The sequence below is a fragment of the Etheostoma cragini genome, chromosome 2 (genome assembly GCF_013103735.1).
Source record: "Etheostoma cragini isolate CJK2018 chromosome 2, CSU_Ecrag_1.0, whole genome shotgun sequence".
NCBI lineage: Eukaryota > Metazoa > Chordata > Actinopteri > Perciformes > Percidae > Etheostoma > Etheostoma cragini.
The window spans coordinates 8,400,279-8,472,367 of NC_048408.1; the positions used below are offsets into that span (position 1 = coordinate 8,400,279).

At 40.3% G+C, this 72,089-nt stretch overlaps 4 protein-coding genes and 1 long non-coding RNA gene across 6 annotated transcripts in view; 2 read left to right on the forward strand and 3 right to left on the reverse strand.

Moving 5' to 3' along the window:
• LOC117953709 (protein Hook homolog 2-like) overlaps positions 1–1,412 on the reverse strand; it is a 1,517-nt gene extending 105 nt beyond the window's left edge. The window contains exons 1-3 of the mRNA XM_034886960.1: positions 1,174–1,412; positions 943–1,020; positions 1–384 (exon numbers count right to left, since the gene is read on the reverse strand). The exon at positions 1–384 is cut by the window's left edge and continues 105 nt beyond it. Of these exons, the coding sequence (XP_034742851.1) occupies positions 253–384; positions 943–1,020; positions 1,174–1,230 (267 nt within the window). The 5' untranslated portion in view covers positions 1,231–1,412 and the 3' untranslated portion in view covers positions 1–252. The remainder of the gene's footprint in view (positions 385–942; positions 1,021–1,173) is intronic.
• Positions 1,413–19,547: 18,135 nt separating this feature from the next.
• On the reverse strand, positions 19,548–29,032 carry LOC117953772. The gene is made up of 3 exons (XR_004658681.1): positions 28,958–29,032; positions 21,564–21,573; positions 19,548–19,558 (listed from the first exon to the last, which is right to left on the reverse strand). It is a non-coding gene; the product is annotated as an uncharacterized LOC117953772 (long non-coding RNA).
• Positions 29,033–33,035: 4,003 nt separating this feature from the next.
• LOC117953647 (transcription factor jun-B-like) lies at positions 33,036–34,744 on the forward strand. Of its 2 annotated transcripts, XM_034886900.1 has the most exons (2): positions 33,038–33,506; positions 33,773–34,744. In XM_034886900.1, the coding sequence occupies exon 2, from the start codon at positions 33,811–33,813 to the stop codon at positions 34,723–34,725; it is 915 nt and encodes a 304-aa protein (XP_034742791.1). In that variant the 5' UTR covers positions 33,038–33,506; positions 33,773–33,810; the 3' UTR covers positions 34,726–34,744. The 2 variants fall into 2 exon arrangements, with proteins under 2 accessions (XP_034742782.1, XP_034742791.1); XM_034886891.1 differs by having other exon boundaries at positions 33,036–34,744.
• A 1,352-nt stretch (positions 34,745–36,096) lies between these two features.
• On the reverse strand, positions 36,097–39,728 carry prdx2 (peroxiredoxin 2). Its single transcript, XM_034886949.1, has 6 exons — positions 39,585–39,728; positions 38,493–38,613; positions 38,158–38,311; positions 37,239–37,361; positions 36,817–36,947; positions 36,097–36,480 (listed from the first exon to the last, which is right to left on the reverse strand). Exons 2-6 carry the CDS (start codon positions 38,593–38,595, stop codon positions 36,398–36,400), a joined length of 594 nt encoding a protein of 197 aa, XP_034742840.1. The 5' UTR covers positions 38,596–38,613; positions 39,585–39,728; the 3' UTR covers positions 36,097–36,397.
• Positions 39,729–41,567: 1,839 nt separating this feature from the next.
• LOC117953444 (protein Wiz-like) lies at positions 41,568–50,005 on the forward strand. Its single transcript, XM_034886462.1, has 9 exons — positions 41,568–41,668; positions 42,418–42,489; positions 43,504–44,004; positions 44,196–44,930; positions 45,679–46,041; positions 47,251–47,465; positions 47,572–47,752; positions 47,856–48,015; positions 48,478–50,005. The coding sequence occupies exons 2-9, from the start codon at positions 42,477–42,479 to the stop codon at positions 48,632–48,634; spliced, it is 2,325 nt and encodes a 774-aa protein (XP_034742353.1). The 5' UTR covers positions 41,568–41,668; positions 42,418–42,476; the 3' UTR covers positions 48,635–50,005.
• The last annotated feature ends 22,084 nt before the right edge of the window (positions 50,006–72,089 follow it).

Sequence of the window (72,089 nt, forward strand, 5' to 3'; positions counted from 1 at the left end):
TCTGGTGATTACTGATAAGCACAGATTTAGGTTTAAAACTGATTTAAAAAAAATGTATGACACTACTTGATATTATAGCAAGTCAGAAATCTCATTTCAGTTCCAAGGTTGACCAGCAGGGGGTGATAGCAGCCAACCAAATAGAGCACAAACAGTGACTCAATGAAGAAATTCACACCTTCCACAATCTTGCTTTTCATCATACCCATGAGTGGGCTGCACTCCTCCTTTTCTCCCTGCAGATGGAGGCTCCTACCTGGGCTGTAGCCGGGGGGAGAGCACCCTCCTGGCCTGGGTGGATTGCCTCTGCTTGGCCAGGAAAGACTGAGCCGGGCCAGGAGCTCTGGAGTCCTTACACAGGCTGAGCTGCCGCAGAGCTGAGGACTGCAAGAAGCAAAAACAACTGTCAACTGTCAGTGGAAACATAATAGTACAGTACTAAAAATGTAGGCTTGTTAACCTGACCAAACTGACACCTGCTGAGTACTACTACTAGACATGCAACAGTAAGATAGTGTCCAACACAGAAAACAAAAAGTGTTTTAATAATAATAATATAATAATAATAATAATAATAATAAATTGAATTTGTATAGCGCTTTTCCCAAGCTCAAAGTCGCTTAACAGAGTAGAAACAGAAAGACAGTTTTAAACACCTAATAACATGTTGCTGTAGGGAGTGCATTGGTAAAACAAGATCAGGTCAACATACCAAACTGGGGAGAAAAAAGGTGTGTAATGGGAAACGTAACTTGTTTAATCTACCCAGTCACTTGTGGACTGCAGGGTTTTGTTTAAGCTGTTCAATGTGCATTTCAATGAACGATACAACACAGGATATTGGTTCCACTCTTTTTAACTTTCATGTACTTCTGACAAAAGGCACTTAATTAATTAATTAAGGGATACAGCTGTATGCATTTTCTGTCCTTGTGTACTCACCATACTTTGCCAGGCGGTCACGATCAGTTCCTCTTCTTTATTCTGTCTGGACCTTGTATCATCATCACTCTGAGTTTCCTGTAGAAGTCATTTGAAAGAAATTCACGTTACCAAATCCATTCAACACAATGAAATGAAATGCCCAACACATCTAAAGAAAAAGGAAGTTCAGAGAAGTTACAGAGTCTGGACCAGAGGCTGGTCCAGAGTCTGGACCAGACTCTAACTTGCCTCTGGGGCAGCTGTTGTCATGGTATCACGCGGTCTGGCCTCCTTGTTGCCGGTCATCAGTTGAGATATATCACAACACAGACAAATCCAACCCCAAAAATATAAGCAAAGAGATGTTTGCGTGACTGGCCGACTTGTACACCAGCAGCCCCCTGACCTGCCCCCGTCTGTCTGCAGCTCAGTGCTGCTCTTGGTTGTATTTTGCACTAGAGGCCCTGGTTTTGTTGTGTGGCAGACAGAACAATATGGACAGGTCCTGCAGGCTTAAATGCTCTGGCTCCTCGCCCCATTCAAAGATGCCATCCTGCTGACTCGGGTACATTCTGAGAGTCATTCACCAGGCTGAGGATTAGTAGGTTATCACCAGAACACAATGCATTTAGCTTGACAATAGCTTTGACATTTGTGAAATTCAGTACGTTAAGTTGGGTATCTCAGAATTACAATAGCAGAGAAATCATGACCTGATAAAGCAAAAAAAAAAGTATGTCTTCTGTTTATTCTTTTGCCAACACTTTGATGTTTTCACAAAAGATCTATAAGTTAGTGTGCATGTTTTTCTGTCTGTTTATATGAGTCATTACTAGTTTCAGTGACCCAGAAGTGCTGTTATTCCCCTAATTATCACTTGACCAGCATCAAAGGCCAGCAGTATTAGCATATCATTCAAGATCAAGCAACAGAGAAAACGTCTGGCCACTGGTGGCTGGTTTCCTACCGGAGCTCTCCATTTCCTGCCTCCCAAAGTCAGTTTTCACAAAGGTCAACCCATTCCAGTCTTTGTGCTGGCTTCAGGGGAAATGTGGTTTATGTTTTTGTCATTAAGTGTGAAAACACAAGTGTGGGGGAGGATTTCAAAGAAGTGTGTTTCTCTGTGTTTCTCTGGAACCCGGAGCGTGCAGGCTCACTGAAAGTGTCTAATATAATACTGAGATCTACTCTGCATCCCCTCCCAAACGACCTGACCATGTTAAAAACATGGTAAGGTGTGTTTCACATATCACTTATCAAACTGTTTGTGTGAATTTGTCGCTGTGTGACTTCAGTTTGTGGGATTCTGTGGAAAAGAAATGCGCTCCTGACACGGAAAAAAAGAGAAAGAAACAAACCACAGAAACATAAATGGGGATGGAAAAAAAATTCACAGAAAGTTTTCTCTGAATCTGAAATGTGCACTTGTTTACTCTTTTAAGAAAGAGATGCAGATCACATGCAGGCCACAAGAGACACACAAAGCACCGCATATTCCTGTTAGCTAGTGGTTCCTGAACATCACTTGTGAAAGCTTCCTCCCACTGCTATAGTTTCTGAGCTGAGTTTCCTAAAGATTTATGCTTCATCACAATCTGTTTCCTTGCATCAGCTCATCACATGAAGACACAGGACAGCCTCTTCAAAAAAACGCCCACATAAGTTGTTTGTTCAATTAAAACTGATATTTCCGTTTAAAGTGGCTCCATCTAGAGGCTTTAGTAATTGCAAGAGCGGCAAATTCCGTGTTTCGAGGGAGGGTGGATGGGAGTAACAAACACTGGACTTTTACCCAGAAGACTAGGGTTTTGTCTATCATAAAAAATAAACAGCAAGTTTTTATTTTATTTTACAAATAGCGGAACAACTGGAACTACATCACGTTCTACAAATGGAACTGCGTTGCGTTCTGCATAACAAACAGTATGTAACCAGAAGTGAAGTAATTTCTGATGTGAACCCAAACCGCAATCTTTCTCAAATAGTAGTTTGATTAAGTTAGTTTGTGCCTAAACCTAACCACACTACAACCGTTTCATAACGTTAATGACAGGTACCAAGTCGCATTGTCAGGTTAAGGAAAATTTTGATTTATGACATCTTATTCTTGTAGTTATGACTATCATTTTTATTCGGTAATATGATAACAATGTGCTCACAAAAGTAACTGCTGGGATCTGGGAACGTGCTCACATGCTTTTGTGAGATTATTTTCAGGCTTTTTATTACCTTTTATTGTAGCGCAGCAGCAAAATGACAGGAAAGGGGGGAGAAAGGGTGACTGACACTCAGCAAAGGGTCGAAATCCAACTCAGGCCGCTGCCAAAGACTCAGCCTACATTGGGCGCACGCAGTTCAACTATGGTCGCCCCAAACATTGGCATTTTGAGGTAAAACTAACAGTGAGCACACCTGAAATGTCCATAATAACCTTTTAAATTAAATCTACTGTAATAATTATATTGTTAAGGCTCCGTTTCCTCTTCTAAGTGACTAACCTGATGTCTGATCATCTGATCATCTGTTTGTCAGATGGTCATCACCTGAATTTTTAGTTATGTCACAGAAGTCTAGCTCATCATTACCAATGGCAACAAAACAAGGAAAATGTGACAAAGTTGTATGAAACCTGAATTTCCCTTTAAATAGTCACATTTTGTCAGCGTGACGTCAGGACAATACTGACGGATGAAAGAGAATACAGAGCTGTGCTACAGTAATAAGCAGTTTGAAAAATATGTCACATGCTTTCAAATAATTTGCATCATTCCAGTAAGTACACTAGAAAAGCGCCATACGTGTTTTCTCTGCGATGTGTCATGATGTAGGAGTTGGTCACTAGAACGTTAAAGGGGATGTATTGTTACAAGTAGACACTATAGAAACACGCACTGGATGACCAAATTAGATAAAAATAACACACAAAAAACATAAAATACAAAAAAACTTTTAGCTGTAGTGTGATAAGTTATGTTTTCCAAAAAAAAGGAAAAAAAAGGAATTCTCCCAGGAACAAATCACCTACACCCATTATAAGATAAACTCACACACACACAGTTATGCCAGTAGGCTATATACATACACTCACTAATAAAAAAGTAATTAATATGACCGCAACAGTTACTTTAATTTGTTTGTTGAGTGAAATATACACTCGACCTAAAAAGACAGTAACAGGTTTCAACATGCTCTTTCAACTGAATAAACACACACGCGACTCCACTACATGTTTATGGTAACACTTCTAACCCTGTACTTTCACATTTGTTTTTGTCTGGTGTGTCTATGTGTGTTACAGGCACTCCCTGTCTTACACACCCTGCTTGAAGAAGAAGTACTCTCTGTGCACAAGGACCTGTCTGTCTGGTTCTCCCCAGTCTGTCTATCAGACACGACTGATAGACAGATACTGTGTACGCACCCACACACACACACACACACAGTATATTTTTGGGTTGTCTGCTGTACTGACTTTGTTTAAACAAGACCACTTTATCAGTAATGTCTGACCCAGAATGAATCAACTGTTTGTTAATGGTCTGTCTGACAGTGTAATGTTATCAAGATGGATGGCAGTAAAGTAATACTTGTTTGTGAGCGCTGGTTGAGTGTGTGTGTGTGTGTGTGTACAATAATCATAGTGTGGTCTGTCAATCTGGTTGACAATCATATTTAGCCACAGTAGCTGCCAAAGTTGGATTCAGGAGCTTCCCAGAAGTTAAATATCAGGGATCCAGATTAAAAGAAATTATGTTTTCCTCCCTAATCATCAGCACAATATGTAGCCAACATGTAAGTACTATTCCGCATAGGTTTTGCTCTTCACTCCGCTGCATGGCATTAACACACAGTTATATTTACAACAGTCTTCTCACATGTGGTTCCAAAGGATAATGTTTTAAATCTAATTAAACAGGGTTCATGGTTTAATGGGGAGATCTATTTTTTGGCTTGGAGTGAGCTGGGGGTGGAGGTGAAGAGTCTTTGATGTGAAAAGGCTAGAAACCACACAGTGTGTTTGTGTAAAAAGTAATTCCGAAAGTTTGGACTTGTCGAATTAATGCTGGATCCCCAACAGGTGCCTCTGTCCTTCCAGTGTTTAGGCCTGAGTGTCAGAGCGCTGTAGACATGTCGGCCACTCTGTTCCACTGCCAACTGCTACCTGCAGCAGCAGCCTCGCAGCTTCCTCCGCCTGCCACACCACTGTTTATGTCTGCGGGCTGCAGCCCTCAGCAGTGGCCACTGGCCAGCAGCAGCAGCAAAACATGTTTTCCTCTAGGATCTGAAAACTGGGCAGTCAACGTCTCCACATCAAGGTTATTATCTAAGTCAACCTGAGGATGGTGTTATTACTAAGGGTAAGGTGGAGCGAGCTGAATGTTAACAATGTATAGCTTTTTTGCGGTAATGGAATTGAACTAAATACATTTTCTCAAGTACTGTACTTAAGTACAAATTTGAGGTAGTTGAACTTTCCTTGAGTATTTTCTTTTCATGCCATATTCTACTTCTACTCCGTTACAATTCAGAGAGAAATGTTGTATTTTCTACTCCACTACATTAATCTGACAGCTTTAGTTACTAGTTACTTTACAAATTAAGATTGTTCGCACTAAACACATGAAGTTTATAAAATACAATGTTTTATTATAAATTAAACAATAAATAGGCCTACAGGACCAGCTGAAATAATTAGATGATTGAGAGAACTGTTTTAATTGTTTCCAGTTTCTAAAAATAATCAGCACTGAGTAGTACTTTTACTTTTAATACCTAAATTACATTTTCCTGATTATACTTACATACTTTTACTTAACATTTTCAATGCAGGAAGTTTACTCATAACAGAGTACTTTTACAGTGTGGTATCAGTACTTCTACTGAATACGTCTTCTTCCACCCCAAGTTCTGTCTATTAATATCTGCCCAATTACTGCTGACAGTTATTCTTCTTCAAGCCTGACTCCAGACCTCTAAATCACCGCCCAGGTCAGATTTATTCAGCAATTCAAGTGATCTAAAATAAAAGGCTAAAGAAATTATTCCTAGTGTAAAATTATTTTTTCTGTAGTACAATGTATGTTCCCTTGGAATGGAACCACGCCAGCTGTTTCCAGTCTTTATGCTAAGCTAAGCTAACTAGTTACTCGTTACCTTACAGACATGAGAGAGAGGCATCATTTCTTGTTAAACTCTCAACTAGAAAATGAATAAGTTTATTTCCTGAAATGTCAAATTATTCCTTTAAAGAAAACAACATAAAGTTTGTATTTGATTTTTGTATTCTCCTCAGACCATTCAGTGACTTGGACCAGGTTTTTTCTATTAGTCTTCCTCCCATCTGTGATGATTTGTTTGGCAAATAGTCGTCAGCAATGTAAAGTAGCCATTATTTGTAGTAGAAGCTGTAAACATGTAAAACAACTGTGACAGCGCTGAATAGAAGATGTTGAGAAATCCAGCAGCTGCAGGGTTACACATCTGCACTGAGAACAGATGGACAGGGGAGGTGAGGAGGTGGTGTGGGGTGTGGGACAGAAAACAAGTGTACTCGAGGGCTGAGGGTTGACTAGTTAAGGGCCGACTCCCGGCCCTGAACTCTCCTCCTCCTGTCTTGCCTGCTCTCATGTCACCCCTGGGCTCCCTGATGGATGCTGACAGTAACGGCTGTCCTCCGTCCCTTACCCATCACCCCTACCCATTCACCCCCCTCCTCCTCCACCCTCTTCCGCTTCTCTCCTTCGCATTTCCCCCACGCTATTGCCCGTTCAGCTCTGACCCTGGTGACCTCGCTTGGGAAATTGCCATCCTGCGGCTTGGAGATTCTTGCGGTCAAAATGTCTGAGCCCGGCTGTCAAAAGCACATCCGGGACGTGATCCGCCACCCATCCATGAGCATTACTCTCTGGTGGACAGTTGTGTGTCCCAACACTACAGGCAAATCACTGCATGTCTCTGAAGAAGCCAAAATGGAGTTTTACTGTATGTATCAATACTTCTCTGGTGACTCAGTGGAAGTAAAAGCTGAGGTTGATTTGTGGGCTGAGTCAGTTTGACACTTGTGTTAAGATTACACAATGTATCACAAGTAAAATGGTCACCACATTTCAATCAATGTTCTTATAGGGTGTGGCACACACGCACATACACAATCATACACTCCTTCCCACTTCCTGTTGTGCAATTTCATAAACTACCAATGTGAGGGCTGAACTTGTTAGGCTGGATGAAAGATGGCAGGTAATGAGCACAGAATGGAAGTAAAACTGGGACAAACACACACACAAACACACTCCAGCTGACATTGGTCAGTAATGATGAAGTAAACTTTATGAAACAGCAGATGAGAGAGGAGAAAGTGGAGGATGTCATCTTTCAGGGGGGACATGTATTATTCATGCTGTCAGCGGCGACGGTGGTGAAGGCATAGGAGTGTAAGTAATAGCGTGTGTCACATAAATCAACAGCAATGATGACCTCATTTTTACCACATAACTCCTTTCCGCCCACGCACTCTTTAAGGAGCTCCAGATGCATGAGGACTTATACACACACACACACACACACACACCTTTGAAACATATGTGCACTTATGTTTGTCCTCTATTAAAAAACAGGTAAACTAATGATGCATTTACATTATGTTAATAGCAGGGAGTGGCCCTAACCCTAGAAATACCCCCCACCCCTACATACACACAAACACATGCACACAAAACCAGTCAATGGTGGAAGAAATAGCATTTTTGTCTTAAATAAATACTATAGTGTAAAAGACTCTTGTGTCTGTACAGTAAATATGAAGCTACCACCAGCAGCTAGTTAGTTCAGCTTAGTATAAAGACTGTAAACAGGGAAAAACTGCTAGTATGGCACAGCCCAAAGGTAAAAACCCGAAAATTATTTACGTTTTAATTTGACTGTTATTCAGGGTTTTTAACCTGGCAATTTAGATTGATAGTTAATTAAGTTTTTATTAAGTTGCAGTTTCCTATGATAACCCTGGGTTCCCCATTACAAGATACATTTGAGAGGTTCATTATGAGATGAATCATATGTAGTAAAATAACGTTCTGCTATACAAAACGTTGATGAGCGGGACTCATTTTTAGCCCTGGAGCTTCATGTCTTAGTGCGGCCCACTTTACTTCACAACTGACTATATTGAAATAATGTATAATTAAAACCTTAGTAAAGAACTCTGCAATATCACACTGTTCTCTACAGCCTTGTAATTCTGTGTACTTTTTTAAAATATAATTTCCAATTTAGTGCAAACACAGTCACAATGTCGATGCATTACAGTTAACAACATCTTTAAAACAACACAATGATATTCAATGATATCAGAATCTATTTTCTGTGCAGAAGTGTTCCCAGATATCCAAACCTTGAAATGAAATAAAAGATTAAATAAAAATGTCATGGACATAGAAAGTAGTTAGAAATATTAATACAAATGATCGTGTCTGCTTGTTCTCACACTGTGGTACAACAGTTTACAGTAGATGTGCCTTGCACACTACGGGCTCAAACAGCTGCTTCTGACACTAAATCACATTTTGTAAATTGAAATAATTTTTAGAACAAATCTCCCTTTTTTACCAAGCATCCTGATCAAGTCAAGTCTGTTTCATTAACATAGTGCGAATCCTAATCCTTTTTTAATATAGAGCAGAACACCATACTCCTTAACATTAATTGGAACGTGAACTCTTATATTCCCTCAATGAGCATTCCTACCTGCCCACCTGGAGTTCTGGGCTCATGGTGCTTGGTGGCTACTGGCTCGTCATCACAGTTAGCAGCAAACTGGACCGGTGACTTCTGCTGAGGAGCTACAATAACATGTTTGGTTCATAAACATAAACGGTAGTTTGCAGGCAACGTTGTATTGTGTTGTGTATGAGTGCTAGCATCCTGGCACTGCTCCTAACTAACTTAGCTACGCGTCTCATCGTCTTCATTTTCCGTTTTCACTCTCGCTGCTTTTAATTTTTTTTAAAGTTGCTAAGTTTACCACATCTGGCCACGTCAAGTCTAGAACGTTCCTTTTTTAAGTGTCGCCTTTTCAGCGCCGTTTTGCTCGCATATCGTGGTCGTGTAGATTCGATAAAAAATGTTTTGGGGGGAGGTTACCAGAGATTCAGTGAACTGTGGCACGCGAGCGCATGTAAATATTAGTGCGAAGGCCCTTGCATCATTAGTTCCTTTCTCTGGAAAAGTAGGGGCATATCCATTACCTGATTGGTTTGCAAGCAGTTTGCTTCGCCCGTTCTGACCAGAGCTTGCACACCAAGGGGTTCAGACTTAACTGAAAGCATGCCTGGCCTCTGCGATTTAGCTAACTGACTGAAATTGGTGAGTGATGGTTTCAATAATTGTAAAATGTTCTGGTATATCTAAGTTACCCAGCAGCTTTGTTGACATCTGCCTAACTAACGTTAGCTACAGCTAGATGAATTGAGTCATCGAACACAGCAGGAGGGAACTCAACGTTAGCCAGCTAAAGCTCTGGTGGAAAATTATTAGCTAACACTACCGTTTATGTTAGCCTAACATTAGCTAGATATTGTTGTCAAAGTTTGCTGCTAGCAGAGATGGGAAGTAACGAAGTACAAATAGCCTACTTTGTAAGCTACTTGATTTTTCTGATATTTTTACTTTACTTTTTTTTGTGGCAACTTTTTACTCCTTACAAATATCGGTACTTTCTGCTTCTTACACTTTCAAAATGGGCTTGTTACTTTAGTTTTATACAAGAGGTCGTTGGAGAATAACTACACTTCTAAAAAAAGTAACTACCCGTTTTCAAAATTACCCTTTTGAAAAAGGGTGACTAATCATTTGTTATACTTTCAAAAACAGTAACTACCCTTTTTTGTGTACCCTATTGTAAAGGTTTACCAAATTATGATATGTAACTTACAAAATAAAATAAAAAGATGAACAATTTTTCATACATTTCTATCTTTACATTCAAAATATGTAATAATATGTTTCCCTTCAAGTGTGATTGTATGTGTTGTTTTAGATACCAGATAAATTTCAAAACCTTTCCAGAATGTTATGCAAAATGAACAACCATAAAAGAGATGAGTTAACGATACTTGTTCTGTCTTACAAAAACTACAATAATTGTCAACTGGCATGAATTTTGAGATAAACAGGTTTGCAGGATATGTATTATGCAATATTTTCAAATGTAATTCCCTCACTTTGTTCGAGATTCAATATCTAAAGGGAACAAGCCACGCTCTATGCCAGTTAATATCATTAAAAAGAGAATGTTCTTTAAGTGCTCTGGTTTATTGGCATTTCTTTAAACCAGTCACTATCGTCATGAGCTACACTATGCGCTAAGAGCCCCAGATCTTCTGCAAAATAGCCTCGGGAAGGAACTTTGGTGGAGGTGGTTTTGGTGGAACATGTGTACGTTCAAAAGTTGTTTTAGTCGTGCAACGGAAAACCCAGATTGGGCAGATAGTCTAGCTAGCTGTCTGGATTTACCCTGCAGAGATCTGAGCAGCAGTTAACCATAGTCCTCAGAAATCCACTGGAGTTTGGAATGCCAACACAAAGAAAACGCTAGCGTAAATCTGGACGAAATAAGGCCACAAGGCAGATTTTCCGGCTCACGGAATCACGGAAGTGGAAGGTGGAGGATATACTACTAGGTGGTTTAATCTTTAACAATTAAAGTACATTGTGTTGTATTGTCATATTCTGTTTTCATGTAAAATCTTAAACTGAAAAGTAACAATCTGTCAGATTAATATAGTGGTATAAAAAGTAAAGTAAGTTCACACTGAAATGTACTGTAGTTAAGTAGAAGTATAAAGCAAATATTTGCTAATATTCAAGTCACTTCAACCTTTAGATAGCCTACCTGAGTTCAGTGCTTGTACTTACTTTCCACCACTACACACAGTCACGTACACACTGTTTCCAGATGTTGTTGTCTGAGAGCTCATGCAGGTGTTGTACCTGGCAGCGAAGCCAAACCCCCGTCAGACTACCACCACACCTGGCTAGAACCGCAGACAACTGCATGGCAAAAAACTTTCTTTTACACGTGCGCGCGCACACACACACACACACACACACACACACACACACAAACACATCCAAACACATCCAAACCCACAAATCCAGACATGAGTGTACATGGGAACACACACTCACACACCACCACACACACTCACTCGTAGCCACTGATGAGGAAATAACTGGAAGTCATTCCCATTGTTTAAATACAGACAGAAAACAGACAGTGAGGCAGCAAGAAAGACAGACACTCTCACCATGCAAATGGGAAATCTAGTATGCTCCCTCCTACCCACAAAAAAAACTCAAGTTGTGAGCTTAATTTTCCCATGGCCTCACAGCCACACACAAACAAATCTAATCATATAACAAAATACAGACGTGTCTGGTCTGCCCTGTGGTGAAAGCCTTATAATACACTCTGCAGCTACAAGACACGTTTCCTTCGTTTCAGCTGGGCAAAGCAACATATACTTATACTTAAAATCACACTATTTCTTTACTGATTTTTCATAATTGTTTACAAATCTCTCTACCAATATTTTCTGAGAGACAGTGGGACAGGTTCTCTCTCGAATCCTCCCCTCAGGCCAGCCTGAATCCAGGACGGGATGTCAATAATTTCCCAAGCCTTTATTTTCCGCCTCCATTCCTGGCAGTTCTTGTCTTGTCTTGCTGCCTGTTGTTTTGCTGCTCAGGAGCCTTGAGAGGTGATCTCATCTGCGCCTCGCTCCTCAACCCCCGCTCCCAAAACAACATTGTATTTATCTGACCAAAATAGCCACCTCAGGCGGGAAAAACCCTAGTCAAGACAAACAGAAATAGGCCAAGAGTTTCCAAGGAAGCCAGTCTGGGCTAGAGGTGATGCTTTTGACTGACAAACGCCACGGGGCAGCAGAACAAGACAAGGCATTTAATTCTGTAAGGTGATGGTTAGCGGCAGATATAATAAAAGCTCTTATTGATCTTGAGCTACTGAAAAACAATAGAAGTTGGTGTGTGTGTTTGTGTGTGTGTGTGTGTGTTTGTTTGTTTGTTTGTGTTTGTGTGTGTGTGTGTGTGTGGTGAACACATGTTCCACTGCAACACCTGTAATACAAGCGAGAAAAACAGAACCATTTAAGCTTCAGGAAAATAGTATATAATGGAACACTGATGTATTTGATTGACACTAATCATACAGATGTTTCTTTTTTATTGTGATGTTTACTGGCAATATTAGATTATATGGAACATTGACTGAAGGCTGGTAATCCAAACCATAAATTATTATTATCAGTGTTTCTTAAGGTAGCACTCCCAAAAGAAGTAAGTGAAGTACAGTTGAGTCATTTGTATTTCGAATCAGAGCGCTTTACAATTTGTTACAAGATACTTCACCTTAATATTAACAACATACAAATTAATATTAACAACATAAAAATACTAAACCTTAATGTTAACAACATGCAACTCAATATTAACAACATTCAACATACTATATCTTTAATATTAACAACATACAACTTACCACACGTTAATATAAACATACAACATACTTCACCTTTAATTTTAACAACATACAACATATATACCTTCAATATTAACAACATACAACATACTACACCTTTAAAATTAACAACATAGAACTAAATACACGTTAATATTAACATACAACATACTATACCTGTAATATTAACAACATTCAACATACTATACCTCTAATATTAACAACATTCAACATACTATACCTTTAATATTAACAACATTCAACATACTATATACCTGTAATATTAACAACATTCAACATACTATACCTGTAATATTAACAACATTCAACATACTATACCTGTAATATTAACAACATTCAACATACTATACCTTTAATATTAACAACATTCAACATACTATATACCTGTAATATTAAGAACATACAACATACCACACCTTAATGTTAACAACATGCAACATACTACACCTTAATGTTAACAACATACAACATACCACACCTTAATGTTAACAACGTGCAACATACCACACCTTAATGTTAACAACATGCAACATACCACACCTTAATGTTAACAACATGCAACATACCACACCTTAATGTTAACAACGTGCAACATACTACACCTTAACTATGAATCTGTTGTAAGACAATAGATTTCACCTAGTTTGATTAACTTTCTGTAATTATCCATCACGTGCGTTTAGATTTTTAAGGCAAAACTCAACTTTAAATATGTATCATGAATTTTTAATAAAATGAAATTTTTATCTTTATTCTTAAAGAATCGTAGTCATTTCAAAAACCTTACCCTAACATTTGCTTTAAAATCTGCTTGTATATTAACTCATAATTTAAGAATTGCTTGATTAGCTGCAATATTAGCTTTTAGTGTTACTAAAAATAAAGTTTTGGACTCTACAGAAGCCACCCTTTCAGTCTGAGTGGCTTTGCTAACTCTCTCTAGACACCAATGAGATGATTTCAAGCATGGACTAGACACACGTGAAAAATCAGACACACCACAACATTTACACAGACAGACCAACACTAACCCATGGTCTGACCCTCCTCTACTCCGCCAAAGGGGGAGGATGGGTGGGGGAAAAAAACCTGAAGAATTAAAAACACATTCCACTTCCCGTAAAGCTGGGAGAAGGAGCAGTGAGTCACTGGAGCAGATTGAAGCGGGCCCTTTCGAGTTTTCAGACGCAACATCTTTGAACATATGTCTATATGTGAAGCTTTTAACCACCATGGCTCCTCCTAGAATGTTGTTGATGGTGCCGCTATTTGTTCAGTTGCTACTAAAACAAGTGATTAACGGACATGTCTGAAAGTGACTCTCATCACTCAGTTTAACCACAGGTCATATGGGTACTGCATGTTCTAAATACTTATTTTTTATTGCTGTTAACACAGTTTGCCAAATGCATTTTTAATTGTTCTTAATGGCCAGAACAGTTAAACATTTAACACACCCATGCAAGCACAAAATGACACACACAAGTACACTCCCATCAAGAAAACCACACATTTAATCACAGCAGAGTGTTTGTAATAGACCTCCATCGTGATGTTTCCTCTGCAATGATGCCAGGAAATTATATTGCAAATCACTGAGGGACTAAACCCTCCTTCTCTCTTTCTTTTGATCTTTCTGTGTCCTCCCGTCAGTCCAGACAGAGGCCCCCCAAAAAACAGACTGAAACCCTAAAATGATGCTGGTTTTCCATTTGATTCACAGGCTGCATCCTGAGTCACAGCCATCAGGTCCCTCTCCAATCACACACACGCTGACAGCCTAATGGACTCCACTGAGGAGGAGTCCATGGTATCTGTTCTCTATCGACTCCCCTGCTGGCGGGACTGACTCACACTCTGAAGTTCAGGTGGACCAGCTATCATTCAAATCTGTTCACACCCAACAGGCGGCCTGATTAATGGAACATGATTTAGACCAGCTGGCTCAAGAGTTCTGGTTCTTGCTGTTGTTGCTAAGTCATCTTCTTGTCCTTTATTTTCATCACTTTCTAGTTTTCTTATCTTGTCTTATCTTAAGGTGTCCAAACCTGATAGTCAGGGGAAAATTATACATTAGATATTAAATAGGTTTGTAAATATTTAGTATTAAGAATGATGTTTATAAGATGGGTGTCTCACCGGGGTGTCGGTCAGAACACAAAGGAGTCAATGCAATTCAATCCAGAACTTTACTTGAGATGTTGAAGGGTTTCCACAGCTCAGCATAGCACAATAGGGTACACTGCTTGGTCTGTAATGGCTATATGGGTATATGGCTATCTATGTGTAGGTGATTAGGAATATATTTATTTTTCAGTAATGACGCACACATCACACAGAGCTGCTGTCCCTCTCTCGCTCCGCTGCGCATTTATCTTGAGTTGACGGCTGGAAATGTTCATACTAGATATTAGCTTTCACTTTTATTATTACCTTGAAGATTGAAGCTGGGGTATCTCGATATACTTTTGTATTGTCTTCAAATCTAAAGCCCATTTGTTTCTACTGAAGGCATCTTTCATCTCACATCATCAACAATTAATTAGCCATTTCATGGAATTTGTTGACAATAAGAAAAATATTGGATGGATGATTAAGGATGGATTTTAAAACTTGGTTACTGACCAGTGTGTGTTCTTGAAAATGAGATAAACTGTCGGTATAATGACTAGAAAACAACATTTTAAAAGACAAATATATTTGTAAGACAGTGATGACTCAAAATGAATTAAAAAAAAAAGAAGAAAAAAAATCCAGTTTTGGATGCAGTCACGGACCTGAGTATTCATGTCTTGGCAGCTCCACGGGACAAGTAAACACACATGCACGCACTTACACACACAGACACACACACACACACACACACACTCTTTACTCTCTCAAACCCACACAAACCCTTCTTCATTGCCCTGGCTGTGTACCCAAAGGGACAGCAGTGAGTCAGAACGAGTCATGCACACACACACACACACACACACACACACATAGAAACACACGTGCAAAACTCTCACATACACGCAAACACTTGCTAAAATGCCAAACTGCTGCACACTTTATTGGTTGCAGTCCTTTGAGCTCTTGTTGACGTGAGTTGATCACGGTGAGTGTTGGGATTTAAGGTTGAATAAGCTAAACACAACACAGTTTTTGACCTGCATAAAGCTGGAAGATCTGATGATGTGACCTTGTGATCTGTTATCACATGTGCATAGATATCTCGTTTTTGTCGTCAACAATTTGTTTCCCTCGTGTTGCTAAAAAATAATTAATCACATGTAACTGATATGATTAGGAGCAATACACGACATTGTTAAGATAAATGAATTGAAGCTAAAGTTTATATTTATCAGTACTAAATGGTGCCAGTGCTAAATCTTTCTTTGATGGTGGATTAGGGATTAGTGTTTAAATAGATTTTTTTGTTGTCATGTCAAAATGAATCTATGTCAGAATATGCTGCCTAAAACAAGCCAAAATAGTTTGACAAGATTTCCAAGCCACTGACATCTTTAGTTATCTGTGGGGATAATTATAAGGTCAACAACAGAGTCCATGCTGCATGTAGAGTGGAAGGTGGACAGCCTTACACAACAGCCAGATTTCATAAAAAAAGATTCAAGTTTGCCACCAAAGCATGGTTGTTGTACAAATGTAGGTTGTAGATGCCTTAAGGGGATGGAGGAGAAAGGATTTTGGCTGAGTTTTTTTTTTTTTTTATCCACCCCCCCATCCTTATGAAGAACCATTAATCAGAGACAATATGAAGTCATCACTCCCTCATGGGATTTACTGCCTGTAAAAATAAACCTTACATGGCTTATAAGCAGAGTTGCTAACACTGATATCACTAATAAGCTCTGGCAGCCTTCTTCTTTTCTGGGTAACATTTTGTTTTAGAAAATAACTTTTTTTAATCAAATCCACTTCAGGTTGAGTAGTTCATATTTCCACTGTATTTTTTGTGAGGTTGAAAACTAATGAAATTTGATGATTGGAATTAACAGGAATCAATCAGTGGGCTAGGGGAAATGTCTGATCTTGGCGGAGCTTCATATTTTCCATGAGGAGCGAGGAATGAACCACAACTCCCTGAATACAGGCTCAGACGAGAGAGGACAAGAGAGGAGAGGAATGGAAAGAAGAAGGGGAAGCGAAAAATGGGGGAGAGAGAGAAGGAGGAGAGGAGAAGAACTGATAGAAGAAACAAGAAGAAGATGGAAAGAGAGAGGAGTCAAATATAAGAAAAGAATATAAAGAAAGTGAGGAAAAGATTGGAGAACAGATGGATGTATGTTGTAACACAGAATGGGGAGGTGAGAGAGGGCGGTTAGCTGGCATGATGTTTGTGAGCAAATGTATGCGTCACTGAAGCTATTCCAAGATGCACAAATGCACTCTCTCTCTCTCTCTATCTCTCTCTCTCTCTCTCTCTCTCTCTCTCTCTCTCTCTCTCACACACACACACACTTTGGCTGTTTCCTTGACAACAGTATAGTATTTTCGGGGATCAGAGGTGGCAGTGTGAACATGTGTGTGTGTTACATCTGTGCGTGTTCAACACCGCTGTTAAAAGCTTGTTAGTCAAGAGGGATGTGGCCAAAATTGCAAAACAAGGTCATTTATTCTAGCGAATTCTACAGTTTTGCGTCACTGAGAGGAACTACATGAAATAAGCCATCACATTCCAATTCCTTAAAGCAATATTCACTACAAGTGCATGTCAAATAAAGGGGAGTGAAGGCCCAGGAGAGCATTCAAAGGCCCTCTACCAGCAGGTTTGAATTTGTTTTGCAGCGCAGTTCCATTATATCGCCAATGTGTCAAGTCTATTCTCGGATCATCTAATTGCTTAGAAATTCATTGACGTCATTTAGGTACAGAGAAAACGATAAATTGATTAACGGTAAATCTGGATGGATTTGAAAACATCAGGTGCACTTCCTTTACTACTTAAGATTTGGTGATAAGATGGAACATCACACTCATCTGCAATTTCTTTATGCTAATGACCCTTGCACATCTGTGGCACTTGCAACCAAAGAATTGTCAATAGGAAATTGCTAAATAAATAACATAAGTTAAAAAAATGCTCAAAAAAAGAGTGCAGTATTTCAGTAAGGGCTGTTTTCAGAAGATGCTTCTGAGAAGTGGACTCTAGTTAATAAATCTTCAAATGTAAATGAAATGTTGACACACTTATACAAACACACACTCCCAACATCTCAAATACACTTACAGACATACACACTGATGCACAATAGCCCCCACCTACACTTCACTACAGGAAATCAAGCATTTCCTGCTGTATTTGGCACAGGATGTGAGGTTTGTAACTCGGTGTGTTTCAGGGCATTATGAATGAGAGCCACTCTCACTGTGGACCACAGTCTCACTCACAGCACTTTTGAAGTTCTATAATCAGCGGTAATCATATTTATATGAGATACTCTACTATACTCTACTCCCACACATTTGATGACTGGAGCTTTGGGTTTATAAAAAGGCAGAAAAGGCATGAATGTGTACATACATATACACACACACACACACATACATATGTGTGTGTGTGTGTGTTGGTGTTGTGCAAATAACATTAGTGCCCTGATGTTTATACATGTGCGCTGTTGGGTGGTAATCGCTGTCCCTAAAACAGCGATTAGCTTCGGAGCGAGTAACGGTAACGCCATTATTAAGGTGGTAAGAGTAATCAATTAGATTACTTATTACTGAAAAAAGTAATGCTGTTATTTATAACGCCATTGTTCCCATTACTGATCGTCAACATATTTTACCTCGTCTTTGGTCATGCAACGGTTTAGAAAGTTAGAAGTTTTTTTTTAGGTTGGGTAAATTGAATCTAACTCTGTTAATCCAGCTTGTTTGTTTGCAGCTATGGCTGCAGTCAGCACGTTGTTTTGGCGTGTTTGCAGTTGATGTCTGACAACCAAGGTGTTAAAATGAGAAGTTTGCCAACAACACACAGGCCAAAACAAACACAGACATTATGTACCGGAATGGAAATTTCAAAGGGGAAAATATTGGCTTTAGCAGTGTGGTCAGAGCAGATAGTATTTCAATTTAGCATGTTTCTAATATCTGATGACATATCGTGGTCATTGTTTGATTGATACAGTGAATATATTACATAGTGGATCTTTAAATATTGCCCAGGGAAAGATAATGGCAAGATGGACGCCTTTTCACAGAGATCACCAGAGGTCTTTGCCAACATGGCCAGTGCAGCAGAAAGCACATATGTTTAGTGTAAATAGTCTTGAGTGTGGTGTTTTTCTTTGGGTTGTTTACTTTTTCTCTGCTTGACTGACACAGACACTGAGGACACTTTTAAAATGCACCTGAAGCGGATCTCCTAATCAGGAAAGAGACGTGAGATTGACAGCTACTGATAAGTGTCCTGGTGATTGGGAGAGAGCGGGCGGATTGAGATGTAGAAATGACCTGAGGTGGTGGCCGGATTAGACGATCAGCCGGTACTGGATAACACAGGTGCAACCACCCCCCCTGCCCCACCTACAATCAGGGTAACTGTACTAGTCCCTCTTTTGTTGCATAACCTAAGAAGTATCCTAAGACCAGTAACCAAAGAACTGACTGTGTGTGTGTGTGTGTGTGACGGAATGAGGTACCTGAGTGTACACTTGGTGGCGATTACAGCGTGAGCACGTAGGCTACTTCCACAATGCCCATTCGTGACTGTTTCAGGAAGCACGGTAGGGGGGGGACGGGATGAGGAGGAGGGAGGGGCGAGCTAGCATCCGTTTTATTTGACAATACTTTGAACATCAAAAAGAAGTAACGTCACCCAATATCGCTTAGAGCACCTTTCAAATATGAGCTAAAGACACCTTTTTTATTTATTTATTCGTTGTCAAACATTAACGAGTCCTCATCCTAAGCTGTTCAAAATCTGAACGGCTTTCTACGTCACTAGTTGAGATGAGGTGGCTAAACGCAGAACATGCTAGCACTAGCATGCTAGCTCGTTCTCAATGGCAAAACACTGTACACACACTAGTTCACCATAATCTCCAAAAGAACTACTTCCATGTCCCTGTCCTGCAGGTATTCCACAAATGCACCCTCGTTTAGAAGAAGTCTCCCAGCTAATCCTGCCTTGTACTGACCAAAGTTAGAGAAACTCTAACTCTGAGTTATCTAGCTGATGTGATCTTACCTAGCTACTGGAACTGTGCGACTCCCATTAAAGATAGTAGAGAAGTGAGATGTCTCACTCTGTAGCTAAAACAGAGACCTAAACACACAGGGTGAAAACAGGATCTGGAGCAATGTGGTGTATTTTTAAAAATAAAACCATGTACAGTATACCTATTCTGGTACAACCTCAAAATACAATTATGAACATGAAAATGAGCATAATATGGGTGCTACCTAGCTGCAGATGTCATTTCAGCCACGAACATTTGACCGCCATCGGTTAGAGCTAAGAAGCCTGCTTTTATCTACTTCTGTCTAACATATAAGACTATTTTTTCAGTGATGGCTTTTCAGTGGTAAATCTGCCACTGTTATCATAGTAAATTCTAGAAGATAACAAGGGCTCAGTTGGCCGAGCGTCTGCAGAACAATGGTGCAATGTAATGTAATCATTGTTGTGTGTGCACCTATGTACTTCTGCAGTGGAAACAAGGGTTTTAAGTGTTGCCCCTAGGCAGAATTTTAACTACACTGCTTGTGCCGAGAATTCCTACATAAAAAACACCCTAAGGGTGAACACCATGCTCAGCTGAGCATGCATAATGCACACATGTACACAGGAGAAAAAAGAGATAGAGATCCAAATAGATGGATAGATAAAGACAGGAGATACAAGAAACAAAAGATGGCTGTTTTATAAAGAAAAGCTCAAAGCCAAGCAGAGATCTTTTCACACATCGCCTCATGGTTCCTATCATACCCATCTGATTGAGTGATAACACCCTGCACCTCATTTCTGGGCACCAGACTCCACCAGTAATACCAGACAGCTGGGAGACAGAAAAAGCAAAAGTGCAGTTTAACCGTTTCACTGCCAGACAGAATTGAGTCGGTTGTGGTTGTCTGACTAAAAGCTTTCTTTCTCAGTCTCTATAAATTAGTGGTTTTATGAGTATTGATGAAAGTGTCACTAGACCTCTCCCAGTAACGCCTGTGTCTACCACTACCTGACAGATCACTGAACACTACAAGGAGGAGTCTCTGTGTACTACCTATGATTACTAATGGCTGGTGTGCAAGATCTCCACCTGACTGAAATGAAGCCAAATTTTATGATAAAAATGATAAAAAACACATCTAGTTTATCACTACTAGTACTCACTACTTCTGGATTTCAGTGTATGTGCAGAGGGGACGTTTTTTTTTTTTTAGAACATATGACTACAAATGAGTGTGCGCTTTCCCCCTGTTGTGTTTCTCTTTCCCCTTTGCTCTCATGGGAATGTAAGGGGAGTAAACATAAGGGGTGGAACTCATATTTGCAAATGCTGTGATAAAAAAAGATGAGGGCAGTGATCAAATTAATTCGTTGGTCTTAAATCTAAAAACAAATGTGAATAAAACACAAGTGAATTGATGAATCAGCCTTTAAATACAATGTTGAACTAGAATTAGAATTAAAAAACAGGCTTGATTTGATGAGAAAATCTGGTTACACTTTATTTGAGGGGGTGTGCATAAGACTGACATCACATGATGTCACATGATGACATGACACCTATCATGAAACTCTTTTTGATTGTTCATGACTGTTGCATGCAACATGACTGTTTTAGATCTTAGTGTTATGACAACTGGACGTTGCAGTTTTTTTTTTCGATTGCTTAAGCAATATTTTGAAAAAAGGGACCGGTTTTTCAAAACACTACAAACAATTAGCACAACCACACACCCAGTTAGCAGAACACTTTAGCCACTTTGCAAAATGAAGCAAAAACACATATACTAATTTATAAAAAAAAAACATATATGAAACACACAAATTTCATATTATTTAATTCAGTACAATTACAGTTAAAAAAACAACAACAAGCAAACAAAAAAGATCTGAAAAAAATGAAAATACAATACAGAAACTACTTGAATTACCTGCTGCATTGTAGTCGAACCTGATTGGTGTGTCTACAATTAAGCAATCATGTGTTTGCGCACGTGACGGCTGTGTTCCACAGATTGGCTCATAGGTGTGATCATTGCAAAGAAGTAACATCATGATATACTTCTGTGTCTAATGTATACAAGTGTGTATTGTATTGCAAAAAGTGTGAAGCTGACTTTGTGCTTATAGTGGGGCACATCTGGGCCAGTGTTCTGCTCCTTGAGTTTAAGGTTTTTAGTGGACTAATACTTTTGACTTCAGTGTGTAAGCAATTGCCAAAAACTGTAACAAAGACACCAATCTGTGTCTAGACTACTTGACTTTAAGCAAGACAATATAACCTGTCAATGTCTTTGTTATGGCAACTTGACATCAACCTAGACAACATAACCTGTCATATATATGTCATGGTGGGCGCCTGGGTAGCTCACCTGGTAGAGCAGGCGCCCCTATAGAGAGGTTTACTCATCAACGCAGTGGCTGCAGGTTTGACCCACCCTGCGAGCCTTTGCTGCATGTCATTTCCCCTGGCTCTACTCTTTCATGTTTTGAGCTGTCCGATATAAAACAAGGCCTAAAATGCCCACGAAATAATGATCAAACTTTAAGAAACTATTTATGTTTGAGAATATTTGTTAACATTACATTAAACTGCCATTAAGTGGTTGGTTTCTATATTGGCTGTCATGAGACCATTATAATTGTCAAATGTCATGAATACTTCCACTACCAAGATGGTTTTCTTTCTGGGTATGGTTCTTTACACTGTGTCGGCTAATTGGACAGCTGTACAGCTAACTGAGCTAACTAGCTAACAGCAGCAAACTATAGTTAGCGGTTACTTTAGCAACAAGTAACGTTTGCCAAGTTGTCATAACAAAGACTTCGGCAGGTTATATTGCCTTGCTTAATGTCAAGTTGTCATGCAGATTGTTGTCTTCGTTAATATCAAGTTGTCATAACAACACAAACATCTCAAAAAATGCTAACTTAGCAGTAAAAGTGTCATAATTATAATAAAAACAGTAATGAACATTCACAAAGATTGCTTTGTGTAATTGAGAGGTATTAGGTCATAGTTGTGACGGTGTCATGCCAGTCTCATCAAATACAGTGTTACCGAAAATCTTTGCCGTGATATTTGCATTGTTGTTGAAGAAGGATGCACTTGTGTCTAATTATAGTCTCACATTATCAGACTTATCATTATGTAAGTTAAGCAAGTAGGGTATGTAAATAACTCAAAGTTGACTTATGGTTTCACACGGGACAGGAACAGCGGCCTCCTGGGCATAAATCCTGTGTTTGTTTGAGGCCTCCATCCAGACCTCCTCCCTACCCAGACTTTCGCTGACTTTGATTAGAAATGTATTTGTGATACGTCAAAGACAATCAGGAACACAATATGTTTCCCTTGAAAATGAATTGAGAATTGTGTTTAGTTGTATGGGAACGTAGTTTGTTCCACTACAGTAAATCTAAAGTTAGCTAAAACTAGCCACCATATGCTACTGGCCATACCAGACCAAGTGAGACTATAGCAGCAAAAACCCTGATTGTGCTAAACTAAGAAAAGCTGCATTGGATTGCTTAGCCTATTTGTAAGAGGAAACAAGATTAGATTTAAATCTAAGACCTTTTTAGAAGCAGCTTAAGTTATACTTTCATCAAGAGTCAATGGTTCATAAAAGATTAAAGAGAAACTATATTTTAACATGTTCCAATTTCACTCCTCAACAGACCACAGTGGAATCTACAAAAACTTAAAACGTGCAAAAAGAAAATGTCCCATGTGAGTGTATTTGTGAGTGTACACATATGTGTCATGAAAAAGGAGAATGAGAAAGTACAGGTGACAGAAGTGAGTCTGGTGTTTATAACAAGTGGCTGTGGTTTGTTGTTGTCATGAAACGGAGTGGTTTATATTTAATGTGGCTTGCTTATAAGTGTAATTTGTAATGTGGCAATAAGCATATCTTTCCCTTTTGCATTGTGCTTTTAACAGCGGCCCATGTGTAGTAGGCCAACACTACCACTGACAGTTAACCTTTACACATATATTGCACCCAAAGGTCTGTAGGCTGTAATATGATGGTGACTAACTTTTCAGGAAATTCTTTTAAGATCATAGAGTCGTAAGATAAAAACATCTCAGCAGAAAAGGAACACACAGAAAACACACACACTTCAGTACAAGGACTTGAAAGCAGCAGATACAGTAAATGATGGATTTATCTGAGCCCACGCATAGCTTTAAGTGGAGATGTTCAATGCAATGTACTGTAGATATAAACATGAATTTCTTTTGACCGCCTTTGTACTTGCTCACTTGGCTTTCTGAGTATGAGAACAACTATCCTTTGACAGGAATGTATGTGTGTGTGTGTGTGTGTGTGCGCGCGCGTGCGTGCGTGCGTGCGTGCGTGCGTGCGTGCGTGCTTGTGTGTGTGACCGCGTTTGTACTCGCTCACTTCGCTTTCTGAGTATGAGAACAACTATCTTTTGACAGGAATGTGTGTTTGTGTGATTGTGCTTGTGTGTGTGTGTATCTGTGTTTGTGTGTGTGTGTGTGTGTGAACCCAAGATGCTAAACCACTTCTGGTAAATAAAATAGAAGTGGGCTTAGCTTGCTGCTGTCGTCTCCACATTGCCGTGAAACAGACAGTAAATAATGAGGTTGAATGAAACGCTTCTGACTGCTGACTTCAGAGGAAGGTTTGAGGGTCTAAAATGACTAATTAAAAGAGTAGGTTAGCATGTATTATGACTGTAATTCCTCTCACAGGATGAAAATTTGATTATGAGATCAATATTATGTTGGTTTTGTGCTATGTGCTTAATATTATTGCAGTGTTTGTGATGTGTTAGGGACTAGCCTCATATATCTACATCATCATTCATCTAGAGTCTGAGGACATTTTTAGCTTTTGAAGTATTACCAGACCATAAAAACTGGGACAGCGTGGGCATCCTAACCTTACTGCGTTAGCAGAATGTACATCACTCTGAGTACAGTGGGATGTACTCACTGTTATAATGAATGAATGGGTGAGAAACTGACTTTAAAGAACTCCTCTGTGGTTTGGAGTGGCTCACCTACATAAATCCCCAAGCACTCTATGTGCTCTTCTTCTACAAGATATAGACATTCATGATAATACATGTTTTGGGTAGCCGTATAATGGTATTCACTTCTGCTCATGTCTCTCTGCTTTATTTCCAGGAAGCAATGGTGTCTCAGGCGTCTTCTCAGTTTCAGCCCAACTTTGTCCGAATGATCTCACCAATAACCACGCAATTAGATGCACTGTCCTTACCATCTACTTAGTGTCTCTTTGACAAACCTTTCTCATAATGCAGGTGCTCCTGATTGATGGCAGGGATGCAGCAGCCGACACGCAGACAACCAAAAACAAAGAAGTGACAGATTTAAATACACAAGGCACACAAATTAATGTGGCAGACTGGTATATGAGTAGGCTACTGATATCTACATTACAGTTTTTCTCAATTGCTAAAACACTAAAAAAAACACTGGCTGAACAAAGTTCTCAGCTGCCTGAACTCATTTGAGCCAAATGTGCAGTCTGTTGTCAGTAAGTTAAACCATTTCACGTGGTAAAACACAATTTGCAGATCTCACGTAGACTTTTCAGCAAACCTCTAAACACATTCTCATTCTTAAAACACATTCTGCACTCTAATGCACATCCCATCCATACTGGTAAACACAAGGGGCAACAATCAAATACAAATAGAGAACAAATGTCATTGACTGAACACAACCACTCAAAATTGATGTAATTTGTTTCAAATGTTGTAAAACAACCAATATAAGCCAGTTCAGAGAGCAAACAGGTTGCCTCAGGAGGGAAAATATTGCTTGTGATGTCGACAAAGTGCTCTGGCCTAATCCAGCCCAAAGACAAGAAGAAGCCCACTCCTTCATTTTTTGTCCCTTTTACAGTAGCATTGTATAATGTAGTACAGTGCCTTGTAGGCAGTCTACTGTAAAATGAACAAATTGCTTTCCATTTGTCACAGTACTGACTGCTCAATAGATTTTGACTGGTTGCAGGTTCATATCAACAAAGAACAAGAATGAAAGTATCACAGAGACAAAGGACAAGTTTGTGAGATGCAGGGTACAGTACTGTAACAATAGGGGAACAAGGAGGAGGAGAAACAAAAAGATTGCTGAAGCAAAGCAGAGTAGTAATTTCTGATCAATTTTGAGCTACTATGATAGAACGTGTTTTTGTTCGTCAAACGACAATGATGGAAAAATATGTAATTTGTTTTGAAATTACAAATGTACTTCTCTCTGAGAACTAGGTATACGTTTTGAACAACGGGTTTTCTATGTTTTGGGTGTATTGTTCACCGACTGCTTGGTAGTGTATTTCATTTCATCACTTTGTTTATTATTTGAGAGGAGTGTTTAATTTGGAACATAGGTAAAACTGTTTTGAGGCAAACATTTAATTTTGCGAGAGGAGTCAGAGGTTTTGTAAATAGTGCTAAAAGAGGAGGTTTTGTGTTTAAAGTTTTCAGAAAATAGAGAAAGGTTTCAGATATTGTGTTTTAGTAATTGAGAAAAACTGTGTGAATGAATACTGAATGTAGAAAGAGAATGGGGAGGTAAACTGGAGAGAGACAGAAGAGTTCTTGGAAATCTGTTTTCTTGAGTTTGTTGTTTGGGTTAAAAACTACTCCCACTACAAAAACCGCCCACTGAACCAATTTTTTTTTCTATATCAGTAACATAATCTCCAATTAGCAACACGGTATCTGCACTGAAAGATAAACAAAGCTACCATCTCTCATTTAAATTACCTGCTGGGAAAATTGTGTAGGCTGAGAGGCTCTCACCTCAAACCAAAACCACAGCTTCTCATTTGACATGTTGAGAGTAAATAAGCCAAGTCATTTACCAGCTACTGTTATTAATCTGCCCTGATGTCCTATGAGCTCCTTTTCTCACAGGTCAGTCCATATTTCCTCTCCCTCTTTATTTTCACAGGAGAAAGTTGTTCAGTAGAGAGGAAATGCCAAGTAGGAGGGAGAGACATAGACAGTAGGTGAGACTTCACAGATAATTCCATGGCCATCAGCTCTGATTTGAGTGGTAATGAAAACCCAAAACTTTAATTCAGCATTGCATTCTTAAAGCATTGTCAGACCCATGACCGTTCGCTGCACATCTTTCCCCTCTCTCTTGCCCCCGATTTTTTTGTGTCACTATCCAATAATTTAAACTGTCACTCTTATAAAAAGTCAACTTTCCGTTTTTACACTTCGATTTTGTATGGATTAAATCAAGATATGATGTGCAAATTTGTAAGCTTTGGAGGTATTACTAAGTGTCTTTTTAAACCTTTCGATGGTGCCAGGCTAGGTGTTTCTCCCTGTTTCCAGTCCTTATGCTGAGCTAACCTGAGATATGAGTGCGGTATTGATCTTCTCTTTCAACTATTTCTTTAAGAGTGTGTGTAAGAGACAAGAGAGTGACTCAGACTTTGAGTGACGGTTGTTTAATGATCATGTGCTTTCATGTTAGCAGACATTAAGCTTTCACTTGTTAAATAATGATATAGAATATTATGAAGAAATTTCTATAACAACCCAACACACTTCAAACGATTACTACATTGCGAATGACATCACAAAGCATGTGCAGCCCCTAATGCGAGATTTCTGCTGATCCTGTGCGTCCGTTAGCATGCTTCCTGACCTGGACCTTTTCAAGGCTGCCGTTGCCACACTGGAACCACAGCTGGCCCATTACTGGCCCACTATTGAGGAAATGAAAATGTGGTGTACCCAAATCTTCCACACCCTGGCCTTTTGCCACTTTACATTCACTTCTCCTATTTTCTTACAAAGAGGAACTCTCAGCCAGCGTCAGCCAGAGGAATCAAACATCCGCAATACATCTCCTCCCAGATCCACCAGTTTAAAATAAATATGAATCCAGTTGTCCCCTACAGTATGTGCGGCTAATTGAAGTGTAAAGCAAGTACAGAAAGGCCCAGATGGCACTATGCTGTCCAATTAGACATATTATTTTGTATGTGTTGCAGCAGGATTAAGGAACAATTACTGGCCCAATTTCTTCTATGCTGGAAGGCTGTATCGTGGGGCAAGGCAGAACGCATTAAAGGAGTGGATCTGAATGTAGTTTATAATAATATGGGCTTATGTGCACATTAGATTTTGTCACAGCGCTGTGAACATTCTTTTAGTCACTTACAGTATATCAGCCCTCATAGTTTAACAGCAAATATATGATGTGACTTGTTTGGCGAGCTAACAGAAAAGGGAGTGTTCTGTCACTTAACTATTGGCTAATGTACAGTTTTAGCAAATACAATAAAATAAAACATGGTGAATTGGATGGATTGACAAGGAATTTAATACAGATATTCGTGGACCCCAGAGGATGAATCCTGATAACTTTGGTGATCCCCTGACTTTTCATCTAGTGCCACAAGCAGGTCTGTTTTATAACCAAATACCAGCAAAACTAACAACATTCCCATCAGCCTCAACTGTGCTCTGTGTTATAATAATAATATATACTTTATTATTTTCCTCATGGGGAATTTACAATGTTTTCACTCTGTTGTTATTACATACATTACACACATGCCTGAATTAAACACATGCTCAGTACCTATACATGCACTAAATGGAGAGATGTCAGAGTGGGGGGCTGCCCGTGGAAAGACACCCCGAGCAGTCGGGGGTTTGGTGCCGTACTCAAGAGCACCTTGGCAGTGCCCAGGAGATTAATTGGCACCTCCCCAGCTACCAGTCCACCACCAGACTTTGGGCCGCATGCGGACTTGAGCTAGCAACCCTCTGGTTCCCAACCCAACCCAAAAGGGGATCGGCCAGGAACTCAGTGCCGTCTTTTATAAGTAGGATCTGTGGCGTTGTATTATGTTTTTTTACCTCTAAGATGAGTCTCGTCATCCGTAGTGTTGTAGAGGAGACGTATAACACATCGTGGCTAGTGCTAACCTAAGATGGTGAACACGGATAACATCATCCCTGTTTAGCGTTGTCTTTGTGAGCATGCTGCCAGGCTAACATCAGCCTTTAGCTCAAAAGCACTGCGGTGCACAAATGCAGCCTTGAAGAGTCACTTACTGTAGCCTCCTGCACACTGCCTGCGCGGTGTGAGCGTGGCGTTTCTGTTGCGTGTCAGTTGCATGGCGGCTGTGTGGGCTTTTCTAAGTCTTTGCACACCAGAAACGTGTCTGACGCACCGCTGCTGCTGCTAGCCTTGTCTGTGCACATGTATGATTCCCATTGATGAAATGAAATAATAGCAGTAGTAGCACCTAATATAAAACGAAATATTCTGTAGCCTATTTTGCCGTCTATTCTGCCAACGTTGTCTTTGCTGTTATCAAATCAGCATATATTTAACAAATATATGTTAAACATGAAATTGACTACTGCTTGAGTGCAGTACATTTTCACAACTCTCTCCCCATATGTCATTTTAGCAATTGGAAACATACATACGTACATGTGTACAGACAAGGCTAGCAGTAGCATCAGCGCCGCATCAGACACACTTCTGGTGTGCAATAACAAAGAAAATGCCACGCAGACGCCACAAAAAGGACACGCAACACAAACGCCATGCAGGCAGTGTGCATGAGGCCTAAGTCTGGTTGCTAGAAATGATCAGAACAAGACAAAGGACGCCACGATCTCCAGTAGACTAAAATATATCAAAACAATACAGCTAGCCTTTGCACTCCTTTTCAAACAAACAAGGCACCAATGAGCTAGCTCAATTATTAAACCAAATGGGCATGTTAAATCAGATTAGACCTAATTAAACCCCCACTTCCTGCTGTTTGCCTTTTAGAGACTGGCAGAGTGACAAGGAGTTTAAGCATCCATGTAGATGGAGGGGAAGTGGTAAGGACAGCTCCATATGCGTTACGTCAGCCCGAGGGGACAGCTGGGCCCGACTGTCTTTTCCTGCCACACTCATTTGGCCCCAGCAATCATCCTGTCTTGTGCTAAAGGTCTCTCGTTGCTACAAGGCTCCTTGGCACTATCTGGGGGTTACAGACAAAGAATATGCTGATTAAACATGCCTTCATTAAAGCGATTACATGCACAAGGCGGTTCATTTTCCCACGGGCAGCCAAATAACGATGAGGGGGAAGAAGACGAAAAAGGCTTTTGGTGCAGGGACGGGGTTCGGTTCATGGAAGAGAAGAGGGGATGAAAAAGAAATTGACAATGCTTGTTAGCGTTAATTTAAGTGACCCACACACTCTTAAAGGACAGACAAACAGTCTACTGATTTAAGATGCTGTGTGAGGGAGTGAGCTGTCCTCTCCTTGCGGGGACAGACAGTTTTTTGCCCTGATGAACACTCTTACCTGACTCACCACACCTACAGGCCACTTCCAGGTCATCGAGCTTCCAACTTGGAAGACCTTGCCAAAGACGCAGTAGGGACGTTACTTCTGGTTCATTTAATGAAGCCGGGCCAGTGTTTTAGTGCCAGAATGAGCGGCAGAGGTTGTGGTGAGAGGCGAGAGGGAAGAAAAGGAGTTAACGTTGTGATGAAGGCCAAATGAACATCAGCAGCTCTCAGGCGTTCTTCAGTTTGGTCCTTTTCTGACAAAAGTTTCGTATTTGAAGTGAGTCAAGGACAAACAAGATTTTTTACTGATAAGTGAATATTCATGAAAGCCAAATTAATTATTTTAGCTATTACAGACAACTTTAATTTTGTAAATCAAAACTCACAATTTCGATTAAACTCTCTTTAATTTACTGAAAACTCATCTTGATTTATAGAAAATTTCTTGTAGATTTTGCAATCCACGTCACTCTGCGGTTAAAAGATCTCTGTCAGCAGTCCTGGCTGGTTCCGCATCATTGACTTCTCAGTAAAACAAATATTTTGGAAGCATGATTCATGACTGAAAGACTATAGGTGTGTTGTTGACTTTCTTATAAATGACACACTTACACAATATGACAAATACACTAATTTCCTCCTATATCTCCCACAGTTCACTTCACCTGTCCTCGGTCTCTCTCCCGGGCACAGCCAGCAGTCACATACCCCAGTGATGTGCTTATGGTCAATGAAGAACAGAAAACGTGTCCTTTTATGGCGCAGCCACAGGCACCTTCTGTACCGCTGTGGGTGATTGCACCTATACGCGCCTCTGCTGCTTTCGTGTGTTTTTTTCTTTGTATTTCGGCATTACTCTATTGTCAACCTGAATCACACCAACGCTCAGAGATAGTGACAAAATTGCAGTATGAGGTGTTTGAACTGTGCTTGTGTGAATTCTGGTGGACAGCCGCATGTAATCATGTGCACGCAAGCAAGAAATTGTTCATAGCCTCGGAGCCAATAAGGGTCTCAAATGGGAAAGTCCCATGTAAATATTTCTAGTATGTGCGACTTTAGTTAAAAAAATTAAAACACTTTTTATATTGTCCAACAACAAAACAAAACAAAACAACAAAACAAATAAAGAAAAGCTGGCAGATTAGATAAAATATCTCTAAAAAGAATCTAACCAGAAGCACACATTTATCAAACCACATGCGATAAGAGGTCATGGTTGTTTGTGACTATTCAGTGACCTTTAGTAAAGTAGATGAGGTCACTCTGAAACTGGAACTGACCACTGAGTGATACTTCACTGTTTCCCTGAAACTACTTCAGTTTTCTGTGTCCCTTATCATTTCTTCTCACTGACAGTAGACCTGACCGGCACATCAGACCACTGTTTTACTTAAAGGAGCTCGGCCGACAGTTGGCCACACTGCAACCTTTAACTCCCATATACTGAGGACATGGCTTCACATGTTTTAAAAAGCTTCAAATGTCAACCTGTTCTTATTACTGGTATACAAGGGAAAACCCCTCAATTTAAAAAGAGGAGTTCATTGTATCAAATGAAACTGTTGAAATGCGTTTGACCTCTAAACATGGTCCCACCATATACACAGTGAAGGGGCACGCCCAGTTTACTCGTTATGGGGAGTACAGCTCAGCCTGTAAAAACAGCATAATCTTTCCTGTGGCTCTGCATGAAGCTTTGTTAAGTCTGAGAAAATAACCCAGCCAGGTGATGTCATCAGAATTGTCTAAGCATTCACTTCATGCCTGTGTACAAACTAGGTATGTGGAGTTTGCTAGAAGTGGACAATTTGGAGGCAGGGGTGGTCTAAATAAAGATTCTATTAAATTGCATTATGGGAAATGTAGCATACCGTGTTTCAGAAGCTTGACTCTCACTGGGGAATAAAATTCTTAACATCTCGGCTTCTGCGGGAGTGTTTTACTCTCATTGCGTTTCTGTGAAATTCCCATTTTCTTCAATGGTCTGGGTCACGACTTTATGGGAAGGAACTATTCCTTTAATTTAATTGACAAAATGACATGTTCAATTAAAAAAAAAATCTTATTCTCCCTAAAAAAAGACCAAGCTATAGATAAACAAAGGATGGGTAAGTTGCTGCCATACTGAGAAAAACAAACAAACACATGTATAACCTGAGGATAGGTTGGAAAGTCAAATCATACGATATGAACTTGTGTGGGTGCAAAGCCCTCTGGGAAGTGATTCAGAGGTCATTACCATATAGACAAGACAAAGACGTAACTTTATCAAACAGGTGTTTATTCCAGGGGACATTTTTTTACTCCCACGTAGCTCAAAGGCTCGGCCATTTGTTTACGCTCCCATAATTTTTACAGGAACTATTCAGTTCAGTGCACTTGAAACAGATAGTAATAATTTAAAAAAACACCAACCGGCTACAGCCGGGTCCAATTTGACATTAAGTCTATTACTTTAAATGGACACCTGCGGACCTGTGTGTTGCTCACCAAAACTGTGCGTTGTTTTTTTTTATATAGGCTATATAAAAAATATATATATATATATAGGCTAATAAAAAGTACTGTTTTGGTGAGCACCGCTGAAATCTGTTTCCATTGCTGAGTAGAATTAGGCTTCTGCTTATTTTAAATAATAATAATACTTTAAATATTGTTTTTATTACATGAGTAGACCTACAGTTCTGTCTAGTGCATATGGTCTGAGCATATGTCTTCCTTTGCCAGACACCTATTATGCTTCATGCATTTTTGAAGGCTTCACGCCCAAGAGTTGACGGCACCTACCCATCCTCCCTCTGCCTGCGGGGCGAAGGAGGGCTGCAGTGTGCCTCCTCCTCCTCCTCCTCCTCCTCCTCTTCCTCCTCCCACATCCCGGAGATCTGGAGGCGCGCCAGGATGGGATTGGCTTCCCGCTCCTGTCAGGGAGGAACTGGTGCGCCAGGATACCCAAATATGGACTGTCCGATATCAGTTTTGGATCGCATGACTCAGCAACAGACTATATATCCTTAGGACTGGTGCTGTTGACAACAAAAAAAGACAGTTGGAGTGTTCAGGTGTCCCTGTTGGCTACGCTTGGAAAAGGTTCATTGTGGGTTTTTTTTGTATGTCTTTGAGCTGTGAGACACACTTACACGGACTTGTTATAAATGGTAATGAGTGTGGATGCTCACTTGAGGTAGCCTATTTTACGTTTTTAGCTGGGTTGAGTCTCCCCCCCCACGCCGAATAGGCCTCATCTTGTTTACAGTCCTTGTTCCTGGCAACAACGTCATCAAGTGTTTGACAATCCCGGAGGCGGGGACCACAGAGGAAACAACCAATCAGCAGGCTGGTTGAAGCGCATGTGGAGCCGGATGATTTAAGTACAGCGGAGCAGGACGGCCGCCTGTTAGTAAAGAGGAAACAGAAGCGGAGCTCAGATACAGAGCAGAAAGACTCCTACACACGAGTGGAATCAAAACATCTGAATTAGTCACTGGACGCTTTGAATTCAACTAAAGGTACAAATCGACAACTTGGTACAGTACAGTTCCACTATTTTTGGAAGTTTTGCTCTGTTTTTAGCTTGGTCTTCAGTAGGCTATAATAGGCTAATACAGCGGGACTTTGTGCTGGAGATTGAATCAGTTGGGACACTAAAGCCTCGGTGTCCAATCAGCATCTTTGCAGCGCACTCTTGTATTTGACTGTCTGATTTGAAATATGTCCACAATAATGGAACAGCCTTTTTATGACGACTCGTTTCTCTCTGCTTATGGCCATCCAGGCGCAGCCCTGCCAGACTACAAGCTGCTAAAGCAGAATATGAACCTGAACTTCTCCGATACATATCGGAACTCAAACTTCAAGTCACAGCACCTGCGCGCCGAAAGTGATTTCTATTCGGCCGGGACGGCGGACGTGGGCTCACTAAAGCTCGCCTCTCCGGAACTGGAGCGACTGATCATCCAGAACAGCAACGGGGTCATCACTACAACACCGACACCTACCCAGTACCTTTTCAACCGCGGGATCACAGAGGAGCAGGAAGGCTTTGCTGACGGTTTTGTGAAAGCGCTGGACGACCTACACAAGATGAACCAGATGGCTCCTCCAAACGTATCCATCGGTGGCGTGGCCTGTGGCGTTCCCGGTGGTGTTGTCTGCTCGGCTCCGGCGTCGGTGTTCGGCTCATCCATGCAGTCAGAAGCGCTCGAATACACCACCCTGGGAAGCTGCGCCACGAACCCCAGTATGTCCTCTGCAGCTGGTGCCAGCTATCCCTCAACTACTATCAGCTACTTACCGCACCACCAGTACCACCAGCATCCCCAGGCCATTGCGCACGGATCTCACCATTTCCAGCACTCCCTGGCCAGTGCGGGCATCCACTCGCAGCGGTTCGGCGGATTGAAAGAGGAGCCTCAGACAGTCCCAGACATGCAGAGCAGCGACGGGTCTCCGCCAATGTCCCCCATCGATTTGGAGAATCAGGACCGGATGAAAGCGGAGCGCAAGAAACTGAGGAACCGGCTCGCAGCATCAAAGTGTCGAAGGCGCAAACTGGAGCGCATTTCTCGTCTGGAGGACAAGGTGAAAGTTCTGAAAACAGACAACGCCGGACTGTCAAACACGGCTTCTGTACTGCGGGAGCAGGTGGCCCAACTCAAACAGAAAGTCATGACACATGTGAGCAGTGGCTGCCAGCTCATGTTAGCGCCCAAAGTAAAGTCCTATTGAAGAAACAATGCACTTTTAAAAACACTGGACAATAACTGCACTGACAATGAACAATGTCTTTATACATTGTCCGAGAACTGGACCATTCTGGTTTCTGTGGCTGAAAGGGAAGCAGCAGAAACATTACAAGACTAAAACACTTAGGGCATTTTGAATAAGTTTTTAAAAAATGTCGTGATTCTTGGCTTTGCCTGTTTACATTCTACTTTAACTGCAATCTGTGATACCTTATGTAAGTTATTTGTGTTTGTCAGGTTGAGCCTGAGTTGTTTTTTTTTTTTTTTTACTTGTACAGTATATATTTAAGTAAATGAAAATATGAAACTAAGAAATGTGTGGTGTTTCTTACTGGGGTATCTGTATTTAAAAACTAAGGATTACTACAATTGTCGTTAACACAACCCCGCGGTTGTCAATGATCTCTTCTGGTCAGAAGTTCAGTTTGCAGCAGCCACAGTTGCTTGACGTACGAACGTCACAGCGTAGGATTGTTTCCCTATTGACGTATACGTCAATCCATATATGGTCAATTTGGCTTGCAAACGTCACACAACGAGAAGGTTTCCGGGAACTCCCTCCTACATTGCCAGTTAGAAAAGCTCTCCCCTTCACACCACAGTGTGTATCTGTGTGTTAACAAGTTTGTCAATGAGTGGTTTATTCGAGTTAAGGGAGTTTCCCATTCTGCTTTCAATTTCCCAAAACAAGTCGTGAGAACCCTAGTTTAAGGAAAATAGTTAAAAGTTCCACACACACGCAGAATAGATTTTCTGATGGTAGGTTAAAATTACAAGAATTAGTGTCAACAGCTGGCAGAAATGTTAGGTGACAAGTATGTAGTAGAATCCACACAACACTGAAACTACTAAATAACCAATGTTTAAACTGCCAAATCAAAACTATCTGGAGAGTGATACTTGTTTTCAGTAAAAGACTATTGTGCTTATGAAGGTGAATGAGTAAATGTCTTGTCAATACACTGGAAAGGATTTACCTTTAATTCCTTCAGGATACATCCTCACACTGAGAATGAGTTGGGACAGTCACGCGGGTCTGTTAACTCATTACCAACAACCCGATCTTACCCAATGAGCTACAATGCCAAGTTGTGTTGCGTCAAACACAATAACTCCAGCATTAACCAAGACTTCAGAGCCTTGTGACGTGATCAGATCATCAGCTGGGCACATGTCTGATACATCAAGTTAATCCCCAAAAATGTCTGTTGGCATAATACTTCTAAATTATAAAGCCACCAAATAGTAGGCACCAAGAACAGATTCAGGAAGAAGTAGGGCACCACCAAGAGGTCACATGTGGAATGACTCTAATTTACAGCAGCCTGCTGGGTTTGTCAAACAAGAAAAACTGTCACAAATTCTACGCTGGTTTAATAAAGATGGTAGCACTTTATTAAATTACAGCAAGGAAAACCATCAATATTTATTTGTGAAAAAGGGAACAAAACATCTATAGTTTCAGTGCTTGAGACTATGAGGTCGCCCCACAAATTGTACATTGGACGTACAAAGACAAAAGATTTATCTCATAACTTTCTGAACGTTGTAGGGTTTAATACATTAGATTGGACGCCATGAGATAATGCTTCACAGGGACACCTAATCTGAAGACAAGTGCTTCGGTTAGTTAATCAGGTAGAAGACCTTCACATTTACTGCTTGGAGAAGTAGTCTTTGCTCTTGGCGACGTCAGGGATGATGGTGTCACTGCCAGGTTTCCAGCCAGCAGGGCACACTGTGTGGGGGAGGGAGCGAGGACAAAGTTTACCACGAGGCATAACTAAGAGACATTGAACTTTGCATACCTTAAACACAAAGCACACGTAAGAAAACCCGGCAGGATAAACCAATACTGCAGCTCTATGTCCACACGCTAAACCCTTCAAGTCAGTTTACAGCTACAGGCAACCTCATTTAAAAATGTTCTAAATTGCATTAAGTAACAAATGACTGATTTTGAGTTTCCTGTACAGAGAGCTGTGTGTGTGTGTGTATTAAAAAATGGAAACTAGGCATGTAATATTGGAGTGCAAGGGTTATATTAAACTGAAGCAAGGGGGATGTTACTCACCCTCTCCATGTTTGTCAGTGTGCTGGAAGGCCTGGACCAGGCGCAGAGTCTCATCCACAGAGCGACCCACAGGCAAGTCATTGATGGTGATCTGCCTCAAGATGCCCTTGTCGTCAATCACAAACAGACCCCTGAGAGGCACAAAGTAGGGTGAAAGTATTGCACAACAGACATTTATTTCCATTGGTAACATGGGTCCCAAGTGCAAGTAACTTACACAAGTACACATGGCATACTGGCCAAGGTGGATGTGTATGAGTTAATGGTCTCATTTAAGACACAAATAATATATCTCGTGTTCTGACTGCTTAAGTCATTGCCGTAGTCATGGAGCAGTTAGTGCTCCAGCTGCATAGTGGCTACTGGCCTTTTAAAACATTAAAAAATAAACGTATTCCAATCACAAAACCGGTCTGCCTAACCTGTATGCGATGCCGTCGTCCTCTTTCAGCACACCGTAGTCTCTGGAGATGGTCTTGGTGAGGTCTGCCACAAGGGGGATTTTCATGGTACCCAGACCTCCCTGCTTCCTTGGTGTGTTGATCCTGCAGGAGAAAAATAGAATATAAACCGCAAATCAAAAACCAATCCATAGGCCACCAACCTGACAAGACACTATTACTATTACATTCACTGAAAAAATGTAACTCCCATCACAAGAGAAACAATGTACTAAACCTAAAATTATGCAGGTGCAGTTAATAAAGCCCTATTCCTCATTTTTGTTATTCCCTTTTAGTTAGTGCAGTTTGATTCAGAGACCGTTACCTCAAAACTTATCAGGACTATGCAGAGAAGCACGGTGACGGGAGCTAAACTGATAAGCTGGGTGGGTGTTGCTCCAGAACCTTCTATTAACTGAGTCATTTGTAACTGCCAATTAGGAATGTCCTGATCTTAGTTATTTACCATTTCATGTCAACAGAATGCTGATCTAATAATTATATTTCCCTGGATATCATGGCTGCCCAGTGCACACAAATGTTAAACTAAGCCTGGATCAATAATTGTTTCAGCTTTCATTCAATAGATTCCTTGTGTTTTTAAGTGTCCAATAGGGTTCATGATTTTTTTCATGGACGCAATGATATTTTTAGAAAGACCCATGTTGTTTCTTTTTCTAAAAAACAGTAGTAGTTTAAGGCACAGTTCACCTGCAAAATAATGACTGGACTACAAGCAAAGAAAACTTTTGTTAAAGCAGCTCTGCTTAATCCATTTGCTGACACGTGTTGGCTGCGTGGATGTTATTTCAGAACAGTTGGCTGTTTCCCCTGCATACAATCACATGGATTAGAGACTCAAACTCCTGATTTCCTTTCAGTTAGCAGGAATTCTCACCATGCCAAGTGACTGAAGTGAGAGTCCACGGAGCAGCCGATAACCTCGCAGCCGATACGGCGGAACTCCTCTGCCCTGTCGCTGAAAGCCACGATCTCAGTGGGACACACAAATGTAAAGTCCAGGGGGTAGAAGAAGACAATGACATACTTCCCTGAAAGGCACAGAAGGAAAAGATGAATTCTGATCAACCCATTTTAGATTTAAAATCTAGAAGTAATCAATAGTGAAGAAAAATGGGATTAAATATACTGCAAATACAAAGTTTTTGAGAAGAGTAAACGCCACAAGAGCTAGTTAAATGTGCAAATACTTGTGAAATACCACTAAGTTACCTTTGTAGTCTGAGAGCTGGATGTCCTTGAACTGTCCATCCACTACAGCTGTGGCTTTGAAGTTTGGGGCAGGCTTGCCAATCTGAGCATTTCCAGAGGACATGGTGGTTATGGGGAATGGCTGAGGAACAGATGGCAGATACAATTACTCAAATACCTTCATAGATCAATTCACCAGGGAGGAGCTCAGATAGTAGCAACATAATCAAAAAGCCTAAATAAACATTACCCTTAACCTAAATAGACCAAGTGCCCAAGGCTTAACCAGACACCCAAGTTTGGCAGTTCCTTGATATTTGGTGCACAGCTCTAAGGCATTTTCAGTTTGGAAAACCACGAAAAGTCACATGCAAGTCATGCTCAGGCTGCAGGGAACAACAGCCTCTTACGAAGCTTACATAACCATGATAAGCACAAAGCGATGAGGATAATTATTTGATATACGCTTTATAAGACGCGTGCACATGCAAAAAAAATGTTAATCAAGTTTTATCCTTTGCAGTTGTTTAGTAATGCAGGATGACTTTACACACTAAACATAGTATTGATCCAACCAGGCCTTCACAACAGCCATGAGGTACTAATTCCTTTAGTAGCTACAGTTTAATGGTAACTGAAACAAAGGTTACAACGAGTGCCTATGACTAAATAATTTGACTACCCTTGTCATAATTCAATTCTAGACAAAAAGCAATCCCTTTTCCTCTTCAATGCTTTATACACATATACGCCAATAGCAGACTTTGCTTGGTCTAAGTTCATCGCAATAGGTCAAAGCTTAACAATTAAAAATAATGTGTCGAATGACGTGGTGGTAACTAACTTTAATGTTGAACAAAGCGAATGGGAACTGACCGGTCTCCCCTGCAAGCTGCCGTACAGGGACAAAGACCGAGTCAGAAACGGGCCCACATACTTAAGAAGGAGGGGAGCCACTGAACCGCACTGCCTTGTTAGCTCAACGTTAGCATGATGTAGTAACGTGAAACCGCTTTTTTCTCTCTCTCAGTTCCAGGCCAAACAGGTGCTGTGCAGACACAATAGGAACTTTTAACAGTAACTAGTCCAACAAATGCACAATTTCCGACTCACCTGTCTTTATGTAAAGCCGAGTAGAAGTTGGCAGAACGGAGGTCTGTTGCTGGCAGGAGGAGAGCACTCAAAGGAGGGACGGTTGAGTGCAAGAAGTAGGCGGGGCCAGCCGTGGCCTCCGGAAGTGAAATTACGATTTTCAAACTAAAGGCTAATAGGGTATCTGTGTGCAGGTGAATCATATTGCTGTTTTTGATCATATTTGAATTGCGTACATTAACTTCAAACATAACTTGGGATATTAAATTCCATACACCTGGAAGCGGTGAAAAGCAGTTAGTGTAAGAAATACACTGACATTGTACTAAAGAGGAACACCACCGAAATTAAGAAGTTCAATATGTTATTTCCATGGAACAGGTAAGTTCAATGAATATTATGGAACATGAGCTACTCTCTCTCTCTCAAAAGCCACAAACCAGTGAAGCAATTGATGATAAAAGTCTGCTCGGCATACAATGAATGGGAGTCTGATTTTGTGGGCACGTGTGTTATGATAAAACACTCTTTTCATTCTGAACAAACCACTCATCGGTTTTCCCACAATCCATGTGTGAACGCAGAAAAAATATTCAAATGCATCAAAAACATGTATCAACTTCTGGCAGCACCTAAAGTATCCCAATTACAAAATGTCAATTCCTTGTTTTCTGTCATCTTTTTTTCTTTGAGGTCAAAGGTCATAGTTGTGACAGTATGCATCCATTTTGTGTTTTGGGACAGTTTTATGTTGGACACATAGACACTTTTTGTTGTTGGTACAATGGCAATTACCTCAAGTCCCACTATTGATGTCTTTTCAGAATCTGGCGCAACCAGTATGAGTGCTTATCGATTCATTTAGCTAACCTTTTCTATGCAAGCTGCAGGGTTGGTTGAGTAGTTTTCCTTTAAACTTTATGAAACTCATCATTAAATGGGCGTCATCGTAGTTTGTTGTATATCTCTAACAAGGCCTGATAATGACTTTTTTTTAACAAACATTTGTACATTTTGAATGAGATTTATTACTAGTAATATTTTGTTTAATAGTGCAATGGTTTTTTAATCCCTTTGTCTTTTGGATTTTGAAAGCTGTTTCAATAATAAATGCATAACATCCTCTTCTAAAACAATTAGCTTTTCCTTTGTTCTTTCCTCAACCCCTCCTTTCCTGTCTTTCAGCTTTTAAACATAACATTAATTTCCACTGAGGCGCATGACAGATAAGTGATGTGTTTTTTGGAACAGTCCACTTGATGGCAGTGTAGTTCAGTGTAGTAGATTTGAACACAACACTAGTGATAAAAAATGCTTAATTCAGAGTAAGGCCCCTGGGCCCTGCTAGATCATTTATTTTTATTTATTTATTTTTTACTGACAAAAACAACAACATACAAAACTCTCGTTGGGGAAAGAATATACATGCACATATACAATACAAATGTTGTCCATGAACAAGAAAGAATTACCTGAGTAAAAGAAACAAAGAACAAACCAAAAAGGGTCAAAAAGCAAAAAGGCTAGAGAAAATAAAATGAACGTTTAGAGCGGAACGAAGGGGAGAATAATCCAAACAATAGTTTCTTAAGTATGTCACTATGCATTGGTCTTGCAATTTTACTTGATCTGATGTTTTTTAGGGAGGATAAAACAATTTAAATGTATAAACCAAACAAAAAAGGGTTTAGAACATCTTCACTTACAGCACCTGCTAGATCATGCTCTGACTCATTGGGAACATTGGGAATTCCCACGTTGTGGGATCAATAAAGGGATTTTGAATCTTGAATTTTTTCAGTGAGTTGTAGTCACTGAAAAAAAGTATTAATACCAAATATGCGGTGGAATGATTAACCCTCCTGCCTTTTAATTTGTAAATTGTCCAAAGAGGTCTGATTTGGTCACATGAAGCTCTTTTGGCATATCCCTTAAATGTCTTTTTATGGCAAAGACTGGAAAGCTTGTAAAAGCATAGCCTCAGTGCTTTTATTTTGAAAACCTACCGCATCGGGATTCGGTAATGTGTGGACAGCTTCTTCCGCTAAGCTTATCAGCGTCTAAAACTGATGTAGCCTACTGAAGCAGTCTCCTCAGGCTTTTAGGTAAATTCACTTTTGTCTATAATTTATTATTGAAGTTTGGTTTCTAGTCCAGGGCGTACGATGTGTAGCTAGTTGCTATTTCTCTCAAATTAATATTTAATTTGAGCTAGCATGCAGCTAACGTTAGCATGCTTCCAAAGCAAAACAAAGGGTGCAACAGCTTTTGTAGCATTACCTCATATATCTATGGCTTTAACTAACAAGATGCTTCAGCCTCCTCCTGTAGTTTTATAAATAGTCTATTGCGTTTTGCTTAAAGATATGTTCAAATGCAAACAAACGACTAGAAATGTGGACGTTTCTCTACAGTAAATAATGTTACAAGTTACATTCCACAGCTGTAAAGAGGGCATACAACACAGATGTAGCTAGCTAGCATACTTTACAAGATGGATTCCCTCTCTAAAAAAGTAAAGGTTTAACACTGTCAGTAAAACTGGAATAAAATAATAAGTCACGTAAGTCACATCAAAGGTGTCACTCCATTTTGTCCTATTGTGGCCTGTGACGTCATGGGGTTGTTTGGTTTGGAAGTCCTACATTTGTGTTCACCTTTCAAACCCAAGGCTCAACAGGGTTCATTTTGTGTTTAAAAGGGTTAATCCACAATCGAGTCTGGGTACACTTTTTTTTTATCATGTGGGAAGCAAAATCCATGATTTGTAAATTCTTGTCATCATCTTTTAGGACCATACATTAATTAATTGATATTCTTAATTTATATAATCCTTTTCCATCCGTGTACCCAGGATCCACAGAGTCAACTTTCTCATTCCACAAAATAAACCCCCAAACATTATCAGCACTCATGGATTCACCAGGTAGGAGGCACTGTTATGAATGAGCTACCAATAATTACAATATTTCTTAGTTTACATTGTTACAAGAGCCTGAGCTTGTTCATTTAAGTTCATTGGTGATCAGCGTGATTAGACCTAGATCGTAGTGTCATTTTAATTTGATTCTTTATATAGGTTGGTTTTGTAGTACAGTGGTTCCCAAACCTTTTCAGCTCAAGACCCAAAAGAGGAATGTGGTGTCTCCCCGGGACCCAAATTTACAATAATACACCATGAATCATTGTAACATCTACATTTTAAACTGTGGACAAAAGACGGAACAAACCAAGAATTTAAATGTATATGAACTATATTTATTCCATTCTTAAAGTAAACAAAAACAGTAAAGCTCTCTATTCTCCTTTCTGAGTGTCACCCCTTTCTCAACTCATTTTCTTAGAGAAGAGAGAGAGAGAAAAAAAACCAAAAGCATCTAAGCTGAACAGACCAGTGTAGCAAAAAAGAACGCTCATTCACAGAAGATTGATATGCATTTTACTCCCCCAATAAAGCGGGTCTGCGACCCATTTTGGTTCCCGACCCTAAGTTTGGGAAACATTGTGCTAGTACATACATTCAATCATTGGTGGCCAAAGCCGTTTAGTGCCACAACAGTCTCTGGACTTTACAGAACTACCCCAAGTTTCTTGCAGCGTGATACAGATGTGCTACAGCGTTAACATTTTGGAAAAAGAGAGAACTGGTATTGGATCGGTACTCTGTATCAGCAGATAACCTGAGTTTATGTATCTTGATTTTTTTTATCGGGAGATGAAAGTTGTATTGCTGCATTTCTATTAATTTGTGTTCATTGCAACTCCTATTGTTATTAAATCTTGACATATGTAAAGGTTGTCTAGTCTGTTGTTAAGAGGCAATAGCTTAATCAGCTCCTAAACAAGCTTCAGGTTTGTTCTTTTTCTTGGTTTGAGACACTGACTGAAGATCTCATATTTAATTCTGTAATGACAATCTCCCATCTGGACTTCCCCACAGCAACCCCGCAGCCAGTCATATGTGAGGTCTGTGGTACGTTCTTCGAGACACGGCGAGGGCTCTCCAGCCACGCCCGCCTCCATCTACGGCAGCTCGGTGTGACATCATCAGAAAGCAGCGGTGCTCCCATTGAACTCCTCTACCAGCTTGTCCAGGAGAGAGGTGACTCTCTCCCTGATTTCAAAGCAGACTCCTCTGTGCCTGGGACAGCCCCTCTCCAAAAAACATCACAGCAGGAGTCCAGGACACCTTCAGTCCCAGAGGCCAGGAGTGACTTCTTAAAAGCAGATAGTAGAGTCATGACAACTCCGCAAAAGATGCATCAACAGGAATCTCCAGCCAGACCGAAAGAGTCACCAATTGCTCTCCTCCACTCGCCCCCCTCTGGTCTTAGGCTGGGAGAGTCTAGACCAAGTGAAGGCGGCAGCTCATCATCAAGCCACAAAACCACAGCCAAGCCAATGTGGGCACCTCTGGAAACTGACGCCCCCATCACCTTAGGTACGGCTGTTTTCTGAATTAATGTGTTAAAGAAATGTTGGAAGTAGGGGAGTAGCTGTGTGTGCAAGAGGGAGTTAGATGACCACTGATAGCAGGTAGTTTATTCATGTACCATTTGTTTTAATAAAGTAAGCATGACAGCATTTTTCTCATTGAGACTGAATTCCTCATCATTTTCTACATTCTTCCAGCTTCAGACACTAACAATGAGGTCCATGTGTGCCAACTTTGTGGCTGCTGGTACGGGACACGTAAAGGCCTGTCTAGTCATGCTCGGGAACATCTGCGCCAGATTGGAATCCCTGACAGCGACATTAAGGGCAGCCCGATTGATTTGCTTTACAAGATCATGGAAGAGGAGGACCTCAAGCCCATCAGCAGCGCGAAACAGGAGGAGCTCACCTCAAACAATCCCCCTAGATCCTCCTCTAAACGACCTTCCAATCAATCCTCTCCACTTGGTTCTCCACCCAGCAAGCAGCCTAAATCATCAGAGGACTTTACCTGTATTCTGTGTGGGGAGGAGTTTGAGAATCGTAAAGGCCTGGCCATCCATGCACGTGCTCACCTGCGTCAGATTGGAGTGGTTGACCTGCAGGGGAAAATCTCTGCAATTGACACCGTCCAGGAACTGGTCAGCAGTGGCATGCTAGAAGCCACACACTCTCCCAAATCATCCGTAGCACTATCCCCAGCCCCGTTTGCCTCAACATCGCACCCCTCAAGCCCTGCAAAATACACCCGGTCTCCTGTCAACAGGGCCCCAAAGGCTAAGAAAGGCTTTCGGCTAGCAGTGGACCCCCTTCATAGGAAGCCCAAGCCTGAGCCTTTGGAGATTGAGGTGTCAGTTCAGCCGAAGGGATCCAGCAATAACAGCAGCTCTCCCACGGAGAAGTCCACTGCTGCTTCAAAGCCTGTTAATGCAGGTAAAACAGACAATGGAGCCAGATTGGTAAAGGATTTTTAAGGCCGATACCTATATGATTTAATGGCCTATATATATATATATATTTTTTTTTTAAATCTGCGTTTCAAAACATAAACAGATTTCCCTAACGTTAGTTATTTGTTATTTATGAGTACTCACTAAAATAATATGAGAATAATTTTTGTTTTATTGTCACAACAGAACAGAGGAACATCAACATATGTTAAAGATCTGATAAGTCAAATGTGTAAAAATACAAACTTAAGCTATGAAACTTAAAGCCATTTGAACAAAAACACATTAACAAAAGAATAATCAGTGTTGCCAATAGCAACGTTGTAGAACGTCCTCTGGTTGACAAACTATGCAACGCCAACACTCAAAACATGGTTGACATTCAGTTGTTATTTTTTAATAATTAAGTTATCAGAATGAATTTCTTTTTTTTTATCGGGGATTTTAAATGCAGATACCAATAATAATACAGAGATCGGCAAATGTGTAATATCGTCCGATAATATGAGCCCCCTGATATATTGGTCGGGCTCTAACAAACAGTCATTATTCTGGATTAGTTATGCTGTTTTTTTGGTACCATATCATGTTATGACAAGCTCCAATTCAGTTTTTGATTCATGCTCTCAGTAGCTGTGATATACCCTATATTTTTTCCATGTATTTATTTGTTTGTTGTACAGTAGATATTGTGTATTCATCCCCTTTATTTCACTTCCCCCATTTCTTAGTGTCCTCCACGGATGTACAATCCACGCCAACAGTTCTTTGTGATTTCTGTGGCCAGCTGTTTGAGACACGCAAAGCCCTGTCATGCCATGCCCGTGCCCATCTGCGCCAGCTCGGCCTCAGCTGGTCGATCAAAACATCACCGATTGATCTCCTCAAAGAGGTCATGATTCATGGTGAAGAAGGCAAGAAAGTGTCTGTGCCCACTGGGTCATCAGGCAAAGGCGTGTGGACCCCTCCAGGCTCCAGAAGGTTCCTGGACAGCCTCCGGTCAGGGGAGCCAGCCACCAACCCTTCCACCTCACCTATTGATTATTCCATGAAAGAGAAATCCCCCCCTGGCAAAAGTGGAGCCGCCCACCCCGGTTAGACATTAACACCACAGGCTAATTATGTCACTTTAACAACCATGTTGTTTTGTGATAGGAAGCCACATTGATGTACTCTAACTAAGATGAACAAGGACACTGAGTCAATCCTACATAAACTGCCCTGGTGCCATAAATACACACACCAAATGTGTGTTGATCTGTAGCTGAAAATAGTCCTCCACAACAGACTAGGTACTATTGTTTAGTTACATCTGTTAAAAACTACAGTGGCCAGATTTACATCTTCAGTAGGAACAAATGGATCTGAGTGCAACACAGACATTAGGGAATTTATTAGAATAGCCTCTTTTCTATGCAGTGTCTTTTCATGAGACACATCCCACAAGACAATGCTGCCTCAACACATGCTGCATTTTGAGTAAGGCAAGCATTTGACTTTCTCCTCAACAGGAGAACTGCAGTATTGGCATTGCTCTGCTGATACTCTGATTCTACCTGCATGCACAAACGTTCTGTTAGGTGAGAAATAGGGTGCTATCTTGCACCCGGCGCAGCTTGGTGAAAGCCCAACGCATGTGTCTTTGCTAGAGCAAAGACTGATGCAGGTATTCATTTCCTGTCTAGCACCCGTGCTGTTTATATAGCAAATGCACCTGAGCCCATCTTTTGCGCCTATGGGTGTGCTGGTCTTACAGGGAGATGTGTTCTGGTGCATCCTTGGTGTATTGCTATCTTGAAGCAGCGGGAAGGGATCGCGCCATTGACCAACAAAAAACAGGTCTAAAGTCAATAGGCCAATTTTTCAATGTTATTTTAACGGCGCATAAGTAAAATGTGCTTGTGCCTCTATGCTTGTTACACACACACAGGGACACACAGCAGCACACAAACATGCAAACGATTACATAAAAGTAAGGTCTGGTTACACCACAGATACATTCTAAGAAAAAGTGTCTCGGTTGTTTGCATTTCTTTTGAACCAATCACAATACCTTGGGCAGCACTAAGTTCTGGACGCATTGACGGTGGCTCTGCAAAACAAATCATGTGAAGGAACTTGTTTTCGTAGAAACATGTGCACCCCCAAAATAAAACGCCACATAAAATATAAAATTAACTGTTCACACAATACGTGAGCTATTTAATTTTGCTGGATAAATGGTTAAATGTAATTTGTTCAAAACTATTCCTGAAACTCACTTGAATTGGTAATGAGTATCTAATCTCTCATCTTTGTGTCAGACGCATCCTGTGAGCTTTGTGGATTTGAGTTTGAAAACCGCAAGGCTCTGGCCAGTCACGCTCGGGCCCACCTCCGACAGCTGGGAATTATTGAATGGAAGGCAGATGGAGCTAGTTCTCCAATCGAACTCCTCAGTGATTTGATCCGGAGGGACCCAGCCAAGGTTGCAGCTATAACCAGACGCTATCGTATGGGAGACCTTTATATCAAGAAGGTGGGCTTAAATATATGCTTAAAATACTTCCTATTCAGATTTGGATACGCAGACAAAGTATTAAGCAATGCCAATCTTAACTCACTCTATATTCATTTTCCTTCAGTCCCAGAGAGGTGCCGTGTCGCCCTCTCGGTCCACAGACTCTGACTCTGTCTCTGGCAGCAGCCTGAAGCCTTCAGTGAGCAGAGAGAACTTGGGTGTAACTGCCAGCTCATCCAGACACTCTCACAGCCACACACGGACTACTGCAGCCCACGGCACCCCCAGTGTGCGCTTCCCAAGGGGTAGGAGATGAAAATAGCTGGAAACGGATTTACCGTAATTGCCAAAAAAACATTTGGATTTGTTTCTGTTCCGTTACTTTATTTCCTTTCTGTGTGGTTTCAGGGCTCCATCCCCCAAAACATGTTGTGCCTTCAGGGGAAGAAAATCCGGACGCCAATCCCCAGCAGCCATCACGGTCTGGCAGCATCCCCGCTATGCTGCCAAAGCCTCCGCTAACGCCGCTGGTCAAACTGGTGGGCAAAGTCTACTCCCTTCGGTGCAGGTCAGTTTATGAAGTAAAAACATTTGGTGGCCCAAAGGTTCATCTTTTTCATCCTCTTCCCCTTCTTCCCTCTGGCTCTTTTCACTGAATATGCAAAAGAGCTGTTCCCTAGCCGGGGGTAAATGTGACGGTTCAAAGCTTACAGAAGGTCCATTCAACTACGCACGCACACACACACACACACACACACACACACACACACACACACACACACACACTCAGACCCACCGTTGATGAGCTGATGACATTCACACGTTTCTTTGTTGAGCTTCACATTTTAAATTAAGGCTTACATTTAAAATTATACTTGGGGATACACTAGCAACATTAAAGGTTCGTTGTTAAATTACGTTGCCAAGAATTTTTTGTACCTTATTTAATGCAGTTAAGATTAACCCCCCCCCCCCCCCCCCCCCCCCCCCCCCCCCCCCCCCCCCCCCCCCCCCCCGTGCTGCTGTTCAGGTTCTGTGAAGAAGTATTTCATGGACCTCAGTCTGTTCAAGAGCGATGGATCACACACCTGCAGAAACACATCCTGTCGCTGGGCTACAAAGGCAAAGCATCTCCTCCTGCTGCACCCGTGGCAGCTCCAGCACTTGTTCATCCAGTAGCTGTCTAGTCCACGAAGTCTTTCTGTAATGTTCATTTAACATCATTTTATTTCAAACTTCATCATTTTCACAACGAAGTCTAAAAGAAGTCTTTATGTCTATTTTGAGGCAACAGATCCGTCTAAAACATGCAAATTAAATGTTTCTTTTTTGTCCCCAAGAGGGCAAACGTTAGCCATATGAGGGAGCAGCAGCAGAAGGTAAACCACTCAGGTAAAATCCACCCGAAACAATAGATCACAATTCTGATCACTACAAGTTATTAGAAAATATACAAAGATATTTCATCCCTCATTTTGAGGGTCAGTGCTCTCTTCCTGCTCATAAATCCTAACATTTTTATAGATGTTGTAAATGTGTTGGAATGCCTTTCAATATTTGTCATTAGCACCATTCATGTCCCAGACGGATAGAACGATCCTGGTCACTGATTTTGTTTTTGTCCTACTAAGTAGACTGGTGTGGTTGCCATTTCACTGTGATATAGTCTTTGCTTTTATATGCTTTTGAATTTTATGTATTTTTAAGTATTTTTCTATAAATCTGGATGGATTAAATTGTTTCTGAAACACTGATAAAAGAAAGTTAGATGCAGAATTTATACCCAACTTGTTACAACTTTGTTGAAAAAAAAAAAAAAAGGGTTAGCAGTAATTTAATGTCCTGATAATCAAAGCCTCAGCCGTCTAGACCATAGAGACACTGTGTTTCTGTTATTGCCATGTTCTTTGGGAATAAGTGCAAGTTTTTGTATGAACTATTTTCTATTGTCAATGTCTTGTTAACGTTAAAACTGATACTTCCCTGACTTTCTCGGTTGCCTATAACAGCGTGTGGACTGATTTCTATGTAGAGGACCCAGGACAAGTTTTTCAAAGGCAACCCCCCCACCCTCCTGCCTGCCATACTTCCGGTGCTCGAGGTGTTATCTACCGAACCGAATGGCAACGCAGATTTTGGTGCCACTTAAATATCTGCGCTGCCCCTCTGGTGCTCCGAAACAGACGTAACAGACAAAGAAAGCTTACTGCAGGTCATGTTAGTTAACATTCCACCTGGCAACAGGTAACGCTAGCCTACCGTTAGCTACTAGCTGGCTTAAACACAGTTTAAATGCTTAGAGCTAAACTGTCTGAAGTGTGGCTGTATTTTACTGCAAAGAATTTTCTGCAGCTAAAAAGACACAGTGTAGCCTAGCTGCACTTTCTGAGACACCATGGCCACCGCCGGAGTCAGAGAAACCCAGACTGGGCTGATTGGTGCATTCATGTGCAACCCCAGAAACCTGACCTATTGTAAATTACCTTTTTGCCATCTAATGTTGTTTACCAGCAAGTGACTTGTGAAATAAGTTATATCTCAAATAAATTATTTAAATGTAACCATATGGCCTTAGCAATAAACAAGCTTTTGATTCGGCAACTGTCGTTTTGGGCTTTTTTATTAAAGTAGTGGTTCAGGCACAGTTTAGGCACCACCACCGTCTTTATAGTATTTCCCAGAATTCTCATGTGTGCCAGCAACAGGATACAGACGGCAGTTCACTTAATGGCCAGCGGTTTCAGTAAGGATTTTCAGAAAATTCCAGATATTACTTTTAACATTTATGTTAATTCAATTGTGTATTGTTTATAACCAAATGCTGCATGTATACATTTGTTTTAGTAATGTAAATCAATTGACAAATAATGACAAACAACCCGCACTTCACCAGCAGCCACAGTCTTCTGTGGAAGACTCCGATAACACAAATAGTTTCTCCATATAGTGGTTTCCAAAGCATTCCAAAAATATTGAACAATGTAGTTCAAGTTGCTTGTTTAGACATACTGTCCAGCTCTGCCTGTTTCAGATAGAAGCTACATTACTGACCATTCTTGAAAAAACTCCATTCCATTTTCCCTTTCCTTCTCATGTAAAACCCAGTCAGTGTTGTTTCTCAGACTTGGTTAACATTTCAAACTTCACACCAGACTCTGAAGTGTGAACTGCGATGTTTTGAATAACTGTAAATGTCTCCACAGTCTTCAATGCAGATTGCTGCTTTTCTGATGGCGCCTGTAGTTCCTAAAAAAAAATCTCCTTTGTTTACACATTCCTTGAAACATGAAGTCTTAAAGTTCCTTCTCTGCCATGTTGCATTATAACCGCATCTCCCCTTTGTTTAAACAACCTCATGCTCACAGTCCGATAAGATTTCACTTTTCACACAGCAGCGTTGTCTTGAAAATGTGGAAGTCATGAAAATAAAAAGAAGCACATTCAGCATCAGATTTATCACGGTGACTTCACCACACAAGGATGTGTTTCTGTACTCGTCAGTCCTTAAAGAGGTTCCATTTCATAGACTTCATATTGTTGATAAGTGGGTCTCGATGCCACCAGTGACTTCTTTATTTTTTTCTGTTGATAAATACAGTACATAGCCATAACGGTGTTGACGAGGGGTCATTAATCTTACTACCTGTCTGGCTTCTGCACTAGGTCCTCCAACCTTTATGGTCCTTGGGTGGAGCTTGAATCCCTCAGCTCACAAAGAGGAAAAGCTTAAATTAGTTAACTCTGCACACAACCATATTGAATGATCTGTTGTGTGTCTGCTCCAATTTTCTCAAAACGTGTGTATATACATATAGTTTTTTTTTACATCATGGAAAGCTGTACAATACACTTCAAAAAGCCTTTTTATTTAAACGGATGTATTACATTACATGTCCAAAAATACTGCAGGTGAGATCAGATTGAAATCTATATGACAGCTGAAGTGTCTCATACAACTTGTTCAGATAAGAAAAAAATTGATTTATTTTAAAGAGGGACATCTTTGTCCACGTGTGGTGCAACGTATTTTGAACAGCTGCTGAATGGATCCTCCGTTCCAATCTGTAATAAATCTCAATACAGCATAACACAATTTCTGTCTCCGCCATAGACCTTACATGGTCTCCACTCTCGTCTTCTCTGCTATATTATGTCTCATTCTTGTAATTTACTACCAAGGGGGGGCAGCGTTTCTGTCTGCCTTCGGTCACTGATGGATAAATCTGATGTCCACTTCTCCGCTGGCACACCAATCTCAAGGAATTTAGTGAGCGAGTGATGCCACCTGACAGGTTCTGAGCAGGCTCTAGCTCACGGCTATCAACGCCCGTTGGTTTAATAACAGACTCGTGGGGACTCAAAGCAGCTATTTCCAAGCACTCATTGAAGTGAGAGCCCAAATTAGGAGCACATCTGTCTTTCAGGGCTGTGGGATTTGGAAGATCTGGTAAAATAACTTTGGGTTTCTGACTGTGGTCCATAGGATTTAAAACTGGAAGCTGGACAGTCTAGCGCAACAATTCTATGATTCTTATTAGCTGGGAAGAATAGGAGTTCTAAAGTCTAAGTCACCAGGAAATTGAATGACTTGCAAATGCCATTAACTTTGCAACTAATAAGGATTTATTAACATGACATGTATAAGGTTTTAAAGGACACTTCATGCATTATAATTTCCTAAGGTGTTTAGTGTGGTTTTCCACATGGTTGAAATGTTTTAAACAGAGGAACCCCATAAAATTCACTATATTAAATCTTCACCTTAAAAGGGTCTTAGAGGAGGGTGGGGGGGGGGAGAGTTGAGTAGCACAGCAGTGATTAAGGCTTGTCTGAAGCAGCTCTAGCACAACTGTCATAATGTCAATGTTATTGGTAGCCTTCCAGCTGTGCATTTACTGCTGTGACAAAGTCTGTTCTCCATCTGATAAGCAACACCAGCAAGCCGCCCAAAGCACCAGACGTTACACCAAACCAGAGCTAAAAGGAGAGGGAATATTCAGCTTAAATTTGACAAACTTCATAAGGTTATGTCAGCATGGAGGTTCATCAGCTTGGTCTGTAGTTCTTTTGTCCAAAGTTACCTATAAAATCATTGAATGCCATCCACTGGGGGATAGTTTGGAACCATAACACTCCTGGTTTATTAATGATTTTATTTAAGCAAACAGTTTGCACAAGAGTTATACATGAAGCACAGAACATACATAGAAAACAGCCACAGTTAAAGAAAAAAGCTGCAGCTGTAAAAAATAAAAACTGTTAGTGTAAAAGTGTTAAAATGGAAGTGTGCTACTTTTTTCTTTATCCACATTTGTTGCGGGTACATTATTTCCTACAGGTGGCGCTGGTTGGCACATGGAGAAAGCTCTGACAATGATAAATAGTCCACCCATTTTTCCCAAGCCACATATCTCCCGAACAAAAAAATGTCATTTTTCAAACGGGAAAATAACTTTGTTTGTTCGAGACCTGTTTGCAACACAGATCTCACGAGAGCTTAGTCGATTAAGGTGTGTGAACGCCATAACAAAACAAATTTTCTTAATGGCTTTTATCTGTGCAAATATATAATGTTAGCAAAATAAAAACTAACTTAAATATGACTTCTCATGCATCCACACGACGTTCGCTACACTTTTAAACAAGGCCACGCCTATTTAGGAGACAGGAAGTGTGTACCGTTCCCAACCATTGGCACAGCTTGTAATTTAACCGTGGAGAATCTTTGCTCAAGTGTTGACGCTTACGAAGTGTTCAAGTTTTGTTGGGTAAGTAGGGTCGTAGAAATGCGGCCCTAAAACTCAGTGTTGTAGTCCAGACCACCTAAACCGACACCAAGTCGTCACCAAGGACTACAGAGTATGGAGACCGAGACAAGACCAAGACTTTGAGGGACTGAGACAGAGTCAAGACCAAGACCAGACCAGTAAGTCCCAAACTACATGACACGATAAATGTGGAAAATGATAACCATAGGCGTTGCTCAAATAGATCTCAAGGTATCCACATTCCTATAAAAAAACACCCGCAGAAAACAATTTGAGATTATTCTACAGTCACAGGACATTAGGGCGAGGCAGGTAATCACACATATACCAGAAGGAAAGTTACCTGCAACAGAAACAAGCAGTGAGTTTCCAATAACATATGAACAGGAAGTCTGCAAAGAACGATGAATGTAAAAAGAAACCCAAAACATGACCTATGGAGCGAGAGCTGGGCGTGGCAGGTAGCAGGACACACCTGGTAACACTCAGCTGTTTTAAGCAGACATATTAAGCATACATTTCCTCCAAATATCCTGTCGTCAAGAGCAAAAGCGGTGTATTAAATCAAGTTTTTTTCTTTTACTTCCTTGAAAGGAAGGTAAAGAAGTTTATAACTGTTGATTTGTTATTTTGGCAAAAGCAAAGCAGCGGATCAAAAGGGAATAAGGCTTTCTCTCCCTTCTCGAGTTTGTCTATGACTCACTGTCTAAAAGGAGATTCTTCCAGCATCTCCAGCATGATTTATAGCATGTTTTAGGGACTTGGCAGAAGATGGAGTTTTAGCACACAACTTGTGGCTTCACAATCATCCCTCAGAGAGAACTGATTCCCCAAGACTGTGCAATTTTTGCACTTTTGTACTTTTCCCATTCTGTTTTGGGTTGATTTTGAGTTTTCTTTTCCTGAATAGCTAGTGTTGGTATATTGCACAAGTATTGCACAGAGATATGCAAACACAATGTGTGCAGTAACGGCATTGGTAAAACAAACAAGCTCCTTGTATTTTTGCACCAGGAGTAAAGCCGTCAGTCCCTTGGCTCACACAGTGATACAGCATTTTACTCCATTGTCATTTTTCAGGCAGGGAGGTTATGATTATGTCATCAAAGTGCACTCAGGTTGCCAGCTTTGCAGCATTCACACTCACACAGGACACCCGAGACAACCGCGGAGTGCCGTGCTGCTGCTGGTGTCATCATGCCGCTGTTCTTGAAACTGCTCAGATGACCTCGCATAACTTCTGCGTTTACAGATTCTGTATCAGTCAAACATAATCTGAAACCTATTTTCCACAAGCTATTCATCACTCCAGTGAATTACAGTGGAACAAACACGTGACTTACTGCCAAGGGCTTTTTGGAAATCCAGCCCAGACCCATATTTGTGTATCACATGTCAGCTATACAAGAAGTTAACAAGCGAAAGTTGTGCAAGGCCGGAAAACAAAACAAGACACCAAATGCTGAAACAGATGCGGCAGATGTTTGACAGACAGGCTGCAACACTACCTCTGACCCCCTGAACAGAGCAGAGCATAAAGTGTGTGTTTGGATTTACTGCATCTGCAAACATAACAGATGTTGGGCATTACTATGTGTTATACCTTTTATACCTCATCTATAAAATTGACAATCTTTTACATTTCTTCTAAAAAAATGAAACAATGTTTTCATTGTGTTTCAACCTGTTTTTTGTCAGATGGAATAATCATATTCCAGTTCATATTAAGTCACAAATTAGATACAGAGCTTTTTATTGTAACCCTGCTTTTAGTCTTCTAGAGATTTTTGTGTGATAATTGTTTCAGTACTTTACATAAATATTCCTTCCCCACACAGACCTGATCATGAAAATATGGCCGCTGTAGAGCTTTAGAGCAGTTCTGATAACTGGCTGCAGCTTGCAGCCCTGTTTTGCCTTGGTTGATGCAGAACGACGCCCACATCTGGTCAGGGTTTGGGCGTGTGGCAGCAGCCTACCATATATTTGTTATTTGTGCGGATGCATATGCATCTGAGAGCAGGTCAGACTTATTTTTGTTTTATTTGTTTATTGCTTGTTATTATTTATAATGTTTCCAACACATCCACTATCTTTTCTCCTCCCAGGAAACGAAACAAACACTCACATCTGGCATCATGTGAGAACACCAACAATGGTCTTTCAGACTTGGCCTCGGGTTTCTCCAACAAGCATATTGTCTGTTGTTACAACAGCCAGGAGCACTAACAAACAAAGTGGTTTCAATCATCTTGACAAAAACCCCACCGAGGTTAAATAGCTGGGTTTTCCTACCGTTCTGTCAGAACTGAAGACGTCTCTCAGAGGAGAGACAAAACGTCTTCAAGCAACTTTACCTAAGTCCAGTTGATTATAAAACTTCCTTGGAGACCCCATCACTTATTTACATATAATCATAAGAAGCATAATGTGTGACAAAAACATTACATAAATGACATACAGTCTAGCACAAAAGCATTGGGCGATACTACAACAGAACAGCATACACAAGCAGTAAGACAAACCGGCATAGCAAAACAGCTGCAGCTAAAATATGCAATGGACAGTGAACAGTGATCAGCTGACAGATAAGGGTTATATTAGTGGGTCGGCAAACAGCTGCATGTTAGCAAATAAATATCCATGATAGAGGTCTTAAAAGCTGACTTGGAAATAAAATGCATCAACTTTAGTGTTTTTTGCACATGGTTCCAGTCTTTGGCTCCAGCAGACCGGAATTACAACAGACCGAATATGGTATTTGTTTTGGGAACTTTCAAACAGAATACGGTCAGAAGAACAGGTGTTAGAGAACAGGTGTTAGAGAACAGGTTTTAGAGAACAGGTGTTAGAGAACAGGTTTTAGAGAACAGGTGTTAGAGAACAGGTGTTAGAGAACAGGTGTTAGAGAACAGGTGTTAGAGAACAGGTGAGAACAGGTGTTAGAGAACAGGTGTTAGAGAACAGGTTTTAGAGAACAGGTGTTAGAGAACAGGTGTTAGAGAACAGTTTTTAGAGAACAGGTGTTAGAGAACAGGTGTTAGAGAACAGTTGTTAGAGAACAGGTGAGAACAGGTGTTAGAGAACAGGTGTTAGAGAACAGGTGTTAGAGGACAGGTGTTAGAGAACAGGTGTTAGAAAACAGGTTTTAGAGAACAGGTGTTAGAGAACAGGTGTTAGAGAACAGGTTTTAGAGAACAGGTGTTAGAGAACAGGTGTTAGATAACCGGTGTTAGAGAACAGGTGTTAGAGAACAGGTTTTAGAGAACAGGTGTTAGAAAACAGGTTTTAGAGAACAGGTGTTAGAGAACAGGTGTTAGAGAACAGTTGTCAGAGAACAGGTTTTAGAGAACAAATGTTTGAGAACAGTTGTTAGAGAACAGTTGTTAGAGAACAGGTTTTAGAGAAAAGGTGTTAGTCTGTTAAGTAGCAGAAGCAGCATAACCCTTGAAGTATTCTTTCCTGTCATGTGACGACAGGGTGTGTGGATGACGTCATGCACCACCACTGGGTCAACAGTCTGAAAAAAAGTCCTGATGGAGGGGCAAGGGGGAGAACATCAACATAAATCCCAGTCAGCTGGCGCTGTAGCCACCTCTGGTGCAGCACTCCGTACAGCTGAAGGAGATATGAACGGAAAAAGAATTGTCTGTGTTTGGAGCCATCAGAGTGTTTCAGTGAACACACGCAAATATATGTCTCCACAACACAATAACAATACATTTGAAATATGACAACATGTATGGGACCCCCGAGAGAAGACAGCAGACAACAAAGTTTCATAAAACATCATTTTATTTTCCATCAATCAGTCAATCTGATGTCTTGGTTTTTTTCTAGAGTTCTATCAATTTATTTCGTGATGTGGTTTGACTTGCTAATTTTATTTAGACAGACAATTGGTCATTACACACTTAATGTGTCAGTACTGAACAGCAATTAGGACGTGGAGCTCTAATATGCCACTGAGCACAAAACCTACAGTTGCTGATTTGTTTGTCTTTTTTGGCCATGTGAGAGCAGCAAAAACAAGTCTTAATACATCCATTGTGGAAATGGCAAAATTTGTTAGCAAATCTTTTATTTATTTACATGTTGCGCAGACATGGAGCAACAATAGCATTCAGTTAGAGATTTAGAGTTTTGCCTCTGACCGCAAGGATGAGTTATGTTCAATTACATATACCGTATAAATATGTGGCTCTATGATCCCTTAAGCCAAAAGGAGAATTTCCTCTGTGATAAGATTAATATGGGATCAGGAGTAGGGCTGCACAATATATTGTTTTGTTTTTTGTCATTCCAACATCAACTGGAGCAATATACATATTGCGAAAGGTTGTGACGTATTGCAAAAGACACATTTTTTGTGTTAAATGAAAGAAATTATCAGTTAAAAAATGCATCTAAAAATGTCCATCCATCCATCTTCATTCGCTTATCCAGTATCGGGTTGCGGGGGCAGCAGCTCCAGTAGGGGACCCCAAACTTCCCTTTCCTGAGCCACATCAACCAGCTCCCAGGCCAGGTTGGAGACATAATCCTCCACCTAGTCCTGGGTCTTCCCCGAGGCCTCCTCCCAGCTGGACGTGCCTGGAACACCTCGTCCAGGTGGGAGGCGCCCAGGAGGCATCCTTACCAGATGCCCGAACCACCTCAACTGGCTTAAAAATGTAACTGTCCTTATTTTTTAGTGGTGCCATTCATAACAATTTTAATGTTCAAGAAAAGAATGTTGGAAACAATTTATTTTCTCTCTTTTTTTATTGAACAAGCAATTTGTTCTATTTTAGCAGAATGCTGAAAGCAGCAGAAATGCAGAAGTGATTACACTTTGATAGCTGTTCATTTATTGCAAGTAATATTGATATCACAATATTCAACAACATTATCAATGTTGTGCAGCCCTAGTCAGGAGATTCTTTCTACAACAGAGAAGAAAAGACAGCAGTTTAAACTCAACATAACAATTACATCAAGGTATGAATTTCCCCTGTGGACATCTTGAATGTCTTGGTCTTACTTCTAGGGACAACGTACCTGCGAGCAGATTGCAGCCGCCTGTATTCCTAAGACAAAGGGCAACTAGGGTCAGCGAGTATAGCATTGGCCTTCCTGGTATAAACTGACTTAAAAAGAGGCTGCAAACAGCCCAGAATAAATTAATACGAGTAATTCTGAACTTAGGCCATATGTCTCACATAGGTAGATCGCAATTTGTTGAGATCAACTGGCTCCTTGTTGAGCTTGTGTTACTATGACAAGACTGACCATGATCTGAAAAGTATTGTTTGGTAATGTCCCAATCTTTTGTCATGCCTTATAACTAAGGTAAAGGACACACACAATGTTTGCACGCCAGGCCGCACATCTGACCTGTGTCCTTATAAATTTAAGACAGCGTTAGGGAAAGGAACCTTTGCCTACATAGAGGCAGTTTAGTGAAAAAAGTTAGATTAGCAAATTAAAGTCATTTCCACACTGAACTCTTTCAAAAAGACAGTCGAGGCATAGTTATTAGAGAGGGTTGTGCAATAGAACAAAAGGCAAATTACTGTTTTTACTTTTATTTATTTAAGTAAATTGTTGTATCTTGTCAATGTTTATTACACACTCTGTAGGTGTCTTGTCTTGCCCTGATGTTATGTGTTGAGGACCACAATGGAAATAAGTCCTGGACTTTATTGTGTTTTTATCCTCAATTGTATTCAATGTCTTTTCCCGTGTAAAGCATTCTTAATGCAGTTAAAGAAATCCAATCAAGTCAAAATATAAAAGGGAAAACTCTTCAAAACGAATCACGGCATTTGGTTTTTAAGACATTTATGTTTAGGAACAATGGCTTACACCAATCGATAAAATAATTTACCACTACATCAGTGTCCTTGTCATCAAGTAGCAACAAAATTACTGAATCATCTACAAACGTAATAATGTGTCTGTATAAATCTCGTCTCCGGTACTCATTGGTGTATAAGATAAATAAAAGTGGTAAAAGGACACATCTCTGATCGGGAGCCGATGGAAGATAAAAACACTATAAAAGCATTCGATAAAACACCATTTGCCCTCACCCTCTGAGATCTTTCTTTTAAAAAGTCAACTAGCCATCATGCTAGATTCTTGTCAGTGTTGTGCATGTTGATGAGACGATCAGCTGAAATGGGAGGCTGCATACAGTTTAGTGCAGAGGAAAAGCAATAAAAAGCAAGAAAGTAAATTGTTTTGCCCCATCTAGATGACCCATTAATAAGTTAAGAAAGGTGTTGATCATCAACACCCCCACCCACCTTGTAGGCATATTGGATTGGGTCTAAACTGCTCTGAGTTGCATCCAAGATTTCTGTTTTCTTAATGCCTTAACTGCAATGCCGCACAGTGCCCTGCTATGCCATGAACTGCTTCAAAGAACTACTACAAACTACTATTTTTTGGAACTTTTATTGCCACTCTTCATTCTAACCCCAACCGGTCGTCAGACACCGTCTACCAAGAGCCTGGGTCTGTCCCAGGTTTCTCCCCAAAGGTTGTTGCTTGCTCTGGAGGAAACTACTAGAACTGTTGGGTCCTTGTAAATTCTGGAGCATGGTCTAGACCGACTCTATCTGTAAAGTGTCTTGAGATAACTCTTGTTATGAATTGATACTATAAATAAAATTGACTTGAATTGAACTTTCTCTAAGGTCTTCATAATGAGAGAAGTTTGGGCAACAGGCCAAAGGTCATTTGGGGATTTTGGTGTTTTGATCATGGGCACAGGAAACAATTACAAAGTGTTTCTAACGACGGGAGACCCTGTGGAGTGGAAGATAAAAGAGAAGATGCCAGCCAGCTGCTCTCTGCACTATTCTTCCGAAGTCTATTTCCAATGCAGTCTGCTATAGAACGTTTTATCGCCTTAACTCCCCTGAACAGAGACACAGCGGATAATCACTGAAACGTCCATCTCAGGGGGAGAATTTCTGTATACAGACGGTTCATTACTAAAATCATGGGTGCTAAATAGATGAGATTGATTGTCCAATTTTCACTTTCACTTGTCTAAATAGTTTTACTGCAACTACAATCTTGTACGAATTGACTCCGTTGGAATGAAGGAACGCTAGTCAGTGTGTATTATCTGGAGGTAAGAAGAGAAGGAGGAAGGCAGGGCTGTAAGTTTCATTATCTTGTCACATAATACTCCTAATAACACCACATGTTATTTCTAAAACTATTTGGCATTTCCATGCGTTTCCATCACTGGGCCATTTTAATCAATGCTCATTTCTGTCAGGGAGTTCAAGCGTGCAGATCAAGCTTTTCTTCTGCCTTTGATTTGTATTGACCGGCAACTTCAGAGAGGAATTTAACTAACAAAAACTAATCACACTGCCCATTTTTATTGAAGAGGAAACCGTGTAAGCATTTGCAGTTGTTGGAGGTTATTTCTCAGGAGCCCATGTGTGCAGTGAAGACTTAGGTTGCCTTATTTCACAGAGGGTGATTCTGAGCTAGCAATAGGATACCAAAACTGAAATTCTATTAGCTGCCATGCTTAAATAGCCTGTGGTTGGTTTTCTGTTTTGAATTTAGAACATGAACTCTTGTACCAGCAAATAAAGGTACCAGGGACACTGTTTGGCCTACGGTATGTTTCCTCTCTGTCAGAACTGGCCAGGGTTGATGTTGACATTTATACTGTGCAAAGGCAAGGAAACATTGTGTGGAATTAAACTGAAGGCCCCGAGAAAGAGCCGGGGTAGATTGCCAGTCCGTCACAGTGCTGACAAAGATGGACATGTACTAAATGAAATACAAAAACATTTACATTCATGTAAAATATAAAGAAAAGGGATGTGGCAGATCACCAAATTACTTCTTTCCGTAAATACTTTGTAGGTACCTGGCAAAAAAAACTCAATATATGTCGCTCTTGTTAATAACTATGTGTCTGAGTTGACCACACAAACAGGTCCCAGAAGCAGGTCCCATTTTCCTGTCCCTCTGTCGAACTCTGACTAATTTATTCATCGTCCAACCGCACCACATTAACTACACATAGTGTGAATGGGCCCAGAGAGAATACTACGTTTCAGATGAATGAGCTAAGATGTTTGAAATTCAAAGAAAATCATTAAAGTCCCTAAATTTCCACTCACCACCAATGGTTCAATATAAAAGCCTTTCCTCTCCTACCAACACTGTATAACCTTACATGAACCAGTTTTAACTTCATAAGATACTTTAACAGGACACAGGCAGACACAGAAGCTCTGCTCATTACAGAGAAGTGCCTCGGCCAAACAAAGCATGCTCCAAACCCGTGTGGCTGCCGGAATGTGGGAAACAGTGTGCTGTAAGCTGTAAGCCATGCAAAGTCCAAAAAACTGGAACTCATTGGGTCAATTTAGTGAGAGCCCTAAAACCCCTTCCCTTTGTCCAAAACTGGGTTTGCACATTCGATGTGGGGGACAAAATACATAAATGAATATAAAGCCTTGGCAATACACCATGTAAGTAAATTAATCATATCTTAAATTGTGACATTAGCTGTGCGTGAACAAATACATGTCCCTCATTCATAGATAAAGAAATGTCACCCTACATATTATGTTATTGTGCTTGGGGTTATATAAATCTATTACAATCTATAATCTAATAATCTATAATCTATCTATTATCAATCAAAACTCCAATAAGAGAAATGGGGGACTTGAAAGGGGGGGTGCTGCATCAAACATACTACAAGCAACAATCACAGGGGGTTTTGAAATCCCAACCAGAAATAATGATCAGTTTTTAAGTAGCAGACTCCTAAACACACGAATCACGGTGATAAAACACGTTACGTGTGTTTTTGAGATATAAAGTAATAAAGGTTGAGCAGCAACCTACAGTGGGCATTTTGACTAGTTCTAGTAGGAGAAGCACACACATTACGCAATAATTTGCATAAAGCTGAGTGGTTGTGTCAGCAAGGTAGATAGTAAGAAATCGCAATCTTCAGCCAAATAATCACAAACTAAGGGCCATTTTTTGTGATGAAAAACTGAAAATGGGTAAAATTTGAGCCGAGAACAACACAGGGGTTAAAACATCCATGGTCGCGTCCCGCTGTCTGTCGTACCTACACGTACCCCCCTCCCCTTCTACCTGCCTGCAGTGCCGCCGCACATGAGGAGAAAGCAGAGAGGGTAGAATAGAAGAGAGAGGAGACTGTTTTGGTGGCCACATGAGAGAAATGCCTTGCATGCTCGACGGAAAATACCGGCGTCTTTTCAACCGAAAGTTGCTGTCTTTTCTACAGAAAGTCACCATGCCCATTGGCAGAGATTAAAGTGGATTCAGCCTCTTACTCTTAAATTCGCTGACACATCAGCAGCTGTCTGGTACTTACATTTGACAGCTAGTGAAGTGACCAGTCTGAACTCACCTCCCCATTGGGCTGTACCATTTCTCTGGTACCTAGTGAGGGTTTGGAAATCAATAGATTATTTCTTGAATTGTGGGTGATGTTAATACTGCATTCAAATACATAGAATTTTGGACAGATTGACATTATGTATAATTAAAAAAATATCAATGCCCATAAGTTAGTTGTTCAAACAGCAATTCGACTCACATTTACGTGTTAAGAGGGAGCACCCTCTAGGGGGCGTAGTAATTATGACAGCAGCAAAGCAGGAAGTAAGGTGATGTATAAGAGCGCGAAGGAGCTGAGTTAGGGTGGTGGATGGGTCAAACAAACGTATAGGACTTTCACCCAGGAGACCTGCTACAAGAAAGTAAGCAGAGAAAGTTACATATTTAAAACATGATATTGCTAATGTCACGTGATGATTATGACAGAAATTCATTTAAATTCTGCAGATATGTTTTGTTTTGTTTCTTATGCTTAGCGGGGCTTACCCGACCCAGAATTGTGTCAGTCAAATCGGATTTGGCTCTTCAATATGAAAATCTTACCATTTATTGCTTTTAAATATAGTGTATCAAGCAGTTTTGAACAGTGTTCGTTGGCCATGGGACATTCGGGGTGACAAATAAATAACATAATAAAGTTGACAAGCATATGAATTACTGTAACCTAGAATAGATTCCTACTGTCGACATACAGTAAGATGTCCTGCAATTTATACTTTATTATGATTAAAATCCACACGATTGTTTTGTTATGCACTGCAAAGTCTCAAGCCTTTTTTTGACTCCCCAGTAATGGTGAACTCTACACTGACTCACAAGTAATTTCCAGGAAAGTTGTGCAGTACAATACAGCTTGGTGTTGTGACTGTTTGAGCCGCTGTCACTCATCGAGACTTTGGTATGGAGTCTGTAGATACAGCCAGTCATGAAGCTCCAGAGTAGACTTAGTGAATGAATACTGAGTCAGAGTCAGACAGTGAACAAGGAACACATGCGGGGTGTTTTGAGACCCAGCCTCAAATTTAATTGGTGTGTGAATGTTTCACTCGAAAAATAAACACCTTATTATGTCGCATAAATATTAAAAAGTCCTAATGTATTTACAAGGTGAATTTAGCAAAACTCCAAATATCATTCCACAGTGTTACAGTAATCCCATATCCCAACGAAGGCAGCGCAGGTGACAATGGTGTAATGATTCAGATCGTCTCCCAAAGCAAGACGGTGCTCAAAGGACTCCAATAGGAACGTGCCCCGCCCATGACATTATATTTTACAGTGAGAGAAAAATCCTGAGACGAGAGAAAGAAATTACATTAAGAGCAAAGGCTTAGGTTTTTAGAGTGAGACAAAAAACGCTTTGAAAGAAAAATAATTCACACTGACAAAAAATATATATTTGAGAACTTAAAAAAGTATTATGAGAGAGATTTTTTTTGCTCAGAAATAATTTTAAAAATTTAAATTTTTTAATTCAAATTTATATTTAAACTGTTTTTAGTCTCAAATACTATTATTTTTTAGCTATTGGTTAAAAAACCTCTTCTCTCAAACCTTTTCTTCTCTCATGAAATGCTTTTCTCTCATGTAATGCTTTTTGTTATCAGTGTGATAACTCTTTTGCTCATACTTTTTTTTCTCTCTCAGATCATTTATTTTCTCGCATGTTTTAAAGAAACAAATCCACCTCCATATATAGTAGCCCACGTCAGACAATCTAATAGTCATCTAATGCAAACCTAAGCATTAGGTGTACTTTCCTGAATTATAACAAGCTTGTGTGACATATTTGCAAGTCTCACATCATTTGCTGCACAGAGCTGTGGAAGTATACATTTGGAGTTCATACATAACATTCAGTGACTCCTCATTGTGTCACATAAACACACAAATCCTCACCGGTTCTGTGATGCTCTCCAGGACAGCACAAGCTCCAAATATGGAACCAAAAAAATTGGGGAGCGACCAAAATCTCTAAAAGCTTGCTGTATGATTTTGTTTCTGTGATGTTTACACTGATGCCTCAATCCGCACTAATGTGACTGACCGTCTCGGCCCCGCTGATCGAGCTTGGCTCCTCAACAGCGGTTGACTCATGTTGTTTCGTAACGGATTGTTCACTCTCCTTTTCGATTTGTCTCGCCGTGTTCTACCTTCTGCTCTCTGTGGACCTCCTTAACCAATCAAAGCATGTGAAAGTGGAAAAACAAGTTTTAAGACCCTTAAGTGAGATTTATTTGCAAGTCGTAGCTTTAAAAGCTTTACTTCACATACCAATCATTACATGACAACAAACCAATTTTGCACCATAGATAACTCACGTGTTAGTAGAAACCAACAGACACACTAATTTATACCGTAGATAACTCAATGCCACCCTGAGGTTGCAGACAGGCACTAATTATCTTTTCATGATGAATCTTGTTTAGTCCCTTAAATTCACAGTATATTGGCAGTCCTGTTGGGTGAGTGTAATTTATAGCTGGTAAGAAATGGATCAATTTGACAAGATCAAGGCAGGACTGCCTGCAGTCACATAAACAAGGTGGCCAACAGGCTAATCATGGCACTCCTCTGCCTGTATCTGTGTGTAATACATCTTTAGCTGCTACCCTTCAAATCGCTTGAGCTGTTTATAGACGGTCTTGGAAGTCAGCCAATAGGTTCCACCCACTCCCCTTGTGACTAGATGACACCCGGTAATACAGTGTTCTCTCCACCCGCAGTACACGGATGAACACATTTTTTATCCTTTCCTTGAGCTGCAAAGTATAACCACCCCATTTTTTAACTGCATATAGACAACGTTTTTTGGAAAATCCTAAATTGGCCAGTGGAATTTCCCAGGACATCTTCAGGACATGCTGCACCTCCCAAATGGCAAAGACTGAAAATATGGATGTGTACTGATTTATAACCGACCCACCCAGACTAATTCCAGCAAGAATTTACAGGGGGAAAAAGAGAAATCACGATCTGAAACTGCGATCTCATGTGGATTTTTCAGAAACAGAGCCAACATGCTGGACAAAACGCCAAAACGAATGTACTGTATCCTAATAAGCATCAAACTTCCATATTCTTCACACCCATTGGATCAACCTTCCTAGTAGTTTCATGATTTTCATCACCCCTTCATCTCTCTGCTTCTTTTCCCCTCTCCTCTCCACTGGGACCTGCATGTGATTCATGTGTTTCAGAAGCCTGTGGAGAGCCGAGGTCTAGGGTGTGAAAAGATAGAAAATTCCCATTGAAACAGAAAAAAGAATCACCGTATATTCCATTCCTGGTGCACCTGCTGCACACTTTTATGTTAGCTTCACTGACTCAACCTTGTGTCCAGTTTCTGTTGCTTCACCTGTCAAGCAAGGTATATGCAATTTACACAAAAAAAAGTGACAGATTTTAACAATAACATAACTATAATAAATAATCCACTGTATTTAAAAAAAAAAACAATGACTCCTTTGTTTAAGACAGATGTAGACAAAAGCTGGCTTCGAATTTCTACCCGGCAACAGTCAATATCAATTGTAGCTAACTAGCAAATTAAGCAACTCATCATGTCCGGCTGACATAAAACGAACACACTCAAGGAAAATGGATCCCTACATGCACTCAATGATACATGATATACAATACACCAGATATTGAGCCACATCAAAAACGTGAAAATAGAGAAAAAGTAAATATGACAAGAAAAATTTGCAAGGCCAGACAGGTATTTTGTTCTATAATAAACCTGTTTGGCAATACTGGGTCACTCCTAATTGGTAGTAAGCTAGTTAGCTGGACATACCATATGCCTATGTAATATTAGAGCATACACACATGTAAAAGCCATTTCTTACCTTCATCCTCCAAACTCTTACTAACTATAGTTCCCTGTGGAGAACTGCAAAGCTTGACAGGTCTGCCGTGCCTAGTAACAGTTTCTAAGTTAGAGATGGACAATCACTGTTTGGGGAAACGGTTAACAGTGAACCTCATAACGAGGATGGCTTACTGAAGGAAACATCAGTTATGGTCTTTTTCTTCAAGTTCAGACTCAAAGGTTGTCAACGCAGTCTCATAAGTTGGGAAACTAGTGAGAATGACAGTATATCAGCAGGGATTTTGCATCTGATAGACTCATTACATAAATATCTGATGGGTTTGCAAGGGCTGTTGCAAGAGTGTGCGTGTCCAATAAAACAGAACAGGGACAGAAATTACCTCTATTTCCTGATTTGCTATAACTGTAAAGTCCAACACTTTGTTCATTCATTGCACAATATTAGTTTTTTTTTTGGTAATCCAGATTTTTTAATAAAACCAGCTAGGCACAAGAACATACAAAAGTGACGGACATCAGCTGTTCCGGCCATTTCCTGCTCCTATGGTTACTGGTTAGCCATCCAACATGTTTTTATTTCACACTGCATCTTTCCAAAGCTGAACACCAGAGCACCAAGATGGACCTGAGTTCAAAGGGAAAAGATTCTGTCTGGCAGGAAAATATTCTGTAATGGTGTACAGATGTCGATATTACAAAGCTGAGTGAAAAGTCTGCTAAATATCAAAGTCAAGATTCTTTAGTTCCTGTTCTTGAGAATCAAATTTAGGGTTTGTTTGGTATTTCTTCTGACACAGTCCTGACAGCAACCATAAACACATTGAAGCCATTTATTGTTTAATTGGATTTTAAAAGAAACTACTGTAAAAGGGCAGAGTTGAGTGCAGTTTGGATGAAAGATGTCACCAGTATCAACACTACTGTTGCATGGTGACCTCTACTACACTGGCCTCCAATCAGCCTTCAGCCGTACTCTATTCAGCAGCTTTTAATCAGCCACAGCGAACAACTTTCCATGCCAACACATTATATTTATATTTAACAGGAACTCAGACAGGACTGGCTCACTTGTGTCAAAAAAGAGTTTAAACCAGCTCTTGACCTACTTAGGACTGGCTTGAACATCACAGAGAATTTCAGACTGACAGCTGGAACAAAGGAAATACTGAGCATCGCCCCATCAACATTCACCTATTTGCTTTTAGAAAAAACATTAGTATTTCATGTAATTACACTATTTCCACGTTTTTGTTTGATTTAAAAGATTTGTGCGGCATCTTTTTTATCTGACATGTTGCTGTTGCAAATATAATCCTTCCAAAACTATTTGGCCTTAAACCCATTTCAAAGTGGCCAGATTCACTACAAAATCTAATCCAATAGTAGAGCTGATAAAAGGGTTTGTCATAATCTGGCAGAGGCACTGGCTGTATCTGGTTTGGACTGCAACATCTGAGTCAGCTGTACAGATCATTTCTCTTCCTTTGTTCTTTTACACTTAGATTTAAACAAAGTTTTCAATTTCTCACAAAAGCAATCCTGATTCCTTTTTTTTGGTATTGACAAATTTCCTTTGTAATTTTTTAAAGGGTTTATCTTATCATTATATTGCACATACATTTAATTTGCAATTTACATTTGCTGGGAGGAAAAATTCCAGGATGCCATGATAATGAAGAAAAGAAATTGCAATCTGCCAGTATGATTTAATACCACCATAAGTTAAAATTGTTTACAAAAACAATGCATGTATATATCTTTAAATAATGCGTAATGTGTAAGTGGAAGGACAGACAGGGTTTTGGAATAAAGATTGTATTTTATTTATTTTACTTGTTTTAAGGAATGAGTAATGGGACTGTAGTGAAATCCTAGAAGAATATTCATAAGAGTCTATAGCTAAAGAAATGTCCCAGCTTTTAAAACAACAAGAAAAACCTTTCAGATGTTGCCAAATGATACACAATGCATATAGTACAATTTAAGGGCCATCTGATCACATTTAAAAGATGTATGGAGGCCAACCTCTGGTGGAGTGACACTCTCACAGTCATTTGATACATCATTTGTCTTCATCAGCCAAGTTCAGTGTTCGACTTAAATTACAATCTTTCGGACTGTGTTTGAACTAATAACCATTATAATATGTATTTATCACTGACACCTGCTCACAGTATGAGTAAAATGTGAAAAATCTCAAATGTGGCCCAGATGTTGAACACAAAAGTATTATTTGTTCCAGATGTTTTGAAGTCTGGATCATCACTCTGTGCTTTGAACAACAACCGGGCCTTTGTGCGCTTAAAAAAACAAAACTGTTGTCCACTCAAATACTGTATTGTCCTGACATATGAGAAAAGATATGTGAGTAAGATTGATATTTTTCGTTATTCAAGTACAGCGCAGAATTAGGTTTAGTTGAAGAAACTCTTCAACCACATAAAATGTGTTGTACTACCCTTGTATAGACATTGCAATGATTGGCTCAAAGTCTCATTGCGGTGAGCAGCATCATGCCAAACATGTGGTTTAGGTTTAGTGTCTGAGATTGCCAGGGCACACTGACATCCTGTAACTTGGTGGTAACACAGACATACATACACACATACATCCAGCAGCTGTGGAGTACTAAAATGTCCCACTAAAGCACTTCTTTGCTAATGTATTTCCTGAGTTACCGAATTGAGTTTGCTGTTTTGGGTTTCCAATGTAAGTGTTTTATATGGATAATGTAGAAATTACAAAATAAAGTGCACAGAGACAAATCACTCCTCTGTGCTAACAAAATTCTGTGGTCTGGCAAGTTTACAGCTGTTGACTTTTTGTTTCAAATGTTGTATTAATCTTTTTATTCTGCAATGAATGTCATTTAAAATGTAATAAAGTACACTACTCTCCGGGAACCATCACCTTATTGTGGTGGAGAGGTTTGTATGTCCCCATAAACCTGAGGGCTGTGTTGTCGGGAGCTTTTGTGCTCCTGGTAGGGTCTAAGTGGTAGGGTCTAAGTGGTCTCAGGTGAGGGGCCAGACAGAATGGTTCAAAACCCTGTATGAATCACAGAGAGAGAGATGGATTGACCCTGAGGCCCTCCATCTGGAGCCAGGCCCAGACAGAGCGCCTGGTGGCCGGGTTTGCCATGGAGCCCGGCTGGGCACAGCCCAAAAAAGATGTGTGGCACCCTTCTCTCCATCCCAAGGGCACACCACCTGTGGGAGGAACCGCTGGGGGCGAATACGTTGAAGTTTATCCCGGTGGAGGAGAGTCCCGCAGTCAATAGTTTGGAGTACTCAACATTCTTGGAGACCTTGAATGGAGTCCTGTATGGGACTCCAGTGAGGGACTCCATAGTTCTTGTGGTGTCCGAACAACAATGCTGTGATGATGTGTTGATGAGGAATCCACTTCACACCATTATTTGATTTTAAAGGTTTATTATATCAAAGACTTCAGCATCAATTCACAAGCTCTGCAGAAGCTCGGAGAGTGACCCAGCCCAATGACCACTCTGCCTCCCAGTATATCAAAAAAATTTATCTAGGATAATATGGTAGATAACATAGAACGTTAGAAGTTACAAAGTAAAGGTTAGAGTCTATAGAAGGGGCAACAAAACCAATAAAAAGTCCCTTGAACCTACACAGCCATCAATCACTGCTCTCCTTTGAAAATATCTCCTTTAAAGATCACTCCACTAAGATATAAATCATTGACCCTCTTCATTGGTACATGACATTGCTTAATTTGAACTCTTATGACAGAACCTGATTCCAATTTATAAGTCGTTAGATACTACATTCTACAATGTTCAAAGTCTCCTTTGCTGAAGCTGCGGTGGAGAGATGTGGTCTCAGGACCTTAGGTACAAATTATACTTATTATTATAAGATTTTAAAGTACAATTACTGACATAAAATACTTTAAAGAAATAGTTTGACAGTTTGGGAGATGAGAAGATTGATACCATTCTAAAGAGGACAGTGGTATTAATCTATTGCTGTATACAAAGTTTAAGTATGTAGAATAAAAGCTGTTATTTTACAGAATCAGAAATTAATCTTTTAGTTCCACCCTTGCATGTAACATACACATGCACACACTCATAACTTCGTCCTTGTTTTCCATTGTTTCACCCCTTAACATTTTTTACAGTAGGTATCAAACTAATAAAGGCAGGAATCTCTGTCTGTGAGTGAGCGAGTCCATCCGGCTGTCTGTTTTGCAAATGTGCTGACCCGTGCATGTGCAAAAGGCGTCAAAGAAACCCTGACAGGCCACAGGTGTCTATCTGGAAATCACTGTAATACCTCTGCTGTGTATTTCACCATGTGTGTTTTGCTGATGCTGTATATTCCACCAAACTCTTCTTTATTTCCCATGTCAAGTCACAAGCACGAATGGCTACCTCAGAAGGTTGCAACTATGATTGTATAAGTTTATCTTACTAACTTATAACACTTATAACAATATCTCCGCTAATTAAATCCCTTGATGAAATTAGGTCTTCCAGAAAGAATTCATGCTGAGCCATATTTAAATCAGGACAGACTAGTGACATACAGTATATGCAACAGTTATACACAGCAAAACGTTCCCGTCACGTTAGTGCACACCTTAAATTACAGCAGGACTGTCCTGGGTCCATGCTTAGTCCACATGTCTGTACTAAAGTATGAAAGCAGAGTGTCTGTGCTTAGTTCACATGTTTGTAATTACAGTAGAACAGTTGAGTGTCTATGCTCAGTCCACATATCTGTAATTACAGTAGAACAGCAGTAGGACAGCAGAGTTTCTATGCTTAGTCCATATGTCTTTCATTACAGTAGGACAGTTTGGTGTCTGTTAAATAAACCGCTAAAGTCAGTTTAACCGGGGACGTGTCAGTTCAATCAGGAGAGACCTCATTTGGCGTGAACAATGATTTATTGATGTGTGTATGATAATGATAGCTAACAGTCTTTGGATGTAATCAAATTCCCATTGGGACGTCATTCTATTTCCAGGGGGCCGAGAAGCCATGAGTAAGTAGGATACAGATGCCAAGCAATCGGCCCGTTCGAAATAGGCCCGTTTTGAACAGGCACTAGCTGTAATTTGGCAGAAGCTGCTTCAGGCCACCTACACAGAACTGAACAGAACATTACACACTGCAGCAAATGTACATCATTGTCTCCATCAGACAAAGGAACGCAACAAATGTTCTTTGAGCCACGGCAAGGATCAATTGAATAGTGTGTCCTCGTATGTTGTTGGATGCTTTACAAAGTACACAGGACTATAAAAGAGGATTATGTGAAAACAATGAGATGTGTATTGGTATTTAGAGTCATCCATTTTAACGACCCTCAGATCTATTTACAGGTTAAATATTAGTGTTATGTCTCATCCTTCCTAATTCTCTGCATGACATAATGTTAGTGCTGTAAAACCTTTTATAGAAATGTCTAACCACGTTGTTTATCATCAGCTAACATGTCTCTGGTTGGTTCATAAAACCTAATTTTCAAACGGATTTTCAGTTTTTGACCCTGTCAAAACAAACTAAACTGAGAATTAAATCAGCTTGAATAAGATGTTTCACTCCGAGCATATGTGCATACAAAACTAGCACCTAAATGGTAGAAATCTAACGTA

Coding starts and splice junctions, on each gene's coding strand:
- LOC117953647 (XM_034886891.1), top strand. CDS start 33,709: ATGTCCACAATAATGGAACAGCCTTTTTATGACGACTCGTTTCTCTCT.
- prdx2 (XM_034886949.1), bottom strand. CDS start 38,595: ATGTCCTCTGGAAATGCTCAGATTGGCAAGCCTGCCCCAAACTTCAAA. Junction 37,362..38,157: donor CACTTCAGTCACTTGGCATG/GTGAGAATTCCT, acceptor TTTCTCCTGCAG/GATCAACACACCAAGGAAGC. Junction 36,948..37,238: donor GACGACGGCATCGCATACAG/GTTAGGCAGACC, acceptor TGTGCCTCTCAG/GGGTCTGTTTGTGATTGACG.
- LOC117953444 (XM_034886462.1), top strand. Junction 44,931..45,678: donor TTCAAAGCCTGTTAATGCAG/GTAAAACAGACA, acceptor CCCATTTCTTAG/TGTCCTCCACGGATGTACAA. Junction 47,466..47,571: donor GAGACCTTTATATCAAGAAG/GTGGGCTTAAAT, acceptor ATTTTCCTTCAG/TCCCAGAGAGGTGCCGTGTC.